At 18.2% G+C, this 70,000-nt stretch overlaps 18 protein-coding genes across 18 annotated transcripts; 7 read left to right on the plus strand and 11 right to left on the minus strand.

The window, feature by feature from the left end:
* Window positions 1–4,633: 4,633 nt before the first annotated feature.
* Window positions 4,634–5,754, minus strand: PADL01_0100100 (merozoite-associated tryptophan-rich antigen, putative; the record flags this gene model as incomplete). Its single annotated transcript, XM_028680669.1, has 2 exons — window positions 4,634–5,166; window positions 5,745–5,754. 2 exons carry the CDS (start codon window positions 5,752–5,754, stop codon window positions 4,634–4,636), a joined length of 543 nt encoding a protein of 180 aa, XP_028536126.1.
* Window positions 5,755–6,502: 748 nt separating this feature from the next.
* PADL01_0100200 (serine/threonine protein kinase, FIKK family, putative) lies at window positions 6,503–8,685 on the minus strand (the record flags this gene model as incomplete). The annotated part of the gene is made up of 3 exons (XM_028681780.1): window positions 6,503–6,577; window positions 6,750–8,447; window positions 8,584–8,685. The coding sequence occupies 3 exons, from the start codon at window positions 8,683–8,685 to the stop codon at window positions 6,503–6,505; spliced, it is 1,875 nt and encodes a 624-aa protein (XP_028536127.1).
* Window positions 8,686–11,488: 2,803 nt separating this feature from the next.
* PADL01_0100300 (merozoite-associated tryptophan-rich antigen, putative) lies at window positions 11,489–12,479 on the plus strand (the record flags this gene model as incomplete). Its single annotated transcript, XM_028682891.1, has 2 exons — window positions 11,489–11,560; window positions 11,721–12,479. The coding sequence occupies 2 exons, from the start codon at window positions 11,489–11,491 to the stop codon at window positions 12,477–12,479; spliced, it is 831 nt and encodes a 276-aa protein (XP_028536128.1).
* A 548-nt stretch (window positions 12,480–13,027) lies between these two features.
* On the minus strand, window positions 13,028–14,806 carry PADL01_0100400 (conserved Plasmodium protein, unknown function; the record flags this gene model as incomplete). The annotated part of the gene is made up of 1 exon (XM_028684002.1): window positions 13,028–14,806. The coding sequence occupies one exon, from the start codon at window positions 14,804–14,806 to the stop codon at window positions 13,028–13,030; it is 1,779 nt and encodes a 592-aa protein (XP_028536129.1).
* An 878-nt stretch (window positions 14,807–15,684) lies between these two features.
* PADL01_0100500 (aspartate--tRNA ligase) lies at window positions 15,685–17,568 on the minus strand (the record flags this gene model as incomplete). The annotated part of the gene is made up of 1 exon (XM_028685091.1): window positions 15,685–17,568. The coding sequence occupies one exon, from the start codon at window positions 17,566–17,568 to the stop codon at window positions 15,685–15,687; it is 1,884 nt and encodes a 627-aa protein (XP_028536130.1).
* A 1,068-nt stretch (window positions 17,569–18,636) lies between these two features.
* PADL01_0100600 (vacuolar protein sorting-associated protein VTA1, putative) lies at window positions 18,637–20,197 on the minus strand (the record flags this gene model as incomplete). Its single annotated transcript, XM_028685202.1, has 7 exons — window positions 18,637–18,704; window positions 18,857–18,931; window positions 19,054–19,194; window positions 19,333–19,569; window positions 19,639–19,737; window positions 19,900–19,971; window positions 20,086–20,197. 7 exons carry the CDS (start codon window positions 20,195–20,197, stop codon window positions 18,637–18,639), a joined length of 804 nt encoding a protein of 267 aa, XP_028536131.1.
* A 789-nt stretch (window positions 20,198–20,986) lies between these two features.
* Window positions 20,987–25,435, minus strand: PADL01_0100700 (vacuolar protein sorting-associated protein 51, putative; the record flags this gene model as incomplete). Its single annotated transcript, XM_028685313.1, has 1 exon — window positions 20,987–25,435. The coding sequence occupies one exon, from the start codon at window positions 25,433–25,435 to the stop codon at window positions 20,987–20,989; it is 4,449 nt and encodes a 1,482-aa protein (XP_028536132.1).
* A 1,291-nt stretch (window positions 25,436–26,726) lies between these two features.
* PADL01_0100800 (nucleoside transporter 4) lies at window positions 26,727–28,135 on the minus strand (the record flags this gene model as incomplete). The annotated part of the gene is made up of 2 exons (XM_028685424.1): window positions 26,727–27,151; window positions 27,256–28,135. 2 exons carry the CDS (start codon window positions 28,133–28,135, stop codon window positions 26,727–26,729), a joined length of 1,305 nt encoding a protein of 434 aa, XP_028536133.1.
* Window positions 28,136–29,457: 1,322 nt separating this feature from the next.
* On the minus strand, window positions 29,458–32,136 carry PADL01_0100900 (conserved Plasmodium protein, unknown function; the record flags this gene model as incomplete). The annotated part of the gene is made up of 1 exon (XM_028685535.1): window positions 29,458–32,136. One exon carries the CDS (start codon window positions 32,134–32,136, stop codon window positions 29,458–29,460), a length of 2,679 nt encoding a protein of 892 aa, XP_028536134.1.
* Window positions 32,137–33,467: 1,331 nt separating this feature from the next.
* Window positions 33,468–37,805, minus strand: PADL01_0101000 (zinc-carboxypeptidase, putative; the record flags this gene model as incomplete). Its single annotated transcript, XM_028680670.1, has 1 exon — window positions 33,468–37,805. One exon carries the CDS (start codon window positions 37,803–37,805, stop codon window positions 33,468–33,470), a length of 4,338 nt encoding a protein of 1,445 aa, XP_028536135.1.
* A 1,206-nt stretch (window positions 37,806–39,011) lies between these two features.
* Window positions 39,012–45,019, plus strand: PADL01_0101100 (conserved Plasmodium protein, unknown function; the record flags this gene model as incomplete). The annotated part of the gene is made up of 7 exons (XM_028680781.1): window positions 39,012–41,296; window positions 41,428–43,605; window positions 43,728–43,821; window positions 43,901–44,013; window positions 44,135–44,224; window positions 44,350–44,530; window positions 44,705–45,019. 7 exons carry the CDS (start codon window positions 39,012–39,014, stop codon window positions 45,017–45,019), a joined length of 5,256 nt encoding a protein of 1,751 aa, XP_028536136.1.
* A 595-nt stretch (window positions 45,020–45,614) lies between these two features.
* Window positions 45,615–50,375, plus strand: PADL01_0101200 (ATP-dependent RNA helicase, putative; the record flags this gene model as incomplete). The annotated part of the gene is made up of 3 exons (XM_028680892.1): window positions 45,615–49,490; window positions 49,706–49,961; window positions 50,182–50,375. The coding sequence occupies 3 exons, from the start codon at window positions 45,615–45,617 to the stop codon at window positions 50,373–50,375; spliced, it is 4,326 nt and encodes a 1,441-aa protein (XP_028536137.1).
* A 333-nt stretch (window positions 50,376–50,708) lies between these two features.
* PADL01_0101300 (L-seryl-tRNA(Sec) kinase, putative) lies at window positions 50,709–52,872 on the plus strand (the record flags this gene model as incomplete). Its single annotated transcript, XM_028681003.1, has 6 exons — window positions 50,709–51,768; window positions 51,863–52,131; window positions 52,270–52,386; window positions 52,485–52,542; window positions 52,670–52,726; window positions 52,811–52,872. The coding sequence occupies 6 exons, from the start codon at window positions 50,709–50,711 to the stop codon at window positions 52,870–52,872; spliced, it is 1,623 nt and encodes a 540-aa protein (XP_028536138.1).
* A 276-nt stretch (window positions 52,873–53,148) lies between these two features.
* Window positions 53,149–55,360, minus strand: PADL01_0101400 (actin-related protein; the record flags this gene model as incomplete). The annotated part of the gene is made up of 10 exons (XM_028681114.1): window positions 53,149–53,196; window positions 53,312–53,413; window positions 53,526–53,581; window positions 53,730–53,834; window positions 53,944–54,013; window positions 54,161–54,402; window positions 54,499–54,700; window positions 54,830–54,952; window positions 55,079–55,151; window positions 55,239–55,360. 10 exons carry the CDS (start codon window positions 55,358–55,360, stop codon window positions 53,149–53,151), a joined length of 1,143 nt encoding a protein of 380 aa, XP_028536139.1.
* Window positions 55,361–57,381: 2,021 nt separating this feature from the next.
* On the plus strand, window positions 57,382–59,007 carry PADL01_0101500 (parasite-infected erythrocyte surface protein; the record flags this gene model as incomplete). The annotated part of the gene is made up of 1 exon (XM_028681225.1): window positions 57,382–59,007. The coding sequence occupies one exon, from the start codon at window positions 57,382–57,384 to the stop codon at window positions 59,005–59,007; it is 1,626 nt and encodes a 541-aa protein (XP_028536140.1).
* Window positions 59,008–59,835: 828 nt separating this feature from the next.
* On the plus strand, window positions 59,836–60,549 carry PADL01_0101600 (thrombospondin-related sporozoite protein; the record flags this gene model as incomplete). Its single annotated transcript, XM_028681336.1, has 3 exons — window positions 59,836–59,893; window positions 59,999–60,053; window positions 60,171–60,549. 3 exons carry the CDS (start codon window positions 59,836–59,838, stop codon window positions 60,547–60,549), a joined length of 492 nt encoding a protein of 163 aa, XP_028536141.1.
* Window positions 60,550–62,122: 1,573 nt separating this feature from the next.
* On the plus strand, window positions 62,123–64,610 carry PADL01_0101700 (conserved Plasmodium membrane protein, unknown function; the record flags this gene model as incomplete). The annotated part of the gene is made up of 2 exons (XM_028681447.1): window positions 62,123–62,894; window positions 63,010–64,610. The coding sequence occupies 2 exons, from the start codon at window positions 62,123–62,125 to the stop codon at window positions 64,608–64,610; spliced, it is 2,373 nt and encodes a 790-aa protein (XP_028536142.1).
* A 1,678-nt stretch (window positions 64,611–66,288) lies between these two features.
* Window positions 66,289–67,683, minus strand: PADL01_0101800 (StAR-related lipid transfer protein; the record flags this gene model as incomplete). The annotated part of the gene is made up of 1 exon (XM_028681558.1): window positions 66,289–67,683. One exon carries the CDS (start codon window positions 67,681–67,683, stop codon window positions 66,289–66,291), a length of 1,395 nt encoding a protein of 464 aa, XP_028536143.1.
* Window positions 67,684–70,000: the final 2,317 nt, after the last annotated feature.

Genomic DNA, 70,000 nt, shown 5'->3' on the forward strand with positions numbered 1-70,000 from the left:
TCATGATATTAGAGCAAAGGGTTCCATTTGCTTTTATTATATTAAGACATAAATTATATTCTCTTCAATGTATATTAGATATAAAGAATAATAATAATGATAAGAATATGATGAAATGGGGTAAGTAATTATCTTAGAATGTATGTTGATTATATTATGGGTGAGATAAAAAACCTTGAAATACCTATAGATAGTAACAAATATAAAATATGGAAATTTCATATAAATTTAAAATTATTTTGTTTTAAGTAGAACTATGAAAGGAATTACCATTTTTTATTAAAGGATTGCTAATATGAAAGAGACAAATTGAAGAAATAACAATTAAAAGTGAATCAAATAATCGATTAAATAACCAGATGTTTTTTGATTTACGTACGTATGCAAATTATAGGTATATTTTTTCATTACAATCAGTTATATGTCATATTTTTAGATCATTTTATTACAACAAAATTTTTGTTGAAATTCATACGCCGGAAAATTATTAGGAGAAAGTAGTTTTTAGGGTGGTGCTAATGCATTTAAAATAATTATTTTAAATCAGAATGGATTTACTTAGGCACAATCACCACAGTTATATAAACAGATGTGTATTTAACTCTGGATTTGATAAAGTTTTTTGAAGTAGGTCCAGTATTTTAGAGCAGAAAATGTAATACTTATAGACCTTATGTTGAATATGTATCATTAGAATTGAGATGACATATAAAGTTTGATTTATGAAAATGTCTATTTTTATGGGATAGTATGTTTAAACATATATTAAAGAATTTAAGGCTTCATAATGAAAAAAAATAAAACCATTTATTAAAACAATTAAAAATCAATACCCATCAGATGATTTTGTATGGGTTAGATACTACACCCATTTTCACATATGAAGAAGCTATTAAAATTTTAATAAAAAATGGAAAATTAGTTTTAAAAAAGAAGAAGATATTATTAAACATATGTTTAAACAAACAGATTTTAGAAAAGGAATTAGGCAAATTAATTAATAGTATCTCATAATACAGATTATTATATTATAATAAATTTTCCATGCATGCCTAAGGACCTTTCTATACTATGTACTAAAGAAGATGATCCTAAGATATCTTAATTTCATATGACTTTTTTATGAGAGGAGAAAATTTTATCAGGTTCTCAAAGAATAAGTGATATGAAGTTATTATTAGAAAATATTAAACTTATTTAATTTTAGATCCAAACATAATGAACTTTTATATAGGATTCTTTGCATATTCTTCCTTATCCTCGACTCTTTGTTGTGGGAATAGGTTTAGAGAAGTGCTTATGCTGTTCTGGGGTTTGGAATAATATAAGAAAAAACGTGTCTTTATTTCCAAGGGACCCCAATTTTTTAGGTTAATACCTTGAGGTCATTCCCAAAAAAAGAAAAAAATCTACATAAATATATATATATATATATATAATATATATATATATGTATTATTTATTTTATTTTTATTATTATCTATTTATATATATATAATATTTTTTTTTTGACATTTATTTTTATGCTTTACATTAACGTATTAATTAAATCGCACATTACACTGTTGTGTTGTGCTATGCTATTGACCATTTTTTTTAAACTAAAAGGAAAAGGAAGGTTAAAATATTATATATAAATATGAATATATATAATATATATATATATATTTATCTTTTAATGTGATTATTATTCAAAATCCCCCCTAATTATTATTTAATAGAGAACTTATTCGTCTCAATCAAACAAAAAAAAAAAAGAAATATTATATATATATAATTAAAATGTCTTATTTGAAACCATTAATGTTTTTATATTTAATACACACATAAAATCATACTAGGGTCCCTTATATTTATATATCAAAGGAGTATTTATTAAATAATTTTTTTTTTTTTTTTTTTTTTTTTTTTTAAAGCCTGGAATTAATTTTATTTAAAAAATTAAATATATACAATATGTATATATTTATTTATTTTCTTCCATTTAGGATGTTGGTCTATACTATTTTGTTTTTCCCTAAAAAAAAAAAAAAAAAAAAAAAAAAAAAAAAAAAAAAATTAATAATGAACTACCAAAAATATATGCATCTTTTAACATAATGCCCTTTCCCCTATTTTTATTTAAAATAATAAGAAAAAGATACATAAATATATAAATATGCATATGCATGTATATATGGTAAATAAATATAAATAAATAATATATATAAATAAAATATATATATTATAAATATTATATATATATATATATATATTTTATAAAAACATGAACAATATATAAATGATAATGATATTCAAAACAGCTATGTAAACGAAATAAAAATGGATGAGTATATGGAAGAAAGGTATTATAATATTAAATAATGAACGTGAGGGATTCTGCTTCAAAAACAATAATATAGATGGATAAAATGGAAACCAATATGGTAGGGTGAAAAACTTATAATGGTGATGAGAATATAAATAATTCCATTAGGAGGAACAACACATAAGGAACATGGTGAATGAATATAAAAAAATAAAATCATTTGTAAGTTAAGAAAGAAATTTGTATATATGAGGAGAAAAGGATTATATTCATACATTATATAATAGAAATAAAAAATTAAAAATAAAAAAGATACTGAAGGGAATATGTACGAAGAATGTATAATATGAATAATACATAATAATAATACAATAATAACAATAATAATAATATTGAATAATAACAACAATAATAATAATATTCAGAATAATAATAATATTAACTCTTTGGACAGTTTTAGCGTTTATTTTTAAATTTATAAAAACAAATTCATTGATAATATTAAATATACATTTGAATAATGTAAAAAAATTATTGTCGAAGTTATGTGTGTAATTTGGATAATTATGAAATATGTATTTTATTTATTATTATATATATGTGGTTTAAATATTAGATTACTCTTTTTTCTATGTTTGTATAAATTTTTCCCTTTTTGTTATTTTTATTTTATACCACAAAAATAAGGTATGTATTTCCCTATAGTTTTTCATTAGTAAAAATCCAATAGAAGATTATTTACAAATGGAAAAAAAAGATATAACATGGGTGAATAAAATGGAATAATATGGACAACATGGATCATTATAAAAGATCATATGGACCATATGAATAATCATAAATAATATAAAAAATAATTGTAATAATATTAATATGATGAAAAATTTTGAAAAGTCTAATTTAAATGAGTCAGAAGATTTCTACATAAAATATTTCGATCTTTAAAAGTGGAATATATTAAATAGCATTAATAATAAATTCTTATTGTTTGTTCTCTAGAATGTAATTGGTTAATAATATATTAATGACAAGGATAATAATTATGATTACAATTATAAATGAATGATCAGGAAATCAGAAAAAGAAATTATTATTTATATTAATAATAAATTGAAAAGTTTTTATAAAGATTTCCAAATAAAATTTTAGAGGTATGTACTATTTCCAAAATAAAGTACATTATTCAGACAAAGAAGACGTTTTATAAGAATTTTAATCCTTTTAATTATTTATTTTTTTTTAAGAAAAACAGAAAAAGATAATTACTTAATATAAAAAAATGGATATTTAAAATTGATATATTTTTTGAATTTTCTTATATGAATAATGAATATAATGACAAATTTTTAAATTTTATTCAGGGTTAGTTACTGAAATATTTAATAAAATAATAATGTAATGTTTAGAAATGAAAAATTATATATCAATAAAAATAATTGATGAATTTATTAAAGAAATTACATTATTTTTAAATGCTCCTTTTTATTTTTTTAATATATTAATAATAAAACAAAAAGGAAATTCGATTTAGACATGATTATAAATTATACCCGCCGAATTTTTATAAAATTCCCAATATATATATATCCCCATACAAATATATAAATTCATTGTTATACTTGTCTATGTAATTTTATTTATTATTACATGTATAATTATCCTTTTGTTTTTTTTATATTTTTTGTTTTTTTCTTGAGCTTCATCTTGATATTTTTCACCACTATCTTTTTTTATTGATGCTGTTATTATTATTTTAAAAAACGGGATTTATAAAAGGGATACCAATATATATATATGTTATTATATATGATTTATTGCTATGAAATATATATGTTATATATATAACTTATCTTATGATTATAAATATTTAAATATTTATTATTTTTGTTTTTTTTAATCTGAAAGTATTTATCATATTCCAAGGGAAAATAGAAAATAATATTTTGTAAAATTTTATTGATATGAGAGACTTGTAAAATTTTAAGATGATTTTATACAATATAAATGAGGTTGGGAGTTATATAATTATATTTAATACAAAAAAGGATTCGGAAAATTTTTACAAATAATTTATGCTTTATAAAAATATAAACAATATACACATATATATATATATATATATATATATATATATATATATTATATTATTATATTATTTATGAAACAAATATACTAATTAATGAAAACATAAAAAAGAAAAAAATTACAAGTTTGGAAATAATGTCCAAATGATTTTTATTGTACCAAAGGAAGAAATAAAATAATTATATCGATATAAGTGTATGTTCATATGTATGAATTTTTTTTTTTTTTTTTTTTTTTCTTTTATTTAGCTAGCTTTTTCCACTTTTGGTAGTTATCCAATTCTTGAAGAAATATTTCTCTCCATTTATTAAAGGAATCATATTTATCCTTTGTCCAATCATCCAGATTATCTTTTTTAATATGATTAATTATTTTGTTTTTATTATGTATCCAATTATTCCACATAAAGTTTTGATGATTTGTTCTTTCATTCCATTTAATAAAGTATTGTTTAACTTCCTGTGTCCATGCATATTTTGATGAATCAAGTTTTATCATATTTTCCCAGAATGCATTTTCATCAATAATCCAATCATTGGAAAGCCAAATGGAATTTTGTTCATGTAGCCATTTTATCCATCGTTGATCAATATGTGTATTAATTTGTTCTGTAATTTCTTTTATCAAGATATTCCAATCATTTTCAAGAAAACATTTTAAAGTATTATAAGCCCAGTTTCCCCATTGTTCTTCATTCCATGTTAATGATATATGTAATAAATTTGTTTTATATTCTGGGTTTATATTTTCATTAATATTTTCCCATTTATTTTCTAAATGTTGAATCCATAATTATTCCTCTTTCTTTTTCTTTTTCTTTTTCTTTTTCTTTTTTTTTTTTTTAATTTTATGTTTTGCTACTTTTTGTTTTTATTAAATTATAATATAATTAATTTTTTAATATTAATATTTATTATAATATATATATATATATATATATATATATATATATATATGTGGTATATTTTTTATTATTTATTTATTTGTAATTTTAAATTCCTCAACCAAAAAAAAAACTAAAATTTTTTTTCAACTTATTAGAAAATAAGAAAATATAATATCATGCATACACTTTTGTACACATTTCTATTATGAGTACATTTAAAAAATATTTAATTTCCTCTTTTATATTTATTTATAAATAAATAAGTAAATATACATATATATATATATAATATTAATGAATCATAACTTTTCAATACATGCTTTTAAAAAATGAAATAAAATAAAAAAAAAAAAAATTTGAACTATAAGTAAAATAATTATATATTCATTAAAATGTCTTACAAATATTAATGTATTTATTTACTGTACCCCTTTTTTTTTTTTTTTTAATAATATATTTTTTCACCTAAAACCATGATATACACAATATATTTATATATATGTATATATTATTTTATGACATTATATTAAAATATAATATATTCCTTATTATTATATCATTATTTTATAACACATTTATAGAGTATATATAATTATTATATAGATACTCAACATTTTTATAAATGCATCAATAATCTTATATATTATAGTACACTTAATACTACCCGAATAATTCAAAATAAAAATGTACATATATATCAGAATATGATATCTAACAATTACAATTTTGAAGAAAAATATTTTATATTTTAATTAATTTTTTTTTTTTCTTGGAAATCGTACTTAAAAAAAATAAAATGAAATAAAATAAAATAAATATATATATATATATATATAATATTACATTAAAAACAAAAAACTTGTATATAAAAAGTACCAAAAAAGGTGTACAAATATAATTATGAAAAAACAAACATTAACAAAAAAATTAAAATAAAAATAAATAGATCTATATATATATAATATTAATTAATAAGTAACTATGTTACGTTTTCTACTTATAAAACAACAAAAACAAATCAAAATTAAAAATACAAATATAAAGAAATATATAAAAAAAACAATAAGAATAAAAAAAATAAATATTTTTTAAAACAAAAATTATTTCATTTATTCATATATAAATTTTAATTCTCCACATAGTATTCATAAGTTTTACAAAATGTTTTTTTTATTTAACATTATTGTAATAATATACAATTTTGTGCTTGATTCTATTTAATTCTAATAAGACCACCAAGGATGTATAAGTAGATCATTAAGATTTAAATTCTTCCTATAGTTTTCATCTAATAATTGCTATAAAAAAAAAAAAAAAAAAAAAAAAAAAAAAAAAAAAAAATGACAATGAACATGTATAAATATATAAATAAAACCATATTATATATATATATATATATAATAAATTCGCCTAACAAAATTAAATATATTCATATATATATATATATTTATTTATATTCATTTTTCTTACCTTGAGGATGACCTTTAAACCTCGTGGCCAATTTTTTGTTAATTCATAGGAATCAAAATTCATTCCACTCTTTACAAACTGAGAGTAGTCATCATCTTCCACTTCTGCTGAATTCCATAAATATCCATCATTCCACAAGAAGATAAAAAATATACCAAGCATATATTTATCAGCACTTCTTACATCATAATAATACATTTTTCTTTCTTCTGGATCTATAATTGTTTTTAAATATTCTAAAGGATCATCAACATCTAATGATTCGTATTTTAAAAATAAATCCCAACATTCTGGGGGAGTGTTTGGATTTTTTCCAATATTTGGTTGGCATGATTCAAAAAAAATCTGCTTATTCATTTCTTTTGTATGTCTTAATTTTGTCGTATATAATGGTGCACTTTTACCAAAATCACATAATCTCATATCGAAATTTTTTGTAATTAAAATATTTTCAGGTGTTAAATCAAGATGACATATACCAGCATTATGTAAACTTATTAATAATTTCAATGATTTATATAATATCTTATTTACATCTTTAAACCATTCCTCTGTTTCCAATCGTTCCTTTTCACTAATGGTATAATCAAAAACATCTTCACCAAAGAATTCGGATATCATAACAACATAACCTTTCTTATTATTATTTACTTCTTCTCTTAGTGATTCATTAAATGTATCTAAATTGCTATCTATATGGACATTACTGTTTCGCTTTTCATCACAATTATTATTTATATCATAGTTCATATCTGGTTCATATAAAAACTTATAAAATTTTGGTGCTATACCTGGATGATGCTCATTTAAAAATGCTAATACTACACTCTCCATTACAAAATTCTCCCCTACTGATAAATATTCTCCATCATATTTTCTCATTAAATCATATTGCTTTACCCATATATCAATAGGTACTTTTTTCATAAATAATTTTATTTCATCATCCTCTTCATTATCATTTCCTTTAATATTATCAAAATTATTACAATTCCCCATTTTTTTATTATTACCCACTATACCATCCTTTCCCTTAGATTTTATAACCACCTTATACATCTTTTGACATTTTTCTTTAATCCTAGATGCCCCGCATGTAGGTATTTGAATAATGTCCCAGTTTTCATAATTAACTCCATTTATACTAAAATTTTTTGAACAACCTAATAATTTCTCTAAGGATTTTCTACCTAAATCCCAGTTATAAATATTTTTTGAATCATGTTCTTCGTTTATATTATTTTTCTCATACAAACAATTTTTATTTATATCACTAGATATAATACTATCATCATCAACTTTTTTAACATTCACACTTTTTTCTTGTGTTTCTTTTTTTAATAAATCATTATTATTATTACAAGCACTATCGTTCATGTTATTATACTTATTATCATTATTAGAATCGATATTTTCATCATATAAAGAATTACAACTAATTTTATTCCACAATTTTTTTAAACCTTTTGTACACCCTACCATCAATTTATTTTTTCCTTCACAATTATTTATACTCGTTTCTTCAATATTTATAGCACACCCATTTTCATTTCCTCTAACTCTGAAATTATCAACATTATTATTATTAAGTTTATCATTTACTTTCTCAGATTCTTTTCTATTTTCAGCTAAATATCGTGACCCTTTCACGATTAATTCAAAATGATTAGTTCGCTTACTCTCAAAAAGGTCTACATTCTAAAAAAAAAAAAAAAAAATTATATACACATAAATATATATATGTATATATTATTAAAAAGGTAATTTACATATATAACCATATATGTGCAAAAAAATAGAAAAATTTAATATATATATATATATGTATTTTTACGCAAAAAAAAAGATATAATATTCCCCAAAAAAATATAATAATAAATTTAATTAATATAGATCTTAAAAATAAGGTTTTTTTTTTCTGTAACATATTTAGCATTATACACAAATATATATATACATATATATATATATATACATATATACATATATATATATTAAGAAAAGAATTACGCACACAATTGGGATTAATTAAATTCTTTACTGTGCATTTAAAAAAATATATAAGATATAACACCTTTCCCCAAAAAATTTATAACCATATAAATAATGACATCATACCGAATTAGTTTTTTATAAAAAATAAATATATAACACATATATAATTATACTATATAGATTATGTCACAATTATCCATATATCTATATTCTTAATAAAAAAATATAGAAAAATACAATATATACATATATATTATTTATAATTTTTACAATAATATATTTACTTAAAAAAAATATATATATACGGGGAAATAAAATAATTGATAATTAAGAATTTTTTTTTTTTTAAACCTAAAATATTATTTAAATTGTAAATGTTATAGAAAATATATATATATATATATATATATATATATATATAAACGAAAAATCAAAAAAATACACTAATTAATTTATAAATAACAAAATATTCGTTGTTATTATTTTCCCCTCTATTATTATAAAATTATAAAAAATAAAATATATTCAAATATATATATATATATATATATATATGTAAATGTCAAATAAAATTTTCCTTCTTTAAAAAATTATATAATATTTTTGAACCTAATTTTTTCTTTTTTGATGAATCCCTCTTATAAATATCCATATATTTTTTTTATTTTTCCAACATCAAAAAAAGAAAGTAATAAACAAATATATTTTAAAAGTATTATATAATAAAAAGCAAAATTATACTGATATATTAATATTTTCATAATAATATTTATGTATATTATTTTTAAAAAATCTCTCTATAAATATATACTTATATATATTATGTTTATTTATTTTATTATTCTCCCCTTTTCCTTATTTTTTAATTATTCAAAAATATATTTATAAATAATAAATTCTTATTATAATAAAAAAAAATTATATTATATATATATATATATATATATAAGAAATAAAATGAGTGTAATATTCTACAATGTTTTTAATTTTATTCTTAATTACTTAGTAAAATTGTAACTAAAAAATAAATACTAAACATTAAATTTAAATATGTTATATATATATATATATATATATATAACTTTTTATCCCCATAAATGTGGATATATATAATATATATATTTTTTCTTTTTCCATCCTCCCTCCCATGATATTTTTTTTAAATTCTATATTATTATTTTTAAACATTATATATTTATGAAAATATATATATATATATATATATATATATATATACATATATGACAATGAGAAAGTGTAAAATTATTAAATAAATCATAATATATACCTTTATAATTCTTCTTTTATTTATCCAATTATTTATTATAATATATACAAGAAATGACGTAAATATATATTAATGATTTTTTTCATATGAATATTTTATATATTTCAATAATATATAAACAAGAAAAACAAAATTATAAGAATATAACAGTATTTAGTTATGATCTTTATATATATTGATATATAACACTAGAAATATATATATATTTTTTTTTTCATTCGAATTTTTTTTCTTTCTCCCGCAAAATGAAAAATATATATATATATATATTTTATCATTTTTAAGTACATTTTGAAAAAAGGGAAAAGAAAATATTAATTATTAATGCTTTGATTTCTATTTCTTCATTTTTTATTTTTTTTTTCATATCTACTTTAAAAGATTCATTTCATATTTAAAAATAATAAATGACAACTTATTTTTTAAGAAACTGTTAAATATAAATTATATTTTAGTTTTTTATATATAAAGAATATATGTACATATCTATATTTACCATTAATATGTATTTCCCCCCATATTGTATAATTTTATTTATTATATATTTTTTTTTTTTTTTTTTTTTTGGTTGTAAATAAAAAGGACTTATATTCATTTTTTTAAAAGCATGAAAATACGTAAAAAAATAAAGTATATAAATATAAAAATTCAATATACTTAAAATTATATTATATTATTCCAACAAAATAAAATAAAATAAAATAAAAAATAAAATAAAAAAAAATTAAACAAATTAAACAAATTAAACAAATTAAAAAAAATAAAAAAAAAAATTGTTCGATTATCAAAAATATTTAAAATTTTATATATTATATAGATATAATAAAAATATATTAACGCGCGAATATATTTATTTTTATATTATATTAATATATGTATATTTCTATAAAATATAGATTCTCATATTTAAAAAAAATTAAAAAAAAATAAAGAACTATTTGAAAATTAATAATTATTTAAATGGTTCTATAATTATTATTTTTTTTTTTTTTTTAGTTTTGTATGTCATTTGTTATAATTTTTTTTTTTTTTTTTATTTAAATTAAATAAATTAATTTCATAAATTAATTTATTGTATAAAGATATAATAATTAAACCCAAATATAATATATATTATATATATATATATATATATATATATATATATATATATTTTTATAAACATATAGATTATCATATTTAACAAAACTAAAAAAATAATGAACCATTTGAATAAATAACTATTTATAAGGTTCTATATTTTTTTTGTTTCCGTATGTCATATAAATTCTTTTATTTTTATGACTAAATTAAAAATAATATAACTTTATAATTTAATTTATATATATATATATATATATATATAATATTTATTCATATAGTACATAAGTTGTATTCCAAATTTTTTAAAAATATAAAACTAATATTACATATATATTTAAATAGTCATATATTTATTTATTTTTATACATTGAAAATGATATTTCATAAATGCTTTAAAGTTTGTTCACTCTCTTGTGCTATTTTATGGGGCATAGTCACTTCATCGGTAATAAAAAAAAAAAAAAAAAAAAAAAAAGAAAAAAAAAAAGAAAGTGTATATATAAATAAATATATACATATATATATATTTTATATCTTAGAAAACATTTTTTTTTTTTTTTTTTTTTTTTTTTTAATTTTTATTAACTTCTCTATATTTTTCTTAGATCATTCAACCAGACAAACAACAAGAAAAAGATCAATTAAGCAATCATTTTATTTCTACTGAACAATTACTAGATATTTCAGAAAAGTGGAAAGCGTTAGAATGGAATAATTGGTTTAGCCGTATGGAAAATGAATGGGAAAATTTAAATCTTGTATTACAAAATGATAAACGAAATATATTACAAGATAGACATAGTAATTGGAAAGAATGGATTCAACATTTAGAAAATAAATGGGAAAATATTAATGAAAATATAAACCCAGAATATAAAACAAATTTATTACATATATCATTAACATGGAATGAAGAACAATGGGGAAACTGGGCTTATAATACTTTAAAATGTTTTCTTGAGAATGATTGGAATATCTTGATAAAAGAAATTACAGAACAAATTAATACACATATTGATCAACGATGGATAAAATGGCTACATGAACAAAATTCCATTTGGCTTTCCAATGATTGGATTATTGATGAAAATGCATTCTGGGAAAATATGATAAAACTTGATTCATCAAAATATGCATGGACACAGGAAGTTAAACAATACTTTATTAAATGGAATGAAAGAACAAATCATCAAAACTTTATGTGGAATAATTGGATACATAATAAAAACAAAATAATTAATCATATTAAAAAAGATAATCTGGATGATTGGACAAAGGATAAATATGATTCCTTTAATAAATGGAGAGAAATATTTCTTCAAGATTGGATAACTAGCCAAAAGTGGAAAAAGCTAGCTAAATAAAAGAAAAAAAAAAAAAAAAAAAAAAATTCATACATATGAACATACACTTATATGATATATATTTTATTTTCCTTTGGTACAAATAAAAATCATTTGGACATATTTCCCAACCTTGTAATTTTTTTCTTTTTTTATGTTTTCATTAATTAGTAATGATTTGTATTTCTAATAAATAATAATAATAATATATATATATATATATATATATATATATATATATATGTGTATATTTGTTTATATTTTTATAAAGCATAAATTATTTGTAAAAATTTCCGAAATCTTTTTTGTATTAAATATAATTATATAACTCAACCTCATTTATATTAGTAATAAAATCATCTTAAAATTTTACAAGTCTCTCATATCAATACTTACAAAATATTATTTTCTATTTTCTTGGAATATGATAAATACTTTCAGATTAAAAAAAACAAAAATAATATAATATTTAAATATTTTAATCATACGATAAGTTATATATATAACATATATATTTCATAGGCAATAATATCATATATATACACATATATATATATTTGTATCCCCTTTTATAATCCGTTTTTAAAATAATAATAACAGCTCAATATAAAAAAAAGGATAGTGGTGAAAAATATCAAGATGAAGCTCAAGAAAAAAACAAAAATATAAAAAAACACAAAAGGATAATTATACATGTAATAATAAATAAAATTAACATAGACAAGTATAACAATAGAAGCTTTATATATTTGTATGGGTGGATATATATATATTTGAATTTTATAAAAATTCGGCGTATATTTATAATCATGTACTAATCGAATTTCTTTTGTTTTATTATTAAATATATTAAAAAAATAAAAAGGAGCATTTAAAAATAAATGTAATTTCTTTATAAATTCATAATTATTATTATTGATATATAATTTTTCATTTCTAAACATTACATTATTATTTTTATTAAATATTTCAGTAACTAACTGAATAAAATTAAATTTGTCATTATATTCATTATTCATATAAGAAAAATTCAAAAATATATCAATTTTATATCCATTTTTTATATTAAGTAAATTATCTTTTTCTGTTTTTTTCTTAAAAAAAAATAAATAATTAAAAGGATTAAAATTCTTATAAAACTCTTCTTTGTCTGAATAATGTACTTTATTTTGAAATAGTACATGACCTCTTAAAATGTTATTTTGGAAATCTTTATAAAAACCTTTCAATTTATTATTATATAAATAATAATTTCTTTTTCTGATTTCCTGATCATTCATATTATAATTGTAATCATAATTATTATCCTTGTCATATAATATATTATTAAACCAATTACATTCTTGAGAACAACAATAATTGAATTTATTATTAATGCTATTTAATATATCCACTTTTAAAGAATCGAAATATTTTATGTAGAAATCTTCTGACTCATTTAAATTAGACTTTTCAAAATTTTTCATCATATTAATATTATTACAATTATTTTTTATATTATTATGATTATTCATATGGTCCATATGATTTATATGATCCATGTTGTCCATATTATTCATTTTATTCACCATGTTATATCTTTTTTCATTTTGTAAATAATCTTCTATTGGATTTTTTACTAATGAAAAATCTATAGGAAATACATACTTATTTTGTGGTATAAAATAAAAATACAAAAAGAAATATACAAACATAGAAAAAAAGATAATCATAATATTTAACAACATATATATAATAAATAAATAAAATACATATTTCATATTATCATTACACACATAACTTCGACAATAATTTTTTACATTATTCAAATGTATATTTATATTATCAATGAATTGTTTTATAAATTTTAAAAATAAATCGCTAAAACTGTCCAAAGAGTTAATATTATTATTATATCTGATATTATTATTATTGTTGTTATTATTATGATTATTATTATTGTTATTATTGTTATTATTATTATTGTTATTATTCATATTATACATTTCGTACATATTCCCTTCAGTATCTTTTTTATTTTTATTTTTATTTCTATTATATATGTATGAATTATAATCCTTTCTCCTCATATATACAAATTTCCTTCTTAACTTACAAAATGATTTTATTTTTTTATATTCATTCACATGTTCCTTATGTGTTGTTCCTCCTATGGAATTATTTATATTCTCATCACCATTATAATGTTTTTCACCTACCATATTGTTTTCATTATCATTCATATTATTGTTTTGAACAGAATCCTCACGTTCATTATTTATATTATAATACCTTTCTTCCATATACTCATCATTTTTTATTTCGTTTACATCGCTGTTTTGAATATCATTATCATTTATATTGTTCATGTTTTTATAAAATATATAATATATATATATATATATATTATATATATATATTTATTTATATATATTTATTTATTTATATTTATTTACATATATACATGCATATGCATATTTATATATTTATGTATCTTTTTCTTATTATTTTAAATAAAAATAGGGGAAAGGCATTATGTTAAAAAGATGCATATATTTTTGGTAGTTCATTATTAATTTTTTTTTTTTTTTTTTTTTTTTTTTTTTTTTTTTTTAGGGAAAAACAAAATAGTATAGACCAACATCCATAAAATGGAAGAAAATAAATAAATATATACATATTGTATATATTTAATTTTTATAAATAAAATTATTCGGCTTTAAAAAAAAAAAAAAAAAAAAAAAAAAAATTTATTTAATAAAATAACTCCTTTGATATATAATATAAGGGACCCTAGTATGATTTTATGTGTGTATTAAATATAAAAACATTAATGTTTCAATAAGAACATTTTAATTATATATATATATATTTCTTTTTTTTTTTTTGTTTGATGATGACGAATAAGTTCTCTAATTAAAATAATAATTAGGATTTTGAATAATATCACATTAAAAGAATAAATATATATATATATATATATATATTCATATTTATATATAATATTTTAACCTTCCTTTTCCTTTTAGTTTAAATAAAAATGGGTCAATAAGCATAGCACAACACAACAGTGTAATGTGCGATTAATTATACGTTAAATGTAAAGCATAAAAATAAATGTCAAAAAAAAAATATATATATATATATAATAGATAAATAATAAAATAAAATAAATAATACATATATAATATATATATATATATATATATATATATATTTATGTATTTTTTCTTTTTTTGGGAATACCTCAAGGTATTAACCTCTTGGGGTCCCTTGGAAATAAAGACGTTTTTCTTATATTATTCAAACCCAGAAACAGCATAAGCACTCTCTCTAAACCTATTCCACAACCAGAGTGAGGATAAGAAGAATATGCAAAAGAATCTATATAAAAGTTCAATTTGTTTGGATCTAAATTAAATAGTTTAATATTTTCTAATAATAACTTCATATCACTTATTCTTTGAGAACCTGATAAAATTTCTTCTCCTCTCATAAAAAAGTCATATGAATTAGATATCTTAGGATCATCTTCTTTATACATAGTATAGAAAGGTCTTAGGCATGATGGAAAATTTATTATAATATAATAATCTGTATTATGAGATACTTTAATTAATTTGCCTAATTCCTTTTCTAAATCTGTTGTTAAATCATATGTTAATATATCTTCTTCTTTTAAAACTAATTTTCCATTTTTTATTAAAATTTTAATAGCTTCTTCATATGTGAAAATGGGTGTAGTATCTAACCATACAAAATCATCTGATGGGTATTGATTTTTAATTGTTTTAATAAATGTTTTATTTTTTTCATTATGAGTTAATTCTTTAAATATATGTTTAAACATACTATCATAAAAATAGACATTTTCCATATAATCAAATTTATATGTCATCTCAATATCTAATGATACATATTCACATAAGTGTCTATAAGTATTACTATTTTCTGCTCTAAATACTGGACCTACTTCAAAAACTTTATCAAATCCAGAGTTAATACACATCTGTTTATATAACTGTGGTGATTGTGCTAAGTATCCATTCTGATTAAAATAATTTATTTTAAATGCATTAGCACCACCCTCACTACTTTCTCCTAATAATTTCGGCGTATGAATTTCAACAAAATTTTGTTGTAATAAAAATGATCTAAAAATATGACATATAACTGATTGTAATGAAAAAATACTATAATTTGCATACGTACGTAAATCAAAACATCTGTTATTTAATCGATTATCTTGATTCACTTTTATTGTTATTTCTTCATTTGTCTCTTTCATATTAGCATCCTTTAATAAAAATGGTAATTCCTTCATAGTTCTACTTACACAAAATATTTTATTTATATGAATTTCATATTTTATATTTGTACTATCTATAGGTATTTCAGGTTTTTTTATCTCACCATATATATCAACAATACATTCTAAAGATAAATTACTTACCCATTTCATCATATTCTTATCATTATTATTATTCTTTATATCTAATATACATTGAAGAGAATATAATTTATGTCTTAATATAATAAAAGCAATGGAACCCTTTGCTCTAATATCATGAATTCTTCCCCTTACCCATATTTTCTTTTTTTCTAATAAATTATGTTCTGCATTATACTCATCTTTTACATTATCTACATTTTTATCAACACATATTTCTCTCTTCTCATTTTCACAACCTTCTGTTTTTACAAAAAAATTATATATATCTTCTAAATTATATAATTCCTTAATACTATCTGCATACTTTTTTAATGTACTTACTTTTATATACCCATAATTGTCTTTATTTATATCATCACATACATAATCTAATACCTTTGCTGCTTCATTTTTTAAATTCTCTCTTTCCAATTTCTTAGCTAACTTTAATTCTTTCTCAGCTAGCTTCTTAGCTTTCTTCTCTTTCTTCTTATCACTCATAACAGCTTCTTCCGTAGCTGGAGCCGTACTATTCACAACATTATCCTTTTCCATTTTTTTCAAACCACAAACAAACAATTCTTTTCTTATTGATATAAAATTTATATGCTTATTTTTTAACTTAAACAAATTTATTAATAATAAATATTTTTTTAAATAACTCAATCTACCATTCAATTGAAATAAACAGTTTATCATGCTAGTTTTTATGCATACATATATATATGTATAAATATAAAAAAAAAAAATAAATATATATATATATTTTTTATGTATTAATAAGAAATGGTAAAAAAATATATTATGTCAAAATACGTTATTATAAAGAGATATTTTGAAAAATACAGGAGAAAATTCAAAAATTAAAAATTATCAAAATTTTACACTCGAATTTTATTTCATTTAAAAATATATATATATATATAATATTTTGTTTTAACATATAAAATAATAATTAAAAAAAATTATTATATTATAAATATTTATATCTATATATTATAATATTATATATATTTAATATATCCTTTTATTTTTATTTATTTTTTTTAAATAATATTATGTTCATATATTCATAGGTAGAGGTAAAAATGGGAAGAAAAAATAAAGTGACAAAAAAAAAAAATATATATATAAATAAATAAAAATATATATTTATATATATATATATATAATACATATATTATATATATATCATATGTATATTATGTTTACATATTATTTTTAATACATGTATTGAAATATTTATATATTGTAAACACAAAAAATATTTACATGAGATCATTTTTATATTTCTACAAAAAAAAACAAAATCTTAATTAACTTATCAAATTAATAATATTTTATTATATGTAATAATATTTAACATACATAAAAATAACAAAATAAAAATTATAAAATGAATAAATAATTCACATTATTATATCATTAATATATAATATATTCTTCATATATTTATTTATATTAATCTTCAGCCATATTATATATTTATATTGTTTTATTATAAAACAAAAAACTGAAAAGGGAAAAAATTATATTATTTGTTCACCTTGGTTTATTTTTTTTAATTCGATATATAATTATGTATTTATAAATAAAAAATGAAACAAATAAATAATTTTAAATATAAAATGTACAACTATATAAAATGAATATATATATATATATATATATATATATAATATATTTTTTTTTTATTCATAAAATGTGTGTATTATATTATATATCCAAATTTTTCTTTTCTTCTTTTCCATTAAAAAAAAAAAAAAATTATTCTAAATATGAAAGGGACAATTTGAGCTCACGTTTCGCTGTATCCCGGTCTTCAAAAATTAAAGCTATAGAAAAAACAATATAAATCAGTACAAATATATAAATAATTAGGTATATATATATATATATATATATATATATATATGTATATTATGATAGTATGAAAAATAAATTTTGTATATGTAAAAATTATACATATATATTATTTTTATTATACCGTTAACGGCATATTGGGCATGTTTTAGGCTTAAATTAAAATCAACGGTATCTTCTATTCTTTTATTTTGTGTACCTAAAATAAATAAATTAAAAATATATATATATATATATATATATATTGTAAATATTTTTTCATTCATTTATTTTTAAGTAAAAATATTTCTATTAAGTTTTATTTCTTTTAATCTAAAGTACTTAATTTTTCTCTTTCCTTATAATAATCATTATCATTTTCATAATAATTGTTTATTTTATTTTTTTCATAATGTTCATATTTATCATTTGTTATTTGTTCCTCTTCTTCTTTGTTTTCTTCATCAATCTTATTATCAACTTCTATAAGGGAATATAAAATATATATATATATATATATATATATATATATATATATGTATGTACATATATTTATTTATATTTATTTATTTATATGTATTTATTTATATGTATTTATTTATATAATGTTTTTAAAAAAACCTGAAATGGCATCCTCATTTTTGGGTGAACCTGGTTCAGGTGTTATATTATTATCAAAGCATTTTTTCAAATATATCGTTTTATATTTTGCATATACATATTTTTTGTTTTCTTCAGTACTTAAACTCTTAAAATGATTTAATATTTCATAAAACATTTTAGATGTAAAAAACATTTGCAATGTTTTTTTTGTTATAACTTCATTCCTATCAGCCTTATCAGCAGCCAAAAAGAGTTCTACAAAAAAGTAAACGGAAATTAAAATAAGTGCATATTATTTATTTTTTTTTTTTATTTTATATTTACTTTCACAAAAATTTGACAAGACATTATAATCAAGAGAACCAAAGGATGGTCTCATTTCTTCTGCTTTATTTAAACATTTAATTAATACATTCTTCTTATCTAAAAAGATATACACATATATATTAAATATTATTTTATTATATATATATATATATATATATATATATATATATTTTCCTGTATTTTGGCTATCTAGCTATTTTGGGTTCATTCATTATTTTTTATTATTATTTTTTTTTTTTTTTTTTTTTAAATAATTACCTATATCTGTGTAATTAACTTTGACATAATCATTCAACTTCTCCACAACATATAAAATACATAAGAAAGAAACTAAAACGTTATTATAAATAATTCGATGAAAAAATATAAATATATATATATATATATATATATATATATTTTTATATTTATATATTTATTTATATTTCTTCCTTTTAAAGATACCTAATGAATGATTTGTTTCCAGTTCTTCTGATTTTTTTAATACAAATTCAATGGATTTCATATTAATTTTTTTACTTTCTCCTAAACTTGTATCATTTTGCCCTTCAACCATTTTTTGACAATCCTTTTAATAATTAACGAAAGGAAAAATAGACACAAAAAGAAAATAAGTGAATAAAAAAATAAGAGAATAAAAAAAATAAGAGAATAAAAAAATAAAAGAATAAAAAAATAAAAGAATAACAAAAAAAAAAAAAAAAAAAAAAAAGCATATATAATATTTATTATTTTTATTTATTTTTTTTTTTAATAAATTATTCCAATAAGTAAAAAATACAGTGATATCTTTAAATCGCTATCATTTAATTTTTATTTTGAAAAAAAAAAGAAAAATAATTATATTATATTAATATATTCATGTGGTATATTATAATAAATTTATTTAAGTACATATTTTCATATAAATATTATCATGTTAATTATAAAATCAAATTAATATAATATATAAATATAAATACAAAGATATGTATATATTTTAAAACACAAATGCTATTCATTTATTAGTTATTTTTTACACGTCATGTAATATTATATATTGAAATGTATACTTTTTTAAATAAATTTTGTTTTGTTCAATAATGTATTGGTTTTTTATAAGAAAAAAAAAAAACACAAAAAAAAAAAAAAATATATATACATATATATTTATATATACATATATATTTATATATACATATATATTTATATATACATATATATATATATATATATATATATATTTATATTTATTCATAGATTTACAAAAAAATGAAACACATATGTACACATATAAATATTTATTTTTTTCTGCGCTTTACTTACCATATTGCCATATAATACACATAATCAATCCATCCTTTCTTCACTCTTTAAACATTTTCAATATAAATAATTTATTTTCTTCCAAATCAACATGAATATCATCCAATAATAAATATCCTTGATAAGATGATGCACAATCATCCTCATCTCTTTTATTTTGTATTCCTCTAATTCTACCCTTTGCATTTATTAACACTTCATTTAAGATAACAAATAATACATTTTCATCATCACAAGGTATGTAATGTTTTAAACAATGATAAAAAAAGAAAAAGTCGATTTGCATTTTGTATAATTTTTTCGCATTCATATGACACTTTCTTATATATTCCATATAATTTTTAAACAAGATTTTGATAATTAAAAGAAGTATTTTATTAATTTCTGATGGGAGTTTTTTTCTATAATTCTTCATCTTTAACATATATAATTTATACATATACATCTCTAAATTTTTCTCATCCTTATTCATATCAAAAATGAGGTTATTATTCTCCATATTATGTTCTTTACTATCAATATTTGATGTTTTGTTATCCTCATTATGTATCTTATCATCTATAATATATTCCTTTCCACTTATATTTTTATTTTTATCAACCACATTGTCGTTGTTATTAATAACATTGTCATTTTTATCAATCATATTGTCATTTTTATCAACCACACTGTCATTTGTATCAACCACATTGTCGTTGTTATTAATAACATTGTCATTTTTATCAACCACATTGTCATTTTTATCCTTTATATATTTCTTTCCTAATTTTTCCAGCTCTTCTTCAATTTTTTCATACATATCACTAAACGCATATTCTCTTTCCTGTCCTTCTTCAAAATTTATTACACTTGATACTTTATTCTGATATATAAAATATTTTAAATACGTATAAAACATATCTATACGTTTCATACAAAATACAAAATTGTAACTAACAATATTGCTTTTAGTATCTTCTTCATATGTATCCTTTTCTATATATGATTTGATATGATTAGATATTTTATTAATATAATAAGAAATAAATACATTTGTTAATTCGTTACATTTTTCATTGAATTTATATTTAACAAAATTACTTATCCCTATAACATATTTCTTTTTTCTATTCTCATCATTATTATTTTGTTTTTTTTCTTGCTGATCCTCTGTCATTTTTATTATTGTATTTGTTGTATCCCCTTGATGGGAATAATTATCACATATATTATTATCATCAAAACGAAAATCATATAATTTATTTTTCTTCTCCTTCTCATTATATGTAAACGTTAAATCTTTTTTCTCTTTTTCTTCACTCTCTTCATTACTTTTATTAATAAATATATGATCATCATTCGTATATTCCACACTTTGATCATAATTATCACTATCATCATCATTTAATTTTAATTTTTTTATATTTTTATTTTCTATTTCCTTTTCTTTAATAAATGGATATATATCCTTATAAAGGAGAGAATCCAAGCTACATCCCATGTCTATCTTTTCACATCCATTAATTAAATCATTTGCTTCTTTATACATATCTGTTATAACATTAAATATTTTAGAAACACCGTCCTTTTTAATATTATGAAATACCCATACAAGACATAATAAAAAATATGTTTCCTTTATCTTTTTTATGTTTGCAAAATTTAAAGAACCCGTTATGTGTTTCAAAAATTTTGTATATTCCATCTTCATATATTTCTTTATATTTACTAAAATATGTTGCATGTGAATATTATCTATACAAACTGATGAATATAAATAATTCTTTAATTTTTTATAATCTGCAAAAAATGACTCATCCTTTTTCTTTGTATGTTTACAATGAATACTATTTTCTTCATCGAGTATATAATATAAATTTTTATGTGTAAATATATTTTCTTTATCTTCATAAATAATATTGTCTGCAGATTCATATGTAAAATAAAACAAATCCTTACTAAGATTCTTATCGAACTGGTTATGACAAATATTAGGACTATCCATATTATTACTATCAATATTATTATTATTACCATCAGGATTACTAATATTGTCACACTTATTATTTTCCTTTTTTTCTTCATCTTTAATATGTTTTAATATACTCCCCTTCTCATGCACACACACAAAATAATATATAAAAGAATCAATATGTTTTGATAAAGATTCTAAATATATAATTACAAAATTAAAAAAGTGCTTCACATAAAAATTATTGTCTAATTTTATTTGAACATAAAAAGGTTCAAAGTCCATAACAGTTAAACATAATTTTAAGATGATATAATGAGCTAATTCATTTCTACTTTCTAAAATATCTATTAACTTTTTTTTATTACATGTTTGAAAATATGTATATATATATATATTAATATGAAAACATAAATTATAAAAATATAATTTTAATAATACATAATATATTTTCTTAATAAATCTATTCATATAATATAATATTTTATCTTTATAATATATTTTATTATTATGAATATTTATATTATCTATAAAAATTTTTAATAATTTTACTATCAATTTTATGGGGGGATTAAACATATATATATAATCTATAGTTATTTTACATAATACTTTAAAAAATATATCTAATAAAACTTCAATAATTTTTTTATCATCATCTATATTGAATAAATCACTTAATAATAATTTCTTATTTAAATCGAAAGAATTATGAAGGTAACTATATTTGTCATGATAAATATTATTAATATTATCATCATTATTAATATTATCATATGACATAAAAAAATCTTCACATCGTTTCTTCCCATTTTTATAACGAACAGATTCATCCAAATTATTAATTAGATATCTTAAATATTCAATATTATTATGTAAATTTTTATCATCATTATATTCTCTTTCGTCATAAAAAAACGATTTAGAATAACCTTTATTTTCATTGTTATTATTCAGAAAATTATTTTTTTTCATAAATATTTTTTCATAATTTTCTAAGAAACTAAAAAAAAAATATAACAAATGCTTATAAGACAATATAAATATATTTTCAAATATATTGTTAAAAAAAATATATTCTTTATTATCATTATTCTTATTATCTTCATTTTTTTTAGGACCATTCTTTTTATTTTCTTTATCAATACTAATCTCTTCATAGTTAGGATCAAAGAAAGAACTCTTCAAATCGTCTACTTTCATAACAAAAAATCCATGGTTCTTTAAATTAAATATATGATACATTATATATTTTAAACAATTTATTCTATTCTTCAAATATAACTTTTTTATTTCTTTTCTGTCCATACCATATGATAAAACTAAATTCAAACACTCAGCAACTTCTTCGCTTGACAACACATAGGAGTGTAAAGATTTAAATGATTCCTCTAAATCTTTATTATCAAAAAAATAAAAGCATTCAGCACTTTTGTCATCGTAATTTTTATTATGAGTTAAATGATTTATACATATATTATCATATTTAATGTCACCTTTATTATCATCCTTAATAGTATCACTTTTATTATCACCCTTAGTAGTATCACTTTGATTAATCCGCATAGGTAATTTTCTTACATTTTTTTCTTTATTTAGCTTTTTCAAAAAAAAGTGACATGCAATGCTTGCTAAATTATTACAGTCTAAATATAAATTTTGAAATATAACAAGGTCTTTATTCTTATGAAAAAAAGGAATAACCTTAATAAACATTTTCAATGATTTAATATATTTTTTTTGTAATATATAAGAATACATATATTCTGGTATCTTCATTATTTCATTTATATCATTTAATAACTTTTTTATTTCAATTAAATTTTGTATCTTTTCATAATTTTTAAAAACATCATTATTTAGAAAACTAGATTGTTTATCTATATATTCTAAATCATTATTAATTTCATTCATTTTATTTTTCACACATTTAAACTTTTCTTTTAATAAAACTAAAGCATCAGCTGCATTAATAAATTTATTATAATTCTCATAAATTAATGTTTGCATACAACTATCATTTTGTTTTATTTCTTTATCTATCTTTCTTGATTTATTTATTAAATCATACATACTAGATTTTTCTAATAATTCTTTAAAATAATCATTTACATTAAAATTAGAACAATCCATATCAAATTCGTTCATACAATTTATTTTATTCATTTCATTTTTTTCATTACTCTCTTTTATATCATTATTTATATTCTTATAATTTATATCACTTCGTAAATTAATATTATCATTATCACTCCTTTTTAATATAGTACTCTTTTCTTTTAAATTTTCATTCTTCTCATCCGTCTTATTAAAAAATAAATTATTATCATCAATTGAATTATTCACAATGCTTATCTTATTTATGTTATTTATACTATTTATATTATTTATACTATTTATATTATTTATATTATTTATATTCTTCATATTATTATCACTACATTCTTCAAACTCATCAACTTTATTTCTCGTCTCTATATTGTAATAATCATATAACATGGAACCCACATTTTTTCTTCTATTACTTTTATTTTCCATATTATTTCAAAAAAGAAAAAGAAAAATCAAACAATAAAATAAAATAAAAAAAAAAAAAAAACAAACAAACAAATAAATAAAACAATAAAACAATAAAATTAAAAAATAAATCAAATATATAAACAATAAAATTAAAAAATAAATGAAAAATATAATACATAAGAATAAAAAAAAAAAGAAGCAAAGCATATATATTTTTTTTTTTCTTTCTCACGAAAAATGTGCAACAAAAAAAAAATATATATTACATATATATATATAATAATCCACATAATATTTTTGTGTAATATATAATTATTTTTTACTTAAAAAAAAAAAAATAAAATAAATAAATTAACTTATAAATACAAGCAAAGTATAAAGAAGAAATTTATATATTTATATCTTTATATATATATATATTTAAAAGAAACTAATTTAGGCATGGTTTACATGCTTATTAAAATATTCATACAATGATTTATTGAAAATATGCCATGGCAAATACAACAAATAAAGAATCATAGTATAAATAAATATAAATATATAAATATATATATATATATATATATATTATTTTTATGATCATGACACGTAACCCATTTCAACCTTTTTACATTTCAAAAAGAAAAAATATTATATATATATATACATATATTTATATATCTTTATTTAAGATACCAATTTTATTATCATAAAATAATTCAATCAAATAAATATATCCTTTTAAGGAGCTTTAAATGAGTTTATATATGTGCCTCGCAAGACACACTCTATGTTTTTATTAAAAAAATGTTTATTTATATCTCCTTCCTTCTTATAATGATCTCAAAAGAAGCTCAATTATAAAAAATATTATAGAAGGCATATAAAATGTACAGCCTGCACATTTTTCATGATATAAAAATATTAAAATTATTCTTATCACACAAATATTATATATATATAGATAGATATATAGATATATTGTGTGTTATCAGGTTCTTTTAATTTTTATTTTATTTTAAAAAAAAAAAAATTTTTCTTTTATTATATATACAATAATTTCATACTCCAACAAATATAAAACAAAAGAAAAAATAAGAAAAAATAAGAAAAAAAAAAAAAAAAAAAAAAAAAAAAAAAAAAAAAAACACACATACATATATATATAAATATTAATTCAACTAATATATTGTCAATGCACTTTTTTTTTTTTTTTTTTTTTTTTTGTTTTTTTTTTTAATTATATGCATTATGATAAGAGATCATAAAATTATATTAGTGATCTTTATTTATTTATATATATATATATATTTTTAATATGTTCGAATTATAAATGAATAATTGCATGACAGAACCATGGAGCTAATGCAAAACTCATTAACAGACATAAAGCACAAAAGGAAGATGCTACTGCAATCTGTTTAGTTTTTTTAGTTGATTCTTCAAAACAGTCAGCTATTCTTGCATAACTAATATTTATCAAAGCACCATTCGAACCTCCTATTACAAATATTAGGAATGATAAAAATGTATTAGAATATAAGAATGATTCTTCTGTCAAATTCTTTATTTTAAATGATAAGAACAAAAGAAAGACTCTGCTTAGACATAATATGGCAACATATTTTTGTTTAAAAAAATTAAAAGCATTATAATAAACTGTTACAATAATGTGAAATATGAGATCACTGAGTTGATAAAGAAACATAAACAGGTATTTGTAATATACGTTCTTATTGAGCTTATTGGGAACTAAAAAAATAAACAAATAAACAAATAAATAAATAGAAATATATATACACATATATATATATATATATATATATATATTATTTTATTTTATTTTTTTGGCTTACTCATGTGAGGATATATTATACAGGTCACGAAAAAAGAAAAGAATATAGGTATTAAACATAAATAATAATATCTGATCAAACAAGCCCCTTCAATTATATTAGCACAATTAAACATATTACCAACAGTTTTAATTTTATTTTTACATTTACTTATCATAGATACATTATTATTCTGAATATTTTCTGATGATTTATTTTTTCCTTTTTCAACTTCACATAAATCATTGGATGCATTATAGTTTAAACATTTTTTGTTCTGAGCACTTTCTATTTTCTCTTTCTGTTCCTTGAAAAAAGGAGAATTATATTGTATAAAAATAATCGTGATAAGTACAATAAACTCAATAAAAACAATAGTACCTATTGACAGATATATTGTGTTGTAGTATGAGTTTATATTTCCATCTTCAATAGAAAAATAGGACATTAATAAATTTATACCAAAAAAAAATAAAGAAGAGAAACTAATACCTGTAACCATATAACTATTTACTTTTAAAGGAAAAATTAAACTATATTTAGTACACGATGAATACAAATAACCAATAAAAAAACCTATAAGCCCAGATATACCATATATATAATATTTTGAACATTTCATTATACAAACAAATATTAATAATAATAATAAATTGAAAACATTAAATCCATTACATATCATAATCCATTTAAAAGAAGTAAATTCAAATGTTAACTGTAAAAATGAGGATATTATCATAAACCCAGATAAAAAACCCATTACTGTTATAGCTATCTCTTCCTTGTATATATGGTTAATCAAAAATGATACATTGATCAAAATATGAGAAGGTAAACTCAAAAGTAAACCTATGAAAAAAAATATCACCTTAATCTTCCTCTCTTCGCTTTTCTTCAACATTCTGATCCACACTATAAATTAACTAATACAAATTAAAAACAAAAATTAGGTATACTCTCTTTTATATATAAACTATTATTATTTATATACTCTTATGGTGATATCATAAAATGTAGGTATCTCCACACTAATAAAAATAAATAAATTATAAATATATTATATATATTATATATTATATATATTATATATTATATATATTATATATTATATATATTATATGTACTTAAATATATACAAAAATATATATATATATATATAAAATATTAAGTTTAATTTCTCAAAAGAAAAAAATTAAATTATAAACCATATAAATTATATATTATATATATATTATGTACATGTTTTTTTTTTTTTTTTTTCTAATATGTTCATTTAAATAGTAGAATTATAAATAAATAAATAAATAAATATATATATATATATATATATATATTTTATATTTATATTTTAGCTTTTATTTGTTAATACAATAGGTAAAATGTGCAAACAATATTTTTATACTTACAAATAAAGCAAAAAACCTTATAAATATGTGACTTATAAATAATAATATATATATATATATATATATATATTATAAAAGTAAGAGCTAATTTTATTTTACTATTTAAAATATATTTATAATTATTGGATTAAATTATAACATATCAATTAAGAAAAAAAAAAAAAAAAAAAAAAGTTGCGAATTACATTAAATTATTAAAATATTCTAAGAAATATATAGAAAAAATCAAAAAATTAAATAAAATTAAATTAAATATAATAAAATAAAATAAAATTATTTTTTTTTTTTTAAATATTCATAAAAAAATAAAATAAAAAAGGAACAATGTTTTCATTCTTTTAATTTTTTTACACTAGGTTCATAAAGTTATGGGATAATTAAGTCCTTAATAAAAATTGGGATAGCATAAAAATATAGCAAAAATTAAAAAAATAATAAATAAATAAATAAATATATCAATATATATTAATATATATTAATATATATATATATATATATATATATATTAAATAAGTACAAAAAATACATTTATAAATATATATATTTATATATATAATATATTTATAAAATATTCTTATATAAATATTCTTTGAAAAAAAAAAAAAAAAAAAAAAAAAAAAAAAAAAATATGCTTGAAAACATTAACAAATATATTTACAAAAAAAAAAAATTAAAAGATAATAACTAATTATATTAAATATGTATGCTATTTTTTTTTTTTTTTTTTTTTTTGGAAAAAAAGCAAAATTAAATAATATATAAAATATATATATAATATATATATATATATATTTTTTTTTTATGGTAAGAATTCCTATTAATCCTTTCTAATTGTAGCAAAATACAAAGCGTTGACTGCATTAAAAAAAATATTCATATTTAGATTATTTTGTTTAACATGTTTGTACAGTTTTTTTAAATATTTTTCTTTATATATACGTTGTAATTTCCTAAATAAATAAAAATCCTTTTTTGTTAGAAATGGAAGTAGGGCACAATAATTTGCATATGGATTATTAACATTAAAATTGTTATTTATAGAAATAGGTATTATACTTGTATCATATAAGGTTTGATATATATCTTTAAATTCATGTTGCAAATTTATTGAACTTGTTAATATATCATCCTGTTCATTATGTAGATCTACTATATTATGTAATGTATCTTTCTCTTCATTAAATATATTATCTCTATTATTTATTTCTTGTTCTTTTCCTTCATTGTCATTTTCATTCATCTCCATATTATTATTATTATTATTATTATTGTTGTTGTTATTTGATAAATTTATATTTGTTCCTTGTATCTTTTCTTTTCTAGGTTCATAATTTGTTGGTCTACTTCCATATTTAATATAATTATCAACACTTAATACAATATCTTTAAATTTTTTGAAATCCAAACTAATTTCTATATTTGTTTTCTTTTTCGTTTTTTGTCTTTTAGTATTTATTATTGTATATATAGGTTGTTTCCTAGCTGGAAAAAAACAAGTCTTCTCATATTTATTAATACATTCCAGATTATAAATATTACCACTCTTTAGCTTTTCAAATATATTACCAACCTTCTTCTCATGCTGATTCTCATAATGAAACCATTTCTTTAAAAATGATTCAACAAATGAATCATCCACGTTGTTATTATTACCTTTATTAAACAATGAACTACTTGTAGATGTCAAATTATTAGATGAACCTTCATTTTTCTTACCATCAATCCTCATATATAAATCTTTAACTGCATATATACCTATCAGACTATAAGAGGTTTCTCCTCCTACAAAAGAAATAGGTATGATATAGGTCTTTGTTTGGTTATACATATCTTCTTTAAAATCATCAACACAATCATTCTCCTTATCAATATCATTATTATCATCATTTATATTATTCACATTATTTATATTATTCATATCTTTACGTTCCTCCTTTTTGATCCTTAACATATTATCACCTTTATTATCATATTTATTATCACATTTATTATCACCTTTATCATCACCTTTATCATCACCTTTATCATCACATTTATCATCTCCAATCATACCAGTAAGATAACTAGACATATTTTTCAACATATTAAGACAATTAAAAGGATCATTTGTAGCTCCCTTCACATTTGACTCTCCATATTCCTCAGTCTTTACCTTCATCACGCGGTCCTGAATTAATTCCCTCTTTATATGCTCAACACCTAAAACATCATCTATATTATTCGAAGATTTATCAACGTGCTCAGTCATATTATCCTTTCTTAAAGATAAATTCATATTTTTATCACAACCATCGTCAATATTTATATTAACACTAGTATTGTCTTTATTCTCATTTATTTGTTGCTCGTAAATACTCTTCACCTTAATCTTTTGTATAGAATCAAAGAGATAATTATTAAAATCTACATATAACATGCCATATTCTTTAATACAATTTAACTTATAATTATCCATAAGATATAAAAAGTGATTTATTATTTTTAGTTCTTCATTCTTGTCAAGGATATTTTTGTTATCCTGAGTTATATGTGAATGAATATATTTTTTTTCGACATGTTTAAATATATGATTATCGAATAAATTTTTTTTATTTTTTCTATCAATACATAAATCTTCAATATTTTCTATATTTAATCTATCAAGAATTTTTAAATATCTATTATTTCTTTCTTCGATAGATAAATTATAAGAATGAATATCTTTTCTTTCTTCTACAAACTTTTTTATGGTTAACTCCATTTTTTTATTTAAGATACCATATTTTAATATACCTTGGCATATAGGACATTTTATTATATTATCAGTATTCAACATATTCATATCTATATAGTTCATTTTTTTCTCATTTTCTTTAATAAAACAATTTAAAATATAAAATAATAAACAACTTCTACATACAGAATAACCACAGTTATTATTACAAACGATTATATAAGATTCTAATAAAAGATAATTACATAATTTACATAAAAATTCTTGTGGAATGTTTATTTTCTGTTTTTCTTCAGTATTTATAATTATTTCCTTTTTAGCTTTATGTGTAATAACATCTGTAATATTACTCTTTTTTTTAACTTGTCTATGAATTAATATCTTTGTGCCATTATAAATCTTATCATCATTGTTTAAAAAATTAATATTATTTTCTTTATTATTATAAATATTATCATTAATATTATTATTTATATTCTCATAGCCTGATTTATTGTAATATAATAAATTATTTTTATTTCCTTGATCACTCAAATTATCTTTTTCATTCCCAATATTTTTATTGATATTATTATTATTATTATTATTACTATCGTCCTCCTCAAAACTGTCTCCCTCTTTATAAATAGAAAAACAAATATCTATCTTATTGTTATAATTTATATTACTCTGTTTGCATAAAATATTCTTTAAATCACTAACCAAAATGTAATTATCATTCTTATTAATTTCCAGAAATCTCCAAAGACTCCTCTCACTGAATAATCTATATTGTATATACATATTTAAAAAATAAAACTTAAAAATTAATACGTATCCACAAATAAATATATATATATATATATATATATATATATATTAATATTTATATTTATATTTTATTCTTGTGGATGGAGGGGGAAATGTCCTTACGTTCATCAAATCACTCGTAATATAAACAACATGGATAATAAATTTATTATAATAAATATTTTATCTTTTTACATATATCTCAATGTATTTTATAAATGTAACATTTTTAAAAAGAGAAATATAAAAAGGTAAATAACAACATTTATATTAAACAGGTTATAATAATAATAATTTTGACTATTTATTTATATATATTATATATTATATTATTTTTATACTAAATATATTACATAAAAAAAAAAAAAATATATATATATATTTTAAATACTATAAAATAAAAGTAATACATACATATATATATATATATATATATATATATATATAAACTAAATATATCGTATAATATTATAATATTTAATGTTATTATTTTTTTCGTTCGACATTCTTCTCTCCCTCTTAAGGGAAAAAGAAACATATAAAAATAAAATATATATAATATATTATATATATATTTATTTCTTATTTTGAGCCTTTTATTTTATAAAACATTCTTGTCATTTTTTATAAATAAACATTATATTTTATCTCTTTAAAAATATGATGTTATATATTCAAAAGATAATTATATCGTTATCAAACTTTTATAAAGCTATTTTTACATTTTACTTATAATATAATAGAAAGAAATTATTATTTTTCTTGTTTTATTAAAAAGTTCATACAAAATTAAAATAATTTATTTACAAACACATGACATATATTATATATATATATATATATATATATATAAAGGTTCTCTTTTTTTTTTTTCTTTCTTTCTTTTTTTTTATTTGTCGTTCGAATGAAGTCTTTTAAGGATATACATATATAAAAAGGTAAATATAAATATATATTTATATATATACATTTATATTTATATTTATATTATTTATATATTCATCCTTTTCAAATACATACCATCTTTACAAATAATTAAAAAAAAAAAAAAAAAAAAAATAACAAATATTTATTATTATGTAACACAAAATATATAAAAAGAAATAAATAACAAAAATTATATTTTTTTAAATGTAACTTTTAAAAATAGTAGCAACACAAAATTAAATGTGAATACTATTACAATATAAGTATTGTTATATATGTATGTATATGTATATATATATATATATATATTTTTTTTTTTTTTTTTTTTTTTTTTCTTTGTCTGCTTCTTGTTTTAGTTTCATTTCACTCTTAATAATTATCAAAATATACAAATTTTTTTACAATATAACAATGACCTTTTTATTTTTACATTTATTTTTATTTTTACTTTTACTTTTACTTTTACTTTTTATTTTTTTTTGCATATCCAATGAATTATTAAAATCAAAACCTTTATACTTACCATTATGATCAACAATTTTTAGCTTATTTAATATACGTATTACATCATTAATATTTACTTTATATGAACCAAACATATAAGTATTATAAATTTTTTTTTGTTTTGTTTTTTTTCTAAACTCATAAACCTCTTTTATCACATTTTTTTTTTTTTTTTTTAATTTTCTTATTCTTTTTAACTCTTTCATATGTTTGTTACTACTCTTCAGTTTTATAAAACCATACTTATTTAAAATATTTTTACATTCCTTTTTACTTTTACTTTTACTTTTATCTAGATTCATATTATTATTTACACATGAATTAACCATATGATGATCAGTATCACTTAATATAATGTCTCCTCCTTTATCATAATCCAAATTATTTTCCTTCTTAAAAATATGATCATTTTGTTTTTTTGTTTCATTATATTTTTCTTTATCATCCTTATTATTTATACATAACGTACTACACTCTTCTGTAAACATATCCTCTTTCTCTTTTTCTTCACACGTTTTTCTATATATAGATGATTTATTATATGATAAAAAATTCATATACTTAAAAAGACATAAACCAAAACTCACACCCGTCATGAATAAAAGATTTTCATCGAAATATAAAAAGTCGTAGCTATTCTTATCATAATAATAATTATTATTTATGTAATGCCTATTCATATTGTCATATCTATCATCTGATTTGACATCACCATTTGCTCTGACATCACCATCTGCTTTGACATCACCATCTGCTTTGACATCACCATTTACTTTTATATCATCTGCTTTTATATCATCTGCTTTTATATCATCTACTTTTATATTACCACCTATTTTTTTATCATCACCCCCATTGTGACACCTCTCAAAATAATTCTGAATATAAAAAATATCCTTCTTCTCATTATACATTATATTAAAATCCTTTCTTATCTGTATTCCAAACAATGAAATCTCAAACGTATAACTACAATCAATTCCAAACTCCTGAACACCTATCAATCTTGCACTCCCCTTGTTTTCATTGTCTGCTTTATATACCGTGTCAACAAGAGAAAACCAAGGTAATGCCTGAGAAAAAATTTCTGGAAAAACTTCACAGATCTTTTTATTGTTTACATAATTACAAGTACCCTGATTACCATATATAAAACAATTATATTTTCTTGAATGACTATGAAAATCACAAAAAAATATAATCTTATTTTTCTGACTAATATTTTTTATTAAAGATTTTGATGAATATATTGTAGGATGAATATATGCTATCGGATTTGACCACTGTCTATTTAAATCAAAACCATTATAACAATATCGATTATGTCCTAAGATAACCCCATCAATATTTAACATAGGTATTATTATAAATATAAACTTCTCACGTAATATATGTGCATATATATTATTAGATATAATAAAACTAATAAATCCATGTATTGAATAACTAGAATTTGTTTCTCCTGGATGGACTCTAGCTGTTAACACAATTATCTTTTTTTTCTTTTTTTTTTTCTTTTGAGAACAATTTCTTTTTTCATCCTTTCTTTTACATATTAAATTATTATCACAATTTTCTTCAAATCTTTGTATTTTTGTCATTCCATTATTTTTCTTATTCTCTCTACTGTAAACATAATCCTTTTTTAAGAAACTCTCAAATTTCTTCATAAAATGATTAGACGTATACATTTTTTTTTTACACCATTTCATTTTATTTAAAAAATTATTACAATCCATTATACTCTTTCTTCTTTTCATATGTTCATTTAAAACAAAGTTACATTTATCATTTAAACAGCAAAAAAAATTATTTTTTTCTCTTTTCACATTATGACACTCATCATAACAACAATTATAAGAATAATCTTTATCATCCTTACATTTTATTATATCATGTTTTTCTTTTTTCTCTTCACAACATATATTTTTTTTTATATCCAAACATTCTTTATCCATATTATCATATTCATTTGTACATCCATTTTTCATATCATCAAATAAATTATTATCCACTTTTTTTATTCCCAATTTTTTACTTGTTAATATATATTTTTTCTTCTCAATCTCCTTTCTTACAACATTGTTACTTATATCCATTGCATCACATAAATTTTCATCATTTAAATTGTTCCTTTCTATAATATTTTTCTTTTTCTTTTCTAAATCTTCTTTTAATTCTTCTTTATTATATCCTTCTTCACTATCATAATTTGTTATGCATAAAACAGGACAATCAAATCCACATGAAGTTTTACACAATGTTTGTTCTATATAATTAATAGTAGGGTGACCCTTCAAAAAATTTCTTATCAAACATAAATATTCATTCAAATAAGAATATGTATATGGATAACAACTTGCAAAATATACTGTATCATATTCATACATAAAATCATAACTAAATTCTAAAGTATACGTATTATAATTATAATATTCCATACTATTTTTTTTTATATTATAATGCTTACATGAATTGTTTTTTATATATTTTATATCATATGTATTTCTTTGCCATTTTATATTTTCTAATTTATATTTACATTCTGAAAACGATAAAGGAGAATGACCATATTTATATAAAAAAAAAGGTTTTGCCATATTCTCTATTTTAAATCTAACAGTAAATGGTTTTTCTAATTTCTTTACATTTCTAACAGTAAATTTATCACATGCATCTAACGAATATTTGCCATTCCCTCCTGGATTTCTATCTATTTCTTCATTATTTATGTCATTCAAATATTGATTCATGCACCTTTGTTCCCTCCACTTGCTATATATAATATTATTACTATTGATATTATTAATATTTTTGATATTTTTGATATTATTTGTATGTATATTATTTGTTCTATTATCCACTTTATTTACATTACTGTTTATATTATTACCTGTACCGTTCAGGTAATTATATACAACTTTCATATTATCCCCCATATGAGTAATATCCTTATTATACATTTTCATTTTATATAATTCATTAGTATAATATTCATTTGGAATATAACTAGCACTGAAATAGAACCACTGATTTTTTTTCTCGTTCATTCGAATATCCTGATTAAGGAATAAAGAATACACTTCTTTGTCTTCTTCCTCTTTTATTACATATTTTAAATTTGCGGATTCAAATTTTGAATTAAATAATATATGTCCTTTAGGTATATATAATTCTTTTATTTTTTCATCATTCATGTTGTTCACTGGAGGATAGATATATTTATATTTATAGCCTGGTATATTTAAGCAGTAGATATTTTCTATTTTTTTTTCGTAACAAGGAAAAGAGAAATTCAAAGGTTGTTTTATATAATCATATGGATATTTATTTAGACAATCCTTCATATTATTATTATTATTATTATTATTATTACTATTAATATTAATATTATTATGTTTTAATCTTGTTGTCTCTATATCATCATATGTGTTACTACTCTCATAAACATCATTATGATTCCCATTAATATATTCATTTTTATTCTGCTTTATATATTTATTTCTTTTATAAATTATATAATGACTAAGGAAATTGTCGTGATAAGAGAAATGTCTTTCATTTATTCTTTTCTTATCATATTGTTTATATTTATTTTTACATATATTCAAAAAATTATAATTCAGTATTTCATCTAGTTCCTTTAAATTTTTTAAAAATAATTTTTCATTAATCCTATTTATATTTTTCCAGTTATGTTTAATAAAATATTTTAAATTTTCAATTTTTCTGACATCATTGTGTTGATTATATTTATTAATATAATAATCATCTTCTTTTTTATCACATTTATTAATATAATCATTATTTTTTTTAATATCTGTATCATATAATATAGATGGAAGTTCTACGTGTATATCTGTATTTTCATATAATAATTTATAATCCTCATGATATACTACCTTAACTATATTTTTGATATTCTTTTCATAAGATAAATTAAACATTTCTTCCTGCATTTTTATATTATCATTAGACTGTTGAATATTTTTAAATGATAATAAACATAAATCCTCATATTGTTTGTCTCCTTGTCTTTTATTTTCTTCATTTTCTCCATTCTCTTCTAATAACAAATTGGTTTGTTTGTCATCTTCATCGTTCTTTTCTTTATTCTCATTATTTTTATTATCATTCCTTACATTTAAAATATCAGATATAGAATCATTGTTAAAATTATTATAAGTAAAACAGTAAACACTATTGCCACTGTCTTCATTTTTAAAAAGCATTCTACGTTTTAAAAAAAAAAAAAAAAAAAAAAATTAACGTACAACGAAACTCTTAAATGCTTATCCTCATATATATATATAAATATTATAATAAAAGGGAAAAAATAAAAAAACCTCCTATTTTTAATAACATTCAAAAAAAAAAAAAATAAAATAAAATAAAAATAATAAATATATATATATATATATATATATATATTTGATGAATCTTAATATATATATTTACTAATTCATTATTTTTATTTTTATTTTATTTTATTTTATTTTATTATTTTTTTTTTTTTTTTTGCCCTGTGCACTGGTTTGCTAACATAAGAAAAATAATATAAATTAAATATATAAATATTATATATATATATATATATATATATATATTTTTTTTTTATATATTATTTATTTTCATAATATAAAATCAAAATTAAAAACCACAACAAATATTTAAAAAAAATAAAATAAAATAAACTTAAAAGCTCAATCTCAATGTTTATATATATATAATTATATATATATAAAAATTTCAAATATATATTATAATATATATATATAAACACGTACTTATGTGTACTCTTTACATAGTTTAAGGTCTTGAATATTAAAAGATAGTTTATAATCTATATTATTATTCAATATATATATATAATATAGGTTGTATGGTTTATTTTAATATTATTTTATTCTAAACAAAAATAATAATTACAATATATAAATATATAATATATTGAACAAAAAAAAAAAAACCTTACATTAATATATATATATATATATATATATATTTTTATAATGTGTCCGCTTTTATAAATAGATATATATTATATTCACATTAATATTTAAAATATTAAGATCATAAAAAAAATTATACTATCATAATATTTATTATGATTTTATTATATATCTGTTCATTTATATATATATAAGAAACACGAATTTTTTTTTTTTGAAAATAGATATATTTAGTAAGGTTAAAAAAATATAATTAATAACAAGGTCCATATTAAATTATATCACTATATATGTTTTTCTTTTATTCTATATTCAAAAATGTGAGTATTATACACTGTCACAAATATAAATATATATATATTTTATTTATATGTTAATATATATTATATATATTTATATATTTTTTTTTTTTTTTTATTTATTTTTTTTTTTATATTACAATAATTTCTTTGGAATATAGTTATAATTACCTTTCTATATAATACAATGAATTGCTCTAACGAATTGAATGTTATTAATCTCATAATTTCTCTGATAAAAAATAATAAGGTTAATGATGATTTATTAAGTGTAAAAAATTTATATACGTTAATAAAAACAAATACGGTTCCTATATCTTTAAAATTATATAATGAGAAACAAAATATATTTGTAAGCATATGTACTATTCTGTGTAATAAATTAAAAGTATACTTATATAATATATTATTCAATAGTACAGAAGACGAAGAAGAAGATGAGGAAAAAAAAAAAAAAAAAAAATTTATAAAAAAGAATTCATTTTTATGTAATCAAGATTATGTTGACAATTATTCTTTCAATTATTCTGTCGATTATGATATATGTAATAATATACCAAAATCATTTGTAACTATAGAATTTTTTTTAAAAAATCTTACTTTGTGTTTTAAACATATTAATGATAATGAAGATAAAGATAAAGACATACATAAAAATAAGGATGTTATATTCCTTACATGTATTAATAATATATCCATATTATTAAATATATTTCAAAATAATGATAGGAAGAATGATAAAATATGTAATGAACATTTTTTTCTTATAATAATAAAATATATAAAATATTTATTTCTTCATATATATAATAACCAAAATATATACAATGATAAAAATAATAAAGAAGTTTTCTATTCTTGTCTAACATCTATAATTAAAAATTTATTAGAAAATATAATAAAACAAAATAAAAAAATTAAATATAAAACCTTAAAGTTATTTTATTTAATACATCAAAAAATTCAAGATATATATATAATAGATATATTATTTAATAGACTCTCCTTATATTTATTTCTTCTATATAAAACGTGTGAACAATTAACAAATATAACCAATTTTATACTCAAAATATTTGTTATCTCATCTAATCAAATACTTTTATATTATTATAATAAAAATAAAATATTAAATGATAATAAAGAAATCGATGAAAGGACACCTAACAATTGTGCTCATATTAATGTGTATTATAAAAAATATAAGTTCTTCTTACAAGAAAATAAAAAAAAAATATACAACTCTTTATTAACCTTGGAAGGAAAGCAAAATGTAGATAATCATGATAATACAAAGAATCTATATATATATATAAATAAACAAAATAATAAAAATTATGAGAATCATAAAATAGAACATACACATATTATAGATAATAACAACAACTTGATACAACAATACAATCATGTAAATAAATTAAATTATAATCCACATAATTTATCAAATATTTATTTTTTCTCTTATTATATACTAACTAATTATAATAAAAATATAAAAGATATATTTCCATTATGTAAAGTTATTATAGAGCATTACCCTTTTTTAAATAAAAATCTTGTACTTATGAGTTTCATTTTTATACTATCAGAAATGTTTTATGATAATAATGAACATTGGTTATATCACTTGAATCTCCTATATGAAAATGGGATCACCAATTATTTAGAAAACTGTGATATAAGTGCAGACGACGTGCAAAATGTCACACGTATGTTGAACGATCAAATCAATGACAATAATAATAATAATAGTAATAATAGTAATAATTTTAATAATAATTGTCATTATAATAATTGTAATTATAATAATAATGATCATCATCCTTATGATCACACATTTAATCATCTTAAAAACGTAAAAATAAAAATACCACAACATGAGCACCAAAAATATATCAACCAAAATAAATTGGCACCTCTTTATAATGACTTGTCTTTTATTTTTAATCATTTAATAAAAATGATAAAAGAAGATGATCAAAATAATAATTATATTATAAATAATATAGAAAACTATTCAGTGGAATCCTTAAATTATTACATTGAAAATTATTATTTCAAATATATGTTTAATATTTTTTTATTTAAAAAGAAAGAAAATAAATATATTCTCAAATATTTAAAAGGTTATATCTATTATAGATATATATTCAATGTGATAAATCATAATTCATCTCCTGAACATTTTAATATCTTCAATTATATAGTAGATTTATATATAGTCTCCAATTTTAATTGTATACAAAATGAAAGTGTTCTTCTTTCATCATCTACACAAAAAAATATTTTAAGTGACAATAATATTATATATTCTCTAGACTTTTTTGTTCAACCACATAATACAAACAGTTATGATAATCTTAAAGAAAATGTGCAACTGACTAATGTGTTTAATCAAGAGAATGAAAGGACTTCCTTATCCTTTGAAAAATTTAAAAACATAAAGGAAGCTTTTAAAAATGAAAACATCACGTTAGGGCAAAATAAAATAAAATAAAATAAAATAAAATAAAAAATATAAGACGCACATATATATATATATATATATATTTTTATATATATATTTTTTTTTTTTTTTTTTTTTTTTTTCTTTTTTTTTTTAGGCTTATCAACGAGGTCAGCATGTTCTCTCTTCTTTTTATAGAACAAAATATAATAGACAACTTCATAGATGATGTTATTTTATCTGCATGGAATGACCTTGAAAGAAATAAAAAAATAAAAGATCATGTGAATTATAAAACAGATACGTCAGAACATATGAACAACAAATCATCTTATAATTTTATAAAAAAGTGGTGGGAAGATAATTACTACTCTGTTGATAATAAGGACACAAATAAAATAAAAATAAAAAATGATAAAAAAGATGATGAAAAAAATGATGAAAAAAATGATGAAAAAAATGATGAAAAAAATGATGAAAAAAATGATGAAAAAAATGATGAAAAAAATGATGAAAAAAATGATGAAAAAGATGAAGAAAAAGAGAAATATATATTAAAATATAAATACTTGCATTTCCTCAATTATTATTTGGACTCCTTAATTCTTATGACTTATATCTACCTTCAAATAAATATAAGAAAAATTAATAAGGAATCTATAAATTTTGAAGTTTATTCTAATTCGGATATAGACAATAACAAAAAAAGTGATACTACTACTCATAGGAGTGATAGTACTAATAACAAAAAAATAATAAATTATTATATTAAAGCTATACAACACGATATAATGAAACATATCTTAAATGAATATTATCCTATGCTTAATAATTATTTTAGCTTAGCTATACTAATCAAAAGAATTCACGACAAAAGAAATATTAAAAAGGTGATAGAGAAAATAATGCTTTTTCTTAGTTCTAATAAAGTAAAAAAAAATTATAATAATTTAAAAAAAGAGAATATACAAAACAATACAAATCATGAATATATGAAATATTATACAACACTTATAATTATTTGTTTAAATAAAGCTTTCTATATATCATATTTATGTATGTATCATGATCTAATAGAAAAAATCTTCATCAAAAATTTTGTTTATTTACTCTTAAAAATTAATAATGCATGCAATTATAATAAAGAACTAGCCAAATATACTATAATAAATATATATTATTATATGAAGCAAAACAAAACAAAACAAAAAATTAAAAATATAAAAAATGACACACAAATAAAGCAAGTGTATAATTATAATGTTTATGATAATGAACACATAAAAGAAAAAAATAAAAATAAATATAAAAATAATAATATTTTATCAACAAATGAAAATTCTTATCCTATTAATAATATACAGCAACATCAAATAAAGCACATAATTAATTATCATCATGATGTTTTGTCTTCATATATTTATAAAAAAATTATTAATATAGATTCATTTAAGAATGCCACAAAAATATTACAGTTAACACAGTTCCTAGTTCAATATGATTATTATACTTATATATACAAAGATGTATGTCTTAATATTATTAAATATACTAAGCAAACTCATTTTTCTTTTCAAAGTAAAGAAATTAAAAATGATCTATATTTCTTAATCCTACAGTTGTTTAATTGCATTCTTTATTTATATTATAAATATATTAATCACAACAGGATATATATATCTGATCAAAATCAATATTTTGAATATATAAAAGAATATATCTTAAAGGGATATATCCATATAAACCTTCAGCATCTCTCTCAAAAAAAAAAAAAAAATCAACAACACCTCGATTCATCGAGAAATACAAATGATGTTGTAATTAAAAAGATTAATAATGATAATAATAATATAAACAAAGAACTTAATAATAATAATAATGATAATCCTTATATTATTAAGACTGTTCAAAAAAATCATTCAACTATATTCCATCCAATTGAAGAAGAGAAAAAAAAATTATGCTTACAAAATTACATTTTATTTAAATTATATGAAGATATATTTAATCAAGATTATAAAAAAATTATAAACAACGAAAATATAAAGAAAACAAATGAATATAAAATTAAAGATCTTATAAATAATTATATAAATAACCTAAACAAACATATAAATAAAACAAAAATTGTAAATCTACTTATTGATGATGATTTCTATGATTTAAATGATCAATCAAAAGATATAAAACACAATAACATAAATAATGCTAAAAATTTAGATGATAATAATTATTTTAAGCATTACAATCAAAACAATTATATGTCTTATAAAGACATTCGATATACAACATCTCACATATTTCTATTTGCAAAGGTTTTCCTTTGTAGTGAAAAGTAAGATTCATATAAATCGAAATTAATTATGCACTCAATGTGGAATCTTCTTATATAGTCATAAAATATATATATATATATATATATATATATATTTTTTATATTTTTATTTTTTCGTGTAGCTTGTATTTACGTTTCAGTGCTCATCTTTGCATCCTCAGATGCCTCTATATTTTTTCCACCAGACTTTATGAGCTCTACCCTAAGATTCATCAGGTAAAAATAAAAATAAAAATATTATATACATGTTTAAGAAAACAAAATAAAAAGCGTTATAAATTTGTTTCCTTTATAGATATGGGAATATATGAAGATAAATTTTTATAAAAACTCATATATGAATGATATCCTTGTTTTGAAAATAATAAATTATATAATAACAATAGATGACAAATTTTCAGTGGACAGGTAATAAATATAATGCTACATGAAGGGGTATTCTATAAAGTATATATATATATATATATATGTATGTATACCTTTTATATATATATATATATATATTTTTTTTTTCCTATCACTTTTATAGAATTATAAATGATATGTTCCCCCAAATATTCGATAGACTAAAAACATTCGAAACGAATAAAGAAATATGTAAACAGAGTTATGAATACAAGTAATATATATTTATTATGTTAATAAATATATATATATATATATATATATATATATATATGTATGTATATGTATATATTTATATATGTTTATTATATTTCATTTTTATAATATTTTCATTTGCAGATTTTTACAGACCACCTTACTATTTTTTTTAAACATTTCAAGACAAGAACAATATTTCGAAAAAACTCATTCCGATATATTTTTTTTCTGCTTAAAATGTCTCAATAAAATAATGAATGAAGAAATAAGAAAGATATCTTTAAATATAATATGTAATTTATATCTTAATGATATCCCTAAGGTTGGTTTATATTACTATAATATTTGAGAATATAAAAATATAAGCACACATATAAACAAATAAAAACAAATATAAACAAATAAAAACAAATATAAACAAATATATGTATTATATATATATATATATATATATATGTGTGTGTTTTATTATATTATTTTTTTCTTTTATTTGTAGATAAAGAAAGGTATTGATAGTATCATATGTATCAAGGAAAGGATTAACTTCTTACACGATGATAAAAAATATATTACTGATAATATATTTATCAAAGAAAATGTAAACGATATAGAAATAATAAATGGATTAAATTCTTTATCATGTATATTAAATATAATAACTGTAAAGGAAATTATTTCTTTAATAATTCATATAGATATTAGTTCTCTTCATTTTCTTATCTTTTATATGTCTATATTAAATGAGCAATATAAATATAAATGTAGATTCAATCAACACACTCTCATAGTGTTTGATCATTTTAAGGGTTAATAAAATTATACATTATAAATAATATTATATATATATATATTATATGGGTTCCTTTTGATCATCTTTTTTTGTCACACAATTGTTATATAAAAATTAAAATATATATATATATAATATATATATATATATATTTTTTTTTGTTATTTATTTTTTAATTTTTAGTTAATATAACTTCCATAAGGAAATTTTTTTTTTTTTTTTTTTTTTTTTTTTTTTTTTTTTTTTTTCTTTTTTTTTCCTAAAATTTGTTCGATAAAACATTGATATATATATATATAAAATAATTTAATATATATAAAAATAAATAATTAAAAAATTTACTGATATAATAAATATGATCCTATTTGTATAATTTAATTTTACCTTTGAGGCATATATAAATATATGTATATAATAAATAATATATAATATATATATATATATATATATCATATATTTATTTTATTTTTTGTTTCAAATTAATAATATATAATTTATGTGTTGTTTAATTTATTATTTTAATTTTTAATTTGATATAGTTTCTACATTTTTATAATTTTTAGTGTATGGAAAAATTATTTTACCCAGGCACATAGTTCTTTCATCTAACGTGTAAATGTATGTTTCTTTCTTCTCATTAAATTTTTGTTTTTATATTACTTTTTATTTTCTTTTGATTACATTATTTACAAGAAATTGCTTATGTTTTGTTTCAAATGAAAGAGAAGAATCATACAACATAATATTAACAAAAGAAAAAAAAAAAAATAAAATAAACAAAACAAAATACTTTCTTTATAATTTTTTAAAAAAAAAAAAAATAAATGTTAATCCATATTATAAAACCATTCGAATATTACCTGCAAGGGACTACTTACCCTATTGTCAAAAAAACAGAAAGGACTATAACAAAATAAATATAAAACTAAAAGATAAAAATAATAAATATGATTATTATCATAATAAAAATGTATCAAAATATAATAATATAAAAATTCAAAATGATGATATAACTACAAGTAATAATCACAGGAATATGTCCAATTTATTATCCAAAAAAAAAAAAAAAAAAAAAAAAAAACCAACCTTCTCAAAAAAAGAAATGTTAAGAATAAAGAAAAAAAATGATAAGTTCAAATTTTTAAACAAAAAAATTAAAAATATATATAAAAAAAAAGAATCACACATTAAACATTTAAAAGATAATATAAAAGGTAATGCACATCAAAATGATAAAGAAAATATTTTTCTTTTAGATAAACAATCAAGTGATCATAATTATAAAAGTAATATAGAACAACAGAATCAAGACAATAATCATTCATATGATGAAAAAAAAAAAAAAAAAAAAAAATTACACAAATTTAAAAGAAATAAAAAACAAGAAAATATATTAAATATGTTTGAAAACAATCTAAATTATTCAATAGATAAATTAAATAAAAAAACAAAAAAATATGAAATATTTAAACAAAAGGAAAATATTAAAAATGATGTACTACAAAATGAAATACTAAACAAAATTCTTTCAAAAGAGACAACATCAAAAAATATTATAAATAATAGCAAAAAAAATAAAAATAATAACAAAAAAAATAAAAATAAAAATAATAACAAAATAAATAAATATGTTAACAAAAAAAATAAAAATGTTAACATACAAATTTCAAATAATAAAATATATAATAAGAAAGATATAAAGCAAAACACAATAGAAATACCTATAAACAATAGCAAACATAAAAAAAATATATCGAATAATAAAAATAATTACACAAATGAAGACAAATTTAATATTAATTGTGAACATGGAAAAAACAAAATTAAACATTACATCGATGATATAACAAATCAATATAATCAAAAAAATATTACACTTGAAACAAATATAAATGAAAATCAAAAAAATAATAATCAAACTCATAATTATTATAATGATCATCAATATATTCATACTAAAAATGTTACAAACGATCATGAAAATTTTATATCAAATAATATAACAACAAATTCTCAAGTTAATAATAATAATCAACCCATTCCAAACATACAAGAAATTTTTAAAGTTTCTAAATCTATTGATAATTTTAGAAGACAAATACAAATAAAAAATAATGCAGAAAATAATACAGATGCAATAAAAAAAAGATTACAACAATATGATTCTATAATTGATTTTAATGCAAATAAAAATATTGTTATAACAGAAGATGTCTCAGAAAAGGAAAAAAAAAAAAAAAAAAAATTAAATTACACATTCTATGATGTAGGTATATATGATAACTTTATTAACATATATTTAAAATATAATGATATTAATTATACTACTGACCATCAAGCTAAATATATACCTATGATACTTTTCTTTTTAAATAATGTAAATGTTGATCTATACAATTGTTATAAAAAAAGGATGACATGTGATCATAACAATATTGTAAATCAAAACTCTAATATTATATCAGAGCAAAAAAAAAAACTCCTTTCAACATATGATATATCAAATGTGTGTTCTCCTGATCAAATGGTAATAAATAAAAAAATGGATCAACAACAAAAGGATACATCATGTAATATAAATAATAATAATAATAATAATTTTTTTATTGAAAACAATCAACTTGTTAATTCCAATTCATCTATCAAAGATAATACTCTCGATTCTAAACAAAACCACGACATCTCTAATGAAATAAAATTTCTAAAAGAAGGTCATATAAAAGATAATGAAAATAATTATATAGATGATTATCCTGATGATAAAGAAAAAACATCAAATGTAAAACAAATTCTTTACGTAAATAAATATAATGACAAATTAAAAAAATTAATAAGAACGTTCTTCTTACATTGTCCAACAGGTACAGGTAAAACATTTATATATCTACTACCCCTCTTCCAAGAAATTAGTAATTTTAATTTTTTACAATACGAAAAAAATCAAATACAAAAAAATAAATCATATGATGAAAATAATTTATTCGATAAACACAAATTCTTTTATGCTAATAAAAATATAAATGAACAACTCACCTCCTTCGTTTGTGTAAATAAAACAGAAGAACAAGCTTTTATTAATTACAATATGGAACGAATGAAACACATATTCAACTATATAATAAATCAAAATAAAAAATATAATATAAAAACAGAAAACACGGCAAATGATTCTTTAAAAAATGAGAAAACATATAACTTTGATGAAAAAAAAAAAAAAAAAAAAAAAAAAAAAGATATTTTATTAATTACATATAATAAAGAACTTGCTGTTCAAATATATGAATTATATAAAGATATAATAAATTCTTTTTATAAATCATATGATGCTTCATTTTTTAAAAATAATAATTCAATCATATATCCCAGCTCCATACAAAAAGATGCACACATGCTTATAGAAAAAATAAATATCAATTTTAAAGCAAAATTAAATATGAATGTTCATTTATTAATAGGAGGAAATAATATTAAATATCAGCTTAAAAGTTTAAAAAAGAAAACAAAAAACAACAACAACAACAACAATAATAATAATAATAATAATAATAACAAAGATAATCATGTTAATAATAATATAGATGAGCATAATATTAATGATAAACACACAAATGAACAACATATACAATCATCATTTTATGATGAAGAAAATATTAACATATATATTGGAACACCAGGAAGATTACATAAATTAATACATGAGAAAAAAATCATCAAATTAAATAATATATCTACAGTCATATTCGATGAATATGATTTTTTTTTCAGCTCAATGAAAGTAAAAAACAATCTTAAAAATAAAGAAAATGTCGTAGAATTAGAAAACCAATTTTTTGCAAAACTATTAAAAAGTATTTATTTAAAAAATAAAGAAGAAGATGTACAAAAAAAAAAAATTATAAAAGATACAAATAATATACAACATTATAAAAATAACATCTCAGTTGTAAATGTTATTTGTTGTAGTGCTACGTCGGCTATATATCCATATTTAACATATACAAAACATATTATTACAACCAACTTTTTAAATAATTTATATTCTGAATTTATTAATGATAAATATATAACAGATCAAAATCATAAAGAAAGGAAACAAATTCAAAATAAGGATGTTACAACAAGTGATACTTCTATCACAAAAAAAAAACAAGAAATTCCAAATAATGAAAATAATAATAATAATGATGATGATAATTATAGTAGTAGTAGTTGTAGTAGTGGTGGTGATGATGATTTACATTTAAATCATCAAAAAAATAACGACACAAAACAAACAAATAATTCATTTATCAATTATAAAAGGGAGCAAATCATGTTAAACGATTTATTTAAAATAAACAGTATTGTAAATATGCCAAAAAATTTAATACACCTAAACTATTGTTATGATAAAAAAAACAAAGAAAGAAATAATAATGCTACAAGTAATTTCTTAAGAGTTCTTTTTTCTAACCCACTCAACAAAAACGTTTTAGTTTTCTGCAACACCAAGGTAAAAATGAAAAAAAAGAAATATACACAATGTTATTTAATATACATATATGTATATTTTTTATTTTGGCTGTTTTATATAGAAAAAAAAAAAAAAAAAAAAAAAAACATGACTTGTTCATGTTATTTTATGCATTTGTTAAATAAAACACCTGAACAGTACATACAATTATATTAATTCACTTAAATATATATATATATATTTCTTTTTTTTAGAAAAAAGTGTTGGACTTATGGAGTCTTTTCAGAAACCGATTTGACGTTGACATTCAGACAATATTTTCTCAGAAAGATAAAGGGAAAAAGAAGATATTCAAGGATATAAATTATGCTAATTTTTTTAAAAACGATTTGATTGATTATAAAAATTTAAAAAAGTACGTCAACTTTTTATTTATATCAACAAATTTGTTATATAGGGGTATCAATTGTATGGGTTTCACGACAATTATAAATTATGACATGCCTTTTGGTAACACAAAAAAAAAAAAAAAAAAAAAAAAAAAAAAAAAATTAATATAAATATATATATATATATATATATATATATATTTGTTAGATTTAATATTTTATATAGCATATAATTTTTTTATATATTACACATAATATATCTTTATATATATTTATTTATTACACTGCGCACAATATTTTTAAACATTATCATCCAATTTTAACATTTATCCTCTTTATAGACACAACAGAATATGTACATAGATGCGGACGAATAGGAAGAATAAACAACAAGGGGGCTATAATAAATATTTTTGAAAAAAAAATGAAAAGAAATTATAACAAAGAAATATTCAAAAAGTTAAATATCAAAACGTATGATATTGACTGTTATATGAATAATATGTTTACCTTTAAGGAAAAAATAAAAAGATAATAAAAAGTAAAAGAAAAAGAAAAAGAAACAAGGGACCCAATTCCAATAGCACAAAAATGAAGAAAATATATATATATTATCAATATATTTCATAATATTTTTATATTATATATATCCTATTTTTTTTTTATTTTTTTTTTTTTTTATTTTTATTTATTTTATTTTTTTTTGTTCATTTATATATATATATATATATATATATATATATATACATATATATATATATTTTTTTTTTTTTTTTTTTTTTTTTTTTTTTTTTTACATCATTTAACAATTCAAGTACATTTTTAATTTTTTTTTTTTTTTTTTTTTTTTTTTTTTTATGTTCTTATAATGAATTTTGTTCTACTCTTTTATGGTCCACCTTGTAGCGGTAAAGATAAATTCATAAATTACTTGCTTAAAAGAAATAAGGTGATCTACTTATTTCTTTATTTTTTTGTAAACATAAAAAATGAAAAAGAATATTCCTACAAACAAAATGTAGAGGAAAAAAAATTTTTCATCAAAATAATAAAATATTATTATCAAATAAAGGAGAGAGAACAAAAGAACATATTAAGAACAATAAGAAGAAAGGAAGATAATATAGCACCCTCGTTTTCATTTTTAATATTTCTAACTAGACATTTTTTAAATATCATTAATAAAAAATCATCTATTTTTATTCTTAATAAATATAGAAATACACAAAATGAAACGTTTGATCGTTTAGAGGGAAAAAAAAAACATCATAAGAACAGTAGAAAAAAAATAAAAAGAAAAAATAATAATAAGATAAATAATAATCATAAATATAATAAAATATATAAAAAGTTCTTTTATAAACCATGTATACATAAATATAATAAAAAATTGTTTTTTATTTTTTACAAAAATATATATAAATTCATAAAATATTTTAAAAAATTTTTAACTTATAATTTTAATACATACATATATAACATATCAACAGATCAAATAGAAAAATTATTTTATCACAACACGAACAATATTATAGATGCATTTAAAAGACAACAAATTGAAAGAATCGATACTAATAATTGTCATGTATGTACATTAAATAAATCAAAATTTTATATATTCCACAAGAAAGATAAAAAAATAAATGGAAATATCTTTTATCCAGTTTTCAAAAAATCAAACATAATAAATAAAAATGATACTCTTTTTATAAAATTAAAAAAAACAAACAAAAAAGAAAAGAAAAAACAAAACAAAAAACCAACAAGCTATAATCAAATAAAGTATTGGAACCTGTCTAGAGAAATAGCCTATGAATATTGCAAGAATATAATGAGAAAGGGAGGAACACAAAATAGAATTATTATATTAAATGATACATTTCATTTACCTTCCATGAGAAAAGAATATTATATTCTTACCAAAAAATGTAACACGAAAAGGATATATATGTGATTATTTTTTATATATAATATATACACACATATATTTATATATATATATATATATTTTTATTCCTTTAGATCCTTATAATTATATTCAGACATACATAAATACTCCACTTGCTACATGTCTTAATAGAAATAAGAAGAGGGTAAAATTCAAATATATTTCTTCAAAAACTATTATTAGAAATTATAAATGTCATAAAAAATATTCTATCCAATCAAAGCAAGAAAAATATTTGTCAAAAATGATACATGTAGTCAAATCAAAATATAAATGGCAAGAAAAAATATTATCACTTCAAGTTAATACCTTCTACAAAAAATATAAAACTAAGAAGAATAAAGTAGGAAAGGTAAAGATGAAAAAAATAAAGTTTAATGAGGAAATATATATGGATAATACTCCAACATTTAAATATATATATATATATATGTATATGTTAATTTTTTTTTTTTTTTTTTTTTTTTTCATTTAGTTCGAGCTAGTACATATTCTTCGCTTTATTTACAACCATTTTGATAATTTCAAAAATATGGATACAATAAAAATAAGAAAACATGATAAGAAGAAAAACGATATGAACCCCAACAAATTAAATGTAATATATATTATTACATATAATATATGAACATACTAAAATATAAATATATTTCTTCATTCATTATAAAATTATTATATGTATTTTAATTCTTTTAGATTCTCAATGTAACAATTAATAAAATAATACATGAAAAATTAAAAAACCTACAAAATGGTTAAAAAAAAAAATATAATAAGAAGAAATATATAAATAAATAAATATATATATATATATATATATATATATATATTAACATATAATTTATGCATATTTATTTATATACACATTACATCCTTTATAGAAAAGAAAAACGAATATGCCAAAAGGTTTCATGTCATTAAATTGGAAATATTAAAAGGTATAATAAAAAAGGAAAAAAAAAAAAATAATAACAATAAAATAATATCATACACATATAAATATATATTTTTATATATCTCAGAGTGCCGAATGAATAAAATGATTACTCCAGAATATATAGATAAAAAATTGGACATATCTTAATGAACAATATATACATATATATATATTGAGTGAATAGATTTATTTATTTTTTTTATTTTTTTGTAATAATCTTATAAAAAGTATAAAAAAAAAATTACCAAAAAAAAAAAATATATATACATGTATATAGAATGCTTTTAGAAAATTAATAGAAAACAATTTATTCATAATAAATGTCATATATGTATTTATATTTATATGAATATATTGTAAAAGAGTTTAAAAATGAATCTAGTAAAAATATCACAAATATATAAACTTATTGAGTTTAAAAAATCAAAAAGACTTTTTATGTAATATAACTGACCCGTATTCATCAAATTCCTATAAACACACAAAAAAAAAAAATATATATATATAAATATAAATATAAATACATATATATATATATATATATATATTTATTTATAAATGATTCATTTTGTTTCTTCTTTATGACTTGTTTGGATATCCATATTTTTTTGAAAGTTGCTAAGGAGGCTAAAATCGATCCTCCAATGAATGTACTGAATTTACGTTCAGGAGGGGCACTAATTCTTATCTATAAAAAGAGTCCAATATTAAATAAAATGACAACATTAAAATAAATAAATATATAAATATATAAATATATAAATATATATATATATATATATATATATATATATATATACTGTTATATCCTTGGGAGCAAATTTTCTTATTTCGTTTAACAAGCGATCTCCAAATCCTGCACAGATAATAAATTAAAATGTTTTTATTTTTATGTTAATGTGTAGCATGGATAAAGTTACATAATATCATAAAAAAAAAAAAAAAAAAAAAAATTTATATAAATATCAAATTATAGACCCATAAATATATACATAAAATTATACCTTGGAATAATGTAGTTCCTCCTGATAATACAATATGAGAATATAAAGTTTTTCTAAGATCCATATCAGCCCTTGTTATTGATGTTACGATTAATTCAGAAAGACCTATCAACAAAAAAAAAAAAAATATAATAAAATTGTAAGATTATAAAAATTATATTAATTTTTATATTATACATATAATTTTTTTTTTTTTTTTTTTTTTTTATATTACCCAAATATTCTAATCCTAAAATGGAAGGATTGAACAAAACTTCCGGTGCCCTATATCTCTCCGATCCAATCTGTTAAAAATAAAATGAAGGAATATATATATAAACATATACACACATACATAAATATATATATATATATATATATATATATATATATATATATATATATATATATATATATTCATATATATATATTCTTATATTTTTTGTTTTAACCAATATTTGAGATCCGTCCGGCAGTATATACGGCAAAGTAGTAACAGATTTTTCTGAAGAGTTTTTTTCTTTGCTCATATTAAAAGAAACATAACAACAGTTTTCTTTCATATTCTTAACAACTTCCATTTCTGAAGATGTATTAAATAAGTGCCCATTTTTTCTTAACAAATAGCTTAGGTAGTTTGTTATATCTCTACCTGCGACATCTGTTCTTGTTATTGTATTGGTTATATTATATCCTTTTATTAAAATAAAAATATATATATATATATATATATATATAAATATATATATGAAAATATATATATGTATATATTTTTTCCATGGTGTTTTACCTTCATATATAGACACACAATGACATACACCATCACCACAATCTAAGACTGTTCCATTAGTCTTTCCACAAGAATATAAAGATAAAATGGCTTGCATAGAAATAAACAAAGCAGGTACATTGAAGGTCTCAAAAAAAACTTCAGCAATTTTTTCTTTATTTTTTTGAGGGTTTAAAGGTGCTTCAGTTAATAGGATAGGGTGCTAAAAGAAAAATATACACACATATATATATATATATATAAATTTGTTAGATGAAACATACACACATATACATACATACATATATATATACATATTATTAATATATATATTCATTTTTATTTTTGATACCTCGTCTGAATTAATTTTTAAAGAATTATAAACATGAATCCATATATTCTCCATATCATTCCAATTCTGAATGATTCCATGATTAATAGGATAAGTTACTTTTAAAAGACCTCTATATTCTTCCTAAAAAATAAAAATATATAAATATATAAAAATATATAAATATATAAAAATATATAAATATATATATATATATATATATATATATACAAACAAATGAATAGATTATTTAATTTTTTATGTCATTACGGCTTTATTCCCTACGAATATATTTCCCTCAACAGCTCCTGCCATCACACGTTTATATTTTGGTCTCCCTACACTTATGAGTACAAATAAAATAAAATGAACATATACATATATATATATATATATATATATATATTTTAATTTTTTCTTTTTTTATTACTAAGATGGAAATACAAGTGAGGGTATATCCTCCCCAGCAAATCCACTCTTTATATATCCAGTTCCATTGTCTATTATAATAGGCTGATTAGGATAAATATTATTTACATAATCGTTGTTCATTCTTTTTTTTAACATATAAAAATATATGTATATATATATATATATATATATATATATAATATATGTATTTTTTTTTTTTTGTAAATATATATTTTTAGGTCTAATATTTTAAAATATATTAAAATTTATATTACAATATTAAGAAAAAAAAAAAAAAAAAAAAAAAAAAAAATATATTACCTTAAATAACCCAACATATATATAAGTGAAAAAACATCAATATGTTAAATTAAAAATATATAAATGTAATCATATGTAAACATATAAAAAAAAAAAAAAAATTCTTATAGTATACCTCCTGGTTATAAAATGTATTTACAGTTATAAGAACAGGTTTCTTCTTATAAAAAAAAAAAAAAATAGGAAAAACACAATATTCTATATTGAAATGTTTAATTATATGTATTAAATATTATTTATATTATACATATTTTATTTTATAATTTCCATATTAATTTTTCTTTTTTGTTTTTTAACTACCATAGAACAAATAAATGAATAAATAAATAAATGAATATCCGTGCACGCACGTGTATATACTTATATATATATAATATATTTTATTTTCCTTTTTCATATATATATGGGCTACCCTTTATATAGTATGCTTTCAAAAAAAAAAAAAATATATATACACCTAATATGTATCTTCAAATTTATATAGGATAATATAAATAAATAATAAGAACTTTTAATCTGAAGTTACATGTTTTGTTTTTTTCTCATTAGAAAATAAACCATATAATAATCTTTTAAAAGACATATTATAAAATATAATTAATATATATAAATATATATATATATATATTTAATACATACCATGAATCAAGTTCAAAAAAAAAAGGAAGAGAAAAAGAACAGATAAAGAAAAGAACAATCCTGTTATATTCATTCGAAAAAAAAAAAATAAAAAATAACATATATATATATATATATATATATATATATTTATATATACCACAATTTTATGTTAAGATAAAATATAAATACAAATAGAAACAAATGATGATCTACATACGCATTTCTTAGAGACATGGAAAAAATATATATATTTATTAATATATATATATATAAAATTAAGAACACAATAGATATAATATATATCTTATATTATCATATTTTAATATATTCCTTAATAAAAATTACATTTTTCCTTATATTATTTACTAGAAAAATCCTTTTAATATTTTTTATCAACATATATTTATTCAAAAAAAAAAAAAAAAAAAAATTAGTATATTCTATAATATAAAAAGGAAAACAATTTGAATAAGGCACATTATTGAAGATATGTATAGTTCTTATCTTTAAATTATTTATTATATAAAAAATATATATATATATATAATATATATGGAAATAATAAATATCTCCAAGAAATATACTATTCATTCATTTATTTATTTCATTTTTTTTTTTTTTTTTTTTTCCTTTTTATGAAGAGGGAGAATAAAGAATGTTATATATATATATATAATAATAATAATAAATATAAATCTTTATATAAACATTTATATATTTGTTTTATTTTATTATTAAAAAAATACAAACATATAAAGATAGAAAAAAAAAAAAAAAAAAAAAAAAAAAAAAAAAGTATAATTTTAAGGAAACGATATATATGACAATTTAATATAAATATGTATGAAATAAAAAAATAACAAGAAAACAAATATACATAATAAATAAATATAAATATAAATAAATATATACATATATTTATTTATATGTTTATTATTTTTTTATAAAGTAATATGTTGTGTAACTTTTTTAATATTTTTTCAGTATTTCGATGACATAAAATATAAAAATATGATGAGCTCTTGAAAATAAAAGATCGTTGTAAGTATAATGAAATATATATAAATAAATATATATATATATATATATATATATTTATATTTATATTTATATATGTTTCTTTCTTATTTATAAATATATTATATATATATATATTTATATTTATATATACCACATTGTTGATATATTGCTTATTTAAAAAAAAAAAAAAAATTTATATAATGATAAAAAAAAACACAAGATTGTTGTTCTACCTTTATATGACTATATGGTGTTTGTTTATTGACAAATGTAAAAACAGTGAGACAAAAAATAATAATTATAATGATTACTACAATAATTATTTATCAAAGATTCATTCTTTTAAGTCTCCTTTCAATGTAGAAAATTTAGAAAATGGTTGGAATATTGATTATTCAAGTGTGAGTTCAAATAAACATGTTGTATTAATACCAAACATTTATAACAGAAGAGGTGTTCTTTATAATAAGAATCCTATAAAGTCTGACAATTTTATTATTGAATTTAATTTCTTTATAGAAAGAAAATATTACAAAGAAAATATTGATCAGAAATATTATAAAGATGAAAATAAAGATGTACATGAAATTGTATATAAAACCAAATCTGATGAAAAATTGAATACATCTAATAAAACAAATAATAAAAATCAAAAGGAAATAAAAAGAAATGGATTCGCTTTATGGCTATTAAAGGATGAATTTATTATTAAAGAAGCTAACAGTGATGTAAATCTTGTATTAGAAGAAGAGGAGTATAATATATTTGGATATAAAAATGTTTTTAATGGTATAGGTATTTTATTTCAACTAAAAAATAACAGCAACAATAATAATAACCACAATAAAAATAATAGTGATATTTTAAACGTATCTATGATTGTAAACAATGGAAATGAATCTATAAATCCAGACGATTCAAACATTTTTAAAAATATACCTATTGATATGATTATGATTAATAATTTAATACACACAAAAATTATGTGTAATAAAAAGGAAATAACGATTGCCTTTTATTATCCTAAGAGTAATAATTATATTAATACTTTAATTATGAAAAAAGATATAGCCAAAGAAAATTATATAGCTTTTACATCTTTCAATTATAAAGAAGATGATAATAAACAATATAACCAAAATAAAAATGTTTATGTTCCTACATTTGTTGGAATAAAACAAATATTAACATTTAATCTGAATAATAATATAAATGGTATAAATGATATAAATGATATAAATGATATAAATAATAATAATATTAATTATAATAAAGATATTTCAGCTAATGATATCAATACATCTGTCAATGAAATATTAAATGATATGAATCCACAAAATAATAATATCAATCAAACAATAGATGTATTAAAATCTATAACGACATTGTTACAAAAATTTATGACATATCAAATAAACAGTGAAAAAAAATTATTACAAAATATAGATATATTAAATGAAAGATTACAATATGTACAATCTGAATTAAAAGTTATAAAAAAAAATTTAATAAATCAAACAGAAGATCCAAAAAATTTACAAAAAATCTTTTCAACAGAATTAACTGGTCTAAAAAATCTTTTCCACACACATACACAACATCATAAAAAAAATATGGAAGATATTACAAATAAATTAACAAAAAAAATTGAAAAAAATAATGAATTAAAATTATTAACAGAAAAAGCTCATAAACTTGAACAAATTATTAATAAAGGAAATTCATCAGTATATATTTTGTGTTTAGTATTTGCTTTATTAATCATATTTACTTTAATATTAATATATAAAAAAATACGAGATGTAGAAAAAAAACACATCCTATAAAATAAATGAAAAATGAAAATAAAAATAAATATATACATATATATATAAACATTTCATTTATTTTTTATATTTTAATATTTGTGAACACAAATAAAAATATACATGTATTTGTTACTACATTCACATGTTTATATATATATATTTTATATATTTTAAAAATATTCTTATATTTTACATTTCATTTTAAAATTTTGGAATTTATATTGTCATTTTTATTATTTTTTTTTAAATTTATTTTACTATTTTTTTTTTTTTTATGCGTAATTAAAAAACTCAACTTATTTACACACAACCTTTATTTTTAAAAAATTAAAAATGTCCAGAATAAATGTACTTCTCCTCATACATACATATATATATATATATATAATGTGATTAATATTTGAGCCATTCTCTTTATATATATAAAGATATAAATATTTAATGTTTTTACAACCAATATGAATATTATATGGAACTATTTAATTATTCATATATAACGACAAAAAAAAAAAAAAATAAGATCCATATAAGTAAAACCATTTGACAGCATGATATAAAACTATAAAAAATAAATCAAATAAATAAAATTTTGGTCTACATGCACATACAAGACAATATCTTATATATATATATATATATTTAACCATGTTTTATTATATATATATATTTTTTTTTTTTTTTTTTTTTTTTTTTTTTTTCTCATTTTTTGTCATGTGATATTTGTTTATATATATATATATATATATATTATCTATTCCTTTTATATAATAATAAATTTAATATATCCTCTTTAAAAAAAATTTATAAATATTTTTTTGTATTATTTCATTGTCCACTTTTTACAAAATGCTTATGAGAATTTCAAGATATTTTTTTCTTTTGTATTTAATAAAGGCACATCTTGGTATATTCAAAAATAAAGAGAAAAAAAAATAAATAATCTAAATAATACATATATATATATATATATATATATTTATATATTTATATTTATATTTCCCTTTTGTAGATTCGTTTTCAAGATATGGGACCCGCTTTCGACAGTCAACCCTTGAAACATATATGTAAGCACAATGTTTTAAAAAAAAGGAAAGGAATTATTCCTATAATACTACAAAAAGAAATATATTTTATAATAACATATATATATATATATATATATATATATTTTATCATTTTAGAGATAGTGGTGATGTGACATATAATAATTTTATTATAAACAAAAGATTACTTAAAGAACATTCAAACTGTGATGCATGGTCTGAGTGGAGTGCATGCTCTAAAACATGTGACTATGGAGTAAAAATCCGAGTAAGAATAAGTACAGATGAAAAGAAATCACATGGATGTCATAATATTACAGAATCTACAATTTGTCATATACAAATATGTCCTGAAACTTATGAAGAAGCAGAAAAAACTTATTTACAAAATAAAGAAAAAGAACAAAAGAAAAAATTCAAAACAAAATATATTTTAATCTTTACTATTTTTTCTGTAATTAATATTATAGTCTTATTAATATGTCTTATCTTATCAATCAAAAAAAAAATTATCTAACAAAATAAATAAATATATATATATATATTTATGTTATTCACTATGATATTGCGTTCATATGTTATTTTATTTATATATATGTTTCTTTTTTTTTTCAACATTTCCTATATTAAAAATAATAAATATAATATTTTTTTAAAAAATACATACTCAAAATATATATGTATATATATATGTGTTGATCTATAATTATTTTATTTTATATACTTTTATTTCTTCAATAAAATAAAAGAACATATATGGCTTTATTTTATTTCTTTAACTTTTAAAATACAAAATAATATATTTTTAATATATATATAATATATATTTAATGTGCATAAATATATGTATTGTATGTTTAATAAATAAAAACATTTGAGCATATTTACAAAAATATAATATATATATATTATATATTATATATATATGTGGCACGTTAGATTTGTTCTTAGCGGAACACATATTACTACCATGCGTAATATATGTATATCATATATATATATATATATATATATATATATATATATTTATTTATTTTTTTTTTTTTTGTGTACATAATATTTATATATTCACTTATGTTCACATAATTTTCTTATCTTTTCTTTTATTTATTTAAACAAAAATTATAGAGAATAAATATATTCCTATGGCATATTAAATGAATACTTTTATTATTTTATATATATATATATATATATATATACATATATTTCGATTTGAAAAAAAAAAAAAAAAAAAAAAAAAAAATGAACATATATTAGCTTACATGCAAAAAGAAAAAAAAATATATATTTGAAATATTTGCATTGATGTATATATTTGATTAAATTTTAAAAACAATAAAATGAAAAAATCAAAAATAAAATAAACTCACAAAGAACTAATCATATATATATTATATATATGTTATATATATGTGTGTATGTTAATATACCAATATGTTTTTTTTGGTACCATAAAATATTTAATGAATTAAAAAAATTATAACATATATATATATATATATATATATATATATATATATATATATATGTTCTTATTTTAAAAAAAAAAAAAAAAAAAAAAAAAAATTATGTTAACAAAAGTGCACAAGTATTTTTAAAATATTGGTATATTCCGATTTTTTAATATATGTTATATATATATATATATACATATATATTTATCATATATATATATGTAACATGTATGTCTAACTTTCATTTTTACCATGTCATATAAAAACACATTTGTATGAACAACCCCACATTTTTCTTTTTTTTAAGTGTAGATTTTATATAATTATATAAACATTTGTATATACATACATACATATATATATATATATAAGATGTGGTTTTTCTACTTGTTGACTTACATTTTAAAATTGTTATTTTTTCTTATTTTCATGTGTTCACCTTTGTAAGCTTTGTCACTCTTTTTTTGTATTTATTTTATGCTCAACATATAAATATATAAATATATAAATATATATATATATATATATATATATATATATATATATATATATATATATATATATATTCATATATATATTCATATATATATCCATTTATATATCTTTTACGTGTTATATTAAAAAAAAAACGAAATGGGAGACTTTAACGATTTAAGCGTAGAACTGAAAAAAACGGAATTAATAAAAGAGGAGTTGAAAAATCTTAGCCATATAATTCATAACGAATTTAATTTCTTTTGTCAAAATGAAAACAAGAATATAATATTCAGTAATAATATTAAGAATTCTTATAATGACGATATATTTTCTACTAGTACATTAAATAATTTATATACATCATGGAAATTAGAAGATTTTTCTCATTTTGATTTTAATAGTATTTTAGATATATTAAAAAGAAATCAATATGTTATGTGTAGTATATATTTCCTTATAATCTTTTCTTGCTTATATTTTTTAACATTATTATTATATACAAAATGTATAAAAAGAATGTTAAAAAAATGGTTCTGTAAATATTGTACCTCACATATAAGTGAAAATAGTAGTCATAATGAAGACAGAACTTTATTACAAAGTGTAATGAAAAAATCTTGTTATTTTATAACATATTCATTTATAACATTCCTTTTATTATTACTTCTACTTTCTGGAATTACATATATGCATTATTTTATAAAAACTAAAAGAGGAATACATGATAATATTTGTAATATATATACAAAAATTGATGCCTTCTTATTAAATAAATGTACTGATCCAAACACAGTCGACATTTCATGTTATTCAGCTGAACATATATTAACTGATGTTGATTCAATATTAAAAGAATATAAAAAAATGAAACTCAGGGCAAAGGACGACTCATTGCTAGACGAAAACACTCCCTTCCCCCTCCTCGAAAGTAAGAAAAAGGGAACATAAATAAATAAATAAATATATATATATATTATATATATATATATATGTATATTTTTTTTTTTTTTTTTTTTTTTTTTTTTTTTTTTTTTTTTTTTTAGGATACATTACAACGTTCAATAAGCTCAATATACTAAAAGAAAACATAAATAAAAATAACGAGGCACTCGAAAACGGATATTTTCACACCTATCCTGCACTCACAGGGATCAGTGAAACACTAACAACCATTCTTAATGAAGGAAATAAAAATTTCGACAATGCTAGAAAGATTATTAAAGAAGTTAAAAGTACAATAAAGTATTCATTTCATACAATCGATGAAACAATAAGAAATATATTTAATGATAATTTACCTAAATTTACAGAATTAATAACAAAAGCTGGAAATTCTATTAAAGGAATAAATAACAAATATAAAATTAAAGAACGAATTCCTAAATATACAAATATTATTCTATTAACTAATATTGTTTTATTATTACCACCATTATTAATATTATTAGGTATCATAATATTTATGATTTATATTCTTATAGGAAATATTCAAAAAAATAATAATTTCTTTATTAAATTATTTGGTCATTTCAGTGCTTACTTTGGATTCCTTACAATTGTTATTTTATCATTTGGAATATTATTCTTAAGTACATCAATTATAGGAGGAACTACTTGTATTTTATCAGAGCGAATACTAAAAAATGAATTACGTTTCGATATATTAAATAATACTCTTATAGATTATTGTATTAAAAATGAAAACGCACCATTAATTGATGATAATATAACAACAACTCTTGTAAGTAAAATTAATTCTTTTGATACAGGATCTATAGATAAAAATATAAACGAATATGAAAAACATTTTACAACTTTAAAAACATCTTTTTATGAAAATTCGCTAAATTTTATGGATTATATATGGGTTGTTATAGTCAAACAAGACCATAATATGTTTTTAAATAGAATAAGAAATGAAGAAGTCAAGTTATCATTATTAACAACAAGTATTATAAACGAAAATATTAAATTTGGAGATGTAGAAGCTATGGGTATCAAATCCTATTTAAATGAGTTAAACCGAATTATTTTTCAAGGAATAAATGGTAAAATATGTTTTAATGATATAGTATGTGAAAAGGAAGCTAATACATATAATATTACTGAGAATTCAAAAACAGACGATCAAAAATATTTATCTATACGTAATCAAGTAAATGATCAATATAAAGATGATTTAGATTTAATTATCCAACTGTTTGTTTATAAAGCACGTATTTTAAAAGAAAAAATATTCGATATCAACGATCTTGATAGTAATGAAAAAAACAAAATAGGATGGAGCGAATATACACCCAGAAATACACATGGAACCCAAAAAAAATCAATCATTAATACTTTCCTAATAAATGTTATTGAAAGTATTAACTTTTCAGAAATAATATATTTCTTTGATAAAATGAAAGATCAATTTAATGTACTTAAATCATTAATTCTATTAAAAATTGATACATTAACAAAAAATACAAATTGTAATAAATTTGTAAAAGAACTTATTGATGTAAGAAAGGATTATTGTAATAAAATCGTTTTGAATTTATCTACATTATCTATATATTTAATTATATTTGCAATCACTTCCTTTTTATTATGGTATCTATTTCTATTCTTGTGGTTCTATTATAATATTAAACCATCATAGATTAATAACATTCTTCCGACAATAATAATAAAAAAAAAAAAAAAATTAAATTATGATAAAATTGTTCACTTATGTAGTAAACACAAAATGAAATAATTTTATCCCAGGTAGCAAAGTATATCTGCTTATTAATTTTATGATACAAATATTAAAATTATCTAATTGAAGGAAGAAACACCTTCCCTCAAAAAAAAATAAATAAATAAATATTAAAAGGTAACACATATATATATATATATATATATATATATATATATTTTTGTTTTGTTTTTTTTTGTCTTTGTTTCATTTTATTCAATTTTTATAGCATATCATGCTATGTAATTCTTTCATAAACCTTACTTTTTTTTTTTTTTTTACATCCTTTATTTATATTAAATAAAATTATTGTTATTTGAAAATTATATTTTTCTTTTTTTTTTTTTCAATATAATTTTACAAACATTTTATACTTTTCATATTTTTCTATTAACTCTCAAACCTTTCATTATTTTGTTTTCTTTCTTTTTTAACAAAAATTACTCATCTCAAAAATATAAGCTATTTTATATGACGCAAAACCTGACTTGTTCAGGCGAGACAAGTATACATTTAAACCATTTTGGCTTGATATTATTATATAAAGTATATTAAATATATGAACCGTTCAGGTAACACACACACACACACACATATATATATATATACATATACACCTTTGTATTGTTTTAGATATATTAAAGGTATGATTCCTTATTGATACCTTTTAATTTATAAAATTATAACCCTAATTAATTTATACACTTTTCTTTTCTTATCAAATAGATATATATTTTAAAAGAAAAATAAATTTAATTTAATTATTATTTTTAAATGGTTTAAAATGTTAAGGTAGATATATATATATATGTATAAAATGTATACACATAACATACAAAAAGAAGCGTTTTTTAAAATAATATTAATCTAAAAAAAAAAAAAAAAAAAAGAAAAATTAAAATAAAATAAAATGAGAAAAAATGAGAAAAAATGAGAAAAAAAAAAAAAAAAAAACAAGAGAAAAAAAAAAAGAAGACAAATAATAGCCTTAAAAATAAATAAAAAGAACAAATTAAAAGAAAAAATTATATATACATATATGTAAACATATATATATATATATATATATATATATATATATATATATATATATATAATGTTATAATAATGAAATAAAATGATAATAAATAGGAACATCGTATTTTATTTAATATTTATATTTATACACACATAACATATATATGTTTTATTTGGTTCCTTTAAGAAATACAAAAAATTTTAAAAGAAAAAAAAAAAAAAAATGAAATGATATAATATGTGTATTTATTTCTTCATTTTAATATTTTATTATTTTTATATTTTATTTTTTTTGTTCCTTCCAAATAGCATTAAAAATATAACAATTTTTTTTATAATAGTAAATAATTATATATTAATGATAAATCGGATTACATTTTGTTCCAACGTTATGGTCTATGTGCAAAATAAAATTCTTTTTTCTGTCAACATTTGGTAATTAAATAAATACATACATATATACATATATATATATATATATATATATATATATATATATATATATATATATTCTATTTTATATGTTAATTTATTTTATTTTATTTTTTTTATTTATTCCCTTCAAAATATCACATTTGCATTTTTATTGCGTATTAAAAAACAAACCAAATATTTTTTTAAAAAAGTTAACGTTGATAATCCAAAAATTATAAGGTCCATCAACAAAAATCATTTTAATAAAACCCATTCCATAAGAATTTTCTTGTTCAGTTGATATATTTTCAACAATTGGAGTATCTGATGGCTTGACTTCTTTTAAACTATGTGCATGCCAAGCGTTCTGTTCACTTTTTGACAAGTCTACAACTGTGCCTACAGTTTTATCTGTGATAGCTATAGATGTATTATGTAAGTTAAATATAAGATCTGGAAAAATTTGATTAAGTATATTATTTTGAATAAATTTAGGAATATTAACATCATAAATAATTGACATAACATATTTAACTCCTTTATCATAAGAATTTTTACTTTTAGGATAGATACAGAAAAAGTTTTCATAGTTATTAATTCTAGCATAACTACTATTATTATCAAAAACATCATTTAAAGATTTATTTATAATTAATAACATATTTTTGTTATTATAATATTTTTGATATACTTCATATATAGTATCTTGACTTTTAAATGGCCATGGAAGTCCATTTATAAGATATAAATATTTTCTTTCATCTTCTGGAACATCTTTTTCATTTTGTAAAATATATTTATTCACATTTATTTTTTCATTTTTATCAATCTTTTCTTGAATATCAGATTTTTTTAAATTCAAATAATTTAATTTATATATATTTTTATTCCAATCTTTAATAGTCTCAACATCATTTAAAGCATAACTTAAAGAATAAGCAGACACATCATCCATCTCTCCATATCCTAATAAATCATATGTTATTTTACTTTTCTCATCATTATTGTTTTTACATAATGTTACCATATCTGATGTATGTAATTTTGTACATTCATTAAATGGAAATGTTTTATTATTTACTTGATCACAAAAATTTAAATAATAATCTAACATATCATCATTTATTAATGTTCCATTCTTTGTTCTTAAATTTAATGATGCATTTTCTATACTTCCTTCTGCTTCTGCTTGAGCTTGACCTTGTATATTATTTCCTTCATATGATTCACCAGTTTTTATAAAACTTGATGTATTCTCTTTATCATTATTAAATACTGATGAGGATGTATGATAGTTACAAGATTCTTTTACATCTTCTTTTGTTTTCTCATTAACAGCAGCAGCTTCAAGGGATTCTTCTTTATTTTCTTTTAATATTCTACTATTTGTTTTATTCTTATAAATATTATTATCTAATTTTATATTTATCACAATATTCTTATTATATACTACTTCTCTTGATATATTCCTATAATTATTAATAATATTATCATATCCAACTACCAGTTCCACCACAAAGAAAACAAAAGACAATAAAATAAATTTTCTTCTTCTTAAACTCATTTTTTAAAAATAAATATAAATATAAATATAAATATAAATAACTTTAAATATATATATATAATAAATATAATATATATATTATATAATCACAAAAGAAAATGTGCTTTCCCCTCTTTCTCTTCTTTTTCTTCTTTCTCTTCTATTTTTTCGTTTTTTTTTTATTTTCTTTCCCTTGTCAAAAATAAATAAAATGAAATCAAAATATATATATTGTTACAAAATGTTTTGAACACTATCTACCAATAACCTAAAGCATATAAAAAAAATATTAATTAATCAACAATGTCAGATTTTAAATTATATAAAAATTTAAACATGAATGTATTTAAAATATTTTAGAACAAATCATAAGGTGTAAAAAAAAAAAAAAAAATTAAAAATAAAACGTGAAAAGTAAAATGTAAAAAAAAATGAAAAATAAAATTCAAAAGGGTATATATAAACAAATATATATATGTATATATGTATATTTTTTTTTTTTTTTTTTTATTACACTGCCGTTGTTATTTAATATATACTATTCTTAAATATATAAAAATTATATAAAAAAAAAAAAAAAAAACAATTTAAATATATACAAATAAAAAAAAAAAAAAATACATATACACTATGAAATCATTTATTACAATGTGTAATGTTCCATTTTCTAATTAACACTTTTTTTTTTTTTTTTTTTCTTAAAATTTATGTTATTCAATAATTATAGATAAGTGTGTACAATAATAAAATGATATGAATATATAAATAAAACATATATATATATATATATGTAGATATAATTTTATATTTATTTATTTTTTTTTTTTTTTGTGGCGTTTAAAATATATATATATATTTATAATCAGATGTTGAAATTTATCTTACCACATATTTTTTTCTTTTTCATTCATTCTAAATATCGTGTAAAAACTTATATAAATAATATATAACAACACAAAAAATTCACATATATATAAAATATATATTAAATATAACACAAAAAAAAAAGAAAAAAAAAAAAAAGAAAAAAAAATGGTAAATATATATTCTATCGGTTATTATATAAATATATATATATATAATATATATATAATTTATATATATTTTTATATATACAAATGAACAATTAATTTATTAAATAAAAACAAAAAAAAGAAAACAAAATATAGATTATATATTAAAAAAAAAATAAGCACTTACAAAAAGGATTTATATATATATATTTTTTATCAATAATATATAATGAATTAATAACACATTTTTATATATTAATCACATATAGATTTTTCATTCATTCATATGTGTATATATATATTTTTTTTTATTTTTTATTTTATTTATTCCTTTAGTTTCTTTCTCTTTTTCTATATAACAAATGTTATAATGAAATAATGATTTTCTTTCTTATTCTTTATCTTTCTGTGTAAAAATATATACATATATATATATATATATATATATTTATATATATAAATATAATCATAAACACAATAAATAAATATTTACCTTTTTAATTTTTTTTTTTTTTTTCTTTTTTTAAATAAAAAAAAATGGAAAAAACGAAACGATCAACATATATAAAGAAAAGAAAGATAATAAAAAAAAAATAAAAAAAAAAAAAATTTTTTTTTTTTAAGGGGAAAAAAAATAAAATATTCAAAAAAAAAAAAAAAAAAAAAAAAAAAAAGTACATATATTATTATTATATATATATATATATATATAATATGTGATAATATATATTTATATATTTATTTATTCATTGTGTATATGTAAATATTATGGAAATATAATATAATATAATATATTTTATTATATATATATATATAAATATGTTTATTATTTTATTTATTTATTATTTTTATAAGGAAATAAATGAACTCTTTACAAATGTGTTATATATATATGTATTAAATTATCACTTTGAATAATAAATATATTTATATTATATATATATATATACATATATTTTTTTTTTTTTTTTTTTTTTAATTCATTTCCTATGATTTATTTAATTGTATTTCTCATATTATATTTCTATAAAATATAATAATTCACTCAAAAATAAAATAATATTTTATTTATACAATGCAAAATGAGTTCATAAGTTAATAAAGATATATAATAATATTAATATTAAAATAAAAACACAATATGATATATATATGTAATATATTGTATGTAAAATTTATATATACATATTAAAAAGTGCATTTATATATTATATAAATAAAAATATATATATATATATATACATATAAACATTTATATGTTTTATTTTTTATGAATATTAATTTTTACTTTTTATTAAAAAAAAAAAAAAAAAAAAAAAGGGGGT

This window comes from Plasmodium sp. gorilla clade G2 (genome assembly GCF_900097015.1).
Source record: "Plasmodium sp. gorilla clade G2 genome assembly, chromosome: 1".
Taxonomy (NCBI): domain Eukaryota; phylum Apicomplexa; class Aconoidasida; order Haemosporida; family Plasmodiidae; genus Plasmodium; species Plasmodium adleri (nom. inval.).